A 60,948-nucleotide genomic window follows, 5' to 3' on the forward strand; every position below is an offset into this window, starting at 1 on the left:
GGGAGAAGGCAGGAACGGGGTACTGATTGAGAATGATCAACCATGATGACATTGAATGGTGGTGCTGGCTCGAAGGGCCGAATTGCCTACTCCTGCACCTATTGTCTATTGCGTATTGTCATGCTGTGACGTCATTATTGAACTCAGCAGCCACACACCATATCACAGCCGCTGGAAGAATAGGATCTGAAGTTATCCTTTTTTCACATCCCAACCGTACTGAACAGCTATCACCTGCTATAAACCCAGCTACCTTTGTACCACTGCCATAAGAAGGATGTGCCATTATTGTCTATTTCTTGTAGAAGCCACTGCCATCCTCCGCTGGACTTACAGAGTCATCCGATTGATAATCCTGACCTGGTCCAATTTACTGACAGCTCTTCACACCGACCTAGTGATGACAGATTATGCGCAGGATATGCGGTGGTCACACCACACCAAGTGCTGGATGCATATGTTTTACCATCCGGACCGTCTGCTCAGGCAGCTGTGCTGTGTGCTCTGACTCGTGCCTGCATATAGATATTGCCTAATATCTATACCGATTCTCGCTATGCTTTTGGGGTTATACATGACTTTGGGCAGTTATGGAAAAATAGAGCATTGATCACATCAACAGTACTCAGGGATGGTAGAAAGAGCAAATGGGGAAATAAAAGCTACTTTGGCCAAAGTATGCCAAAGCATGTCCGCAAAGTATGTTGTTGTGGCCAGGCGCCATGCCCATAGTGAAGTATGCCCTAACAAATCAAAAAAATAGAAACACGGGCCTAACACCTCACGAGATTTTGATGGGGCGTCCTTGTAACCACAGGAACCAGACCCCCAATGACTCCAGAGAAGGTAGCCCTGATATGGAATGCTGAAAAATCCTTAAGATATGTTCAACCCATGTGTGGTCTCCAACTTTGAGGAAGGATACTCTTGCTATTGAGGGCGTGCAGTGTAGTTTCACTTGGATAATTCCCGGAATGGTGGGACTATCGTATGGTGAAAGACTGGAGCGACTAGGCTTGTACATGCTGGAATTTAGAAGGATGAGAGGGGATCTTATTGAAACATATAAGATTATTAAGGGATTGGACACGTTAGAGGCAGGAACCATGTTCCCAATGTTGGGGGAGTCCATAACCAGGGGCCACAGTTTAAGAATAAGGGGAGGCCATTTGGAACGGAGATGAGGAAAAACATTTTCAGTCAGAGAGCTGTAAATTTGTGGAATTCTCTGCCTCAGAAGGCAGTGGAGGCCAATTCTCTGGATGCTTTCAAGAGAGAGCTAGATAGAGTTCTTAAAGTCAGGGGCTATGGGGAGAAGGCAGGGACGAGGTACTGATTGTGAATGATCAGCCATGATCACATTGAATGGCGGCGCTGGCACGAAGGGCCAAATGGCCTACTCCTGCACCTATTATCTATTGAAATGTTGGTAAAATCTGAGAAAGATAAACAGACACAGGTCCTCCAGCAGAAGGAAATATGCGCCCGTTTAAACCAGGAAATCAGGTTTACGTGCGAGCAATGAACAAAGATTCTTTCTCTCCTAGATGGAAAGGACCATATTTGATGCTGCTAACAACACGAACAGCAGTAAAAGAAAATCCCGAATAGATACATGCCACCATATGTAAACTGCATCACTCAGACGGAACCCTCGAGGAGAAGGAAACGCAAGAACCATAACATTTTGTTTTGATAAAAAGTGTCAGAATGTAGACATATTCCTAATTAAATATCTTTGTAGTATTAAATATTTATGGATATACTAACATTATGTGGGATCAGAGAGGAAACGATGGTGAAAAGAGGCATCTAGATAGTGTCACAAAACAGGAGGAAAATAGAAGTTGGAGGTTGAAATTCATCGAACAACTTTCACACAGAACACAATGAACTCGCAGCTGTAAGAAAAGCAAGCTCCCTTATCTGATTAGAATGTTGGGTTTGTGCCCGTATCCCTCCGCCTGCAGAAGAAGGGATCCCTTTACGATCTCAAGGACGGGTTCCAACCAAAATTATAATCGGACATGTATGCCTACATTTTTGCAACTGATTAATGAGAAAATATTAAAATCCTTTCCAACTATAATATAAGTGTTGTAGTTATAAGTGTTGTAAATATAATATAAGTGTTGATCACTCTACACTGACAAACTGCATCACTGAAATAAAACCTTGGCTTCAATCAAATTTCCTCAAACTCAATTGCAACAAATCTGAAATCATCATCATTGGTCCAAAAACGCTCACCAAATCCACCCAAAACTTCATCCTCAATATTGATGGTCTCCCAGTATCCACCTCCCCTCACATCCGGAATCTTGGAATCATCTTTGATCAAACCCTCTCCTTCGACAAACACATCAAACACATCACAAAGACAGCCTTCTTCCACCTCAAAAACATTGCCCGTCTCCGTCCATCCCTCTCCTCCACAGTTGCAGAAATCCTCATTCACGCCTTCATCACCTCCCGTCTGGACTACTGCAACAGCCTCCTCTATGGCGCACCCTCAAAAATCATCAGTAAACTTCAATACATTCAAAACTCCGCTGCCCGTCTACTCACCCACACCCCGATCCGTGACCATATCACCCCCGTCCTTTACAAACTCCACTGGCTCTCCATCCCCCAGAGAATCCAGTACGAAATCCTCCTCATAACCTACAAAGCCCTCCATAACCTGGCCCCATCCTACCTGACCGACCTCCTCCACAGGCACACTCCCACCTGCACCCTCCGCTCTGCTGCTGCCAATCTCCTATCCCCCCACATCCGGACCAAACTCAGATCCTGGGGGGACAGGGCTTTCTCCATCGCTGCTCCCACCCTATGGAACTCACTACCCCAAACCGTTAGAGACTCCTCCACACTCACCACATTCAAAACATCACTGAAGTCTCACCTGTTCAGTACTGCCTTCAACCACTGAAGGTCACCTCACCTTCTGTCTCCTTTCTCTGTTCGTTTACTTATTTACTTATTTATCTATTTATTCATTTCCCTATGTTCTCTAAATCCCTGTAAAGCGTCTTTGAGTATATGAAAAGCGCTATATAAATGTAATGCATTATTATTATTATTATTATTGATCTTAAAGATCAACATGGAGGGAACTGTGGAAGAAAATATTAATATCCTTCCTTACTTAATTTTGATTGGAATTGAACAAGGTAATGAAAGGGTGCTCGGATGAGATAATTGGCATCTCCCGTTGACCAGATGCAGAAGAGGTTCATGGGAATTGGCAAAGTAAGATTAGACGTATTACCTGAAGAAGGGTCTCGACCCGAAACGTCACCCATTCCTTCTCTCCCAAGATGCTGCCTGACCTGCTGAGTTACTCCAACATTTTGTGAATAGACGTATTACCTCTTGTCTAGAAATGTGTTGAAGGGTGGATGGTAAATGTAAACATGAAATAGTAGACAGAGATAAGGAAGCTTGTTTCTCTCAGCAGTGTGTTACAGTAGACCACCCACGCCCCCTACCAGTAGCAGCATAGAAATGTTACTGTAAATGGGGGGCTTATGATTGGCTCGGAGAAGGGATGGTAGCACAGTCTGCCTAAAAGGTGAGATAGAATAATGTCAAGATGCCCTTGTAATGTGAATGACTTGCATTAACCAACTGTTGTTGAATAAAATTGACATAGCCCCCGGACACCGCCCCAACATAAACAAAAAGGATGTTATGACTAATTGAATAAATGGTACCCATGTCGAAATTAGTATATTTTCGTAAAGTTATATCTCACAAAAAGCAAAAGTTATTTACTGCACAGTATAACTGTTGGCTAATTCTGCTGTGGTCAGAGAACTGATGAGCAGTTAACTGCCACCATCTCTCCATGATATCATGCAGTAAAGCCTCTTGAAGCAAACCAGCAAAGTCTCAGCGATTCATTTTCCTTTAATTTCCCTCTAAACTAATTTCTTCCACACTCTGGTTAGGGCATTAGGTCATGATTGTTAGGAGCAGAATTAGGCCATTTGGCCCATCAAGTCAACACCACCATTCAATCATGGTTGATCTATCTCTCGCTTCTAATTCCATTCTCAAGCCTTCTCCCCATAATCCTTGGCACCCATACCAATCAAGAATCTCTATCACTGCCTTAAAAATATACATTGATGTGGCCTCCACAGCCTTCTGTGGCAAACAGATTCATCACTCTCTGACTCAAGAAATTCCTCCTCATCTCCTTCCTGAAGGAACATCCCTTCATACTGAGGATATGACCTCTGGTCCTAGACTCTCCCACGAGTGAAAACATCCTCTCCACATCAACACTATCCAAGCTTTCACTATTCGGTATGCTTCACTTCCATCAATTCATCAATTGCATCATTCAGATCATTAGCATATAACATGCAAAATAGCAGTCCCAGTAATGGCCTCTCACCGGCAGCCAAGCAGAAACATAGAAACACAGAAACATAGAAAATAGATGCAGGAGTAGGCCATTCGATGATCATGGCTGATCATCCAGAATCAGTACCCCATTCCTGCTTTCTCCCCATATCCCTTGATCCCCGTAGCCCTCAGAGCTCTATCAAACTCTCTCCTGAAAACATCCAGTGAATTGGCCTGCACTGCCTTCTGTGGCAGAGAATTCCACAGATTCACAACTCTCTGGGTGAAAATGTTTTTCCTCATCTCATTCCTAAATGGCCTACCCCTTATTCTTAAACTGTGAGCCCTGGTTCTGAACTCTCCCAACTTCGGGAACATCTTTCCTGCATCCAGCCTGTCCAATCCTTTAAGAGTTTTATATGTTTCTATAGGTACCCCCTCATCTTAAATACCAGTGAATATAAGCCCAGTCAATCCATTCTTTCATCATACGTCAATCGCACCATCCCGGGAATTAACCTGGTGAACCTATGCTGCACTTCCTCAATAGCAAGAATATCTATCCTCAAATTAGGGGACCAAAACTGCACAAAATACAGGGCCCCGGTGCTTTTTTCACTGCCTGCTGCACCAGCATGCTTACTATGAAAAGGTCTCCTTCATTCCAACTCCTTGCTTTCTGCCAGTCTGCCAACCTTGTCAAAGACCTTCTGAAAATCCAAGCAAACAACCTTCGCTGACTCTCTTTTGTCTACCTGCTTGTTACTTCCTCAAGGAATTCCAACAGATTTGTCAGGTAAGATCTCCCCCTAACAAACCCACGCTGACTTCGTCCTATTCTATCATGTGCTTTCAAGTACCCCAAAACCTCACCATTAATAATGCACTTACCATCGCTGAAGTCATTCTAACCAGCATATCATTTCCTTTATTTTGGTTTGCTCCTGTCTTAAACTGTGGAGATTTAATTGTGATTTTCCAGTCCTCTGGAACCATTCCTGACTCTAGTGATTCTTGAAAGATCATTATTTATGCCTGCAAAATCTCAACAGCTACCTCTTTCAGAACTCTGGGGTGTGGTATATCTGGTCCAGCTGACTTATGCACCCTCAGACCTTCCATCCACCTCAGTGAGCAGTGTCCTGGTCACCAGGACATCAGATCCCTTAACGATTCCCCAGCAAGTGTTGTCAGCTCAGTGCAGACCATCACCTGGATCCCAGGTACATGCGGCTGGTTGGCGGCTGCGGCTGAGAGATTTCAAGGAGACGGACGGTCGAGGAAATCTCAGCTTCTATGTCCGGGCACCACTGACACAGGAAAAACACCGTTCACTCACATGGGAGGTTGCAGGATCCTGCAGCATCTGTTCATGTGTTCATGTGTTCATAGATCCAGACACAGGGTCAGATTTACACCCAGCAGCCATCTGCCCAACAGTGTTCAGTTGGGCAGCAAACAGTAGGTGAACATGAGTCTCCCGTATGATGGAGCTGTGGCACCACAAACAGACCACTGGTTCTTTAGGATCCTGTGGACCTGTGGTACCGTATTAAGACACACTGGTGGAGTCGGACCCTGTGGACATTCGGCTGGAGCTGCCCCCTCTCCTCACTGAAGGACGGAGACCCTCCCAGGGAACAGAGTCCCGCACTTTGATGGACATTCGGTCCAAAGACACTAGAAGAACAAGATAGACCACTCGACCCTAAAATCCACAAAGGACATTCCTCACAAAATGCTAGTACGTCCAAGACTGGAATACTGTAGTGCCATTTGGGATCCCTACCATGTGACCCACATTAACAACCCTGAGAAGGTCCAGAGAGGAGCTGCCAGGATTGTAACCGGTGACTATAGAAAGACCACTAGTGTCACGGAAATGCTTCATGAACTCAAATGGGACACCGTCCAAAGACGCCGTATAATATTCAGGCTTACTGCAGTCTCCAAAGAAACCCACTCATCAGCTCCATCCAACATTGCCCATCTTTCATACAATCTGAACAACAGACCAGGAACTCGACAAGACCAATCCTTGAATTGTATAACCATCAAGACCAACAAAGACTGTTTCCGCTACTCGCTTGTTTTGTTAGTGTGTTTCCTTTCTGTAACCTGCTCCATTACAGCTACACAGCTAATTAACAGAGGCTTTGCACTCGAGTCTTGGGTTCAGCCATTTTATTTCAGGATCTCCTTGGCTACTGCCTCATGGGTAATATCACCCAGGTACTGCACCACAGAGTGCGTTATTTCCATAACATCCCCCTTTATTTACAAAACAGATATGTACAGGAACTTTACACGAACAGCCATAAATTAAATTCTTCCATGGCATCTTATTTCACTGAGTCCAAAATGTCTCCAACAGTCCATTTTCCAACATGCCTTTGACAATCCAAATTTTCCTCCCTTGGATCTGCGACTGTTCTAGGAATTATCTAAACTTTGAACAACTCATGTCTAGTTCCTCATTCCCTTTCCCCTTTTTATTTATTAACTTGTTTGTTTATTTATTTAGTTTTAAAATGGCCATTACCACTACTTCTACATAAAACTATGCATATCAAACTATAACCGAAAATATAACATCAACTTTTTAAACATAATCTAATAGCCTTTATATCTATACTCAACTACATGTACAGGCCCTATCCTTATTTGGGCACATAATCCTGCAGATAGCGTGGTTTTCGAACGCAACTACCAGATCTTGTTGTCAGGGTTTGATGCTCCCTGGGGACCAGTGGTCGGCTCATAGGTCGATTGTCTCGCTCCGGTTCAGGCAACGTCACCAGGTCATCCAGGTCAACATCAACATGATGAAATGGCTCGTTGGTCTTCCTCAGATGGCACCGATTCCGACGATAGATGACGCCGTCCTCGGTTCTGACTTTATAAGATCTGGGTTGTTCAACAAGGCCTACAACCACAGCCTTCCTCCAGGGCTGATAGACAATAGACAATAGACAATAGGTGCAGGAGTAGGCCATTCAGCCCTTCGAGCCAGCACCGCCATTCAATGCGATCATGGCTGATCACTATCAATCAGTACCCCGTTCCTGCCTTCTCCCCATACCCCCTCACTCCGCTATCCTTAAGAGCTCTATCCAGCTCTCTCTTGAAAGCATCCAACGAACTGGCCTCCACTGCCTTCTGAGGTAGAGAATTCCACACCTTCACCACCCTCTGACTGAAAAAGTTCTTCCTCATCTCCGTTCGATGTCGATCATCGGTCGGATTCAGGCGAACTGGATCACCAGCTTTCAGGGGAATCAGATCTTGAGATCCTCTGTTGTAGTAGTCTGCTTGTCTGTCTCTAGCTGCTCTCAACTCATCTCCTACTTTTTATTCTGAATTTCAGGTTTGAGCAGCCTCTGAGTAGTCAGTAGAATGGTCCTTGTACGTCTGTTCATCAATCTTATTTTGCTCAGAGGAATTTCACTGCCATTTAGTGTCATTATGTTCTCTTTACACACTATGAGCCCCATTTGCTGGGCTGCCCTGCTACCCAGGATTGGAATACAGTTTTCCTCCAGGACTACAAACTCTACTTTGTATTTCCTTCCATTCTTTGGGTTCACCAGTCTCACCTTGCTTTTCCCAAGAGGCACCACTGTCGTATTGTTGTACATGGACAATACTTGCTTGGTTTCATCCACATCCTTTGCATACTTCTTGGGAATGATGTTACATGTGGCTCCACTGTCCACTTGGAATTTTACTTCCTTCCCTTTCTGCATCATGGTCGCAAAGATTTTCTTTGGGAATTGAGTTTCCTCAACCCTGTGCACCCTTTCTGCTTTTACTGCTTCTGGTTGCAGTTCCATTGTGTGGATTTCATCATACTCATCACTGGAACTCTCCACTTCCACCACTGCATGCACAGGTTTTTTGCCTTTCTTTTCTTTCTTCTGCTGCCCCTGCTTTTCCGTGCATTGTGAGGTGTAATGATCTTTCTGATGGCATTTAACGCACTCCCTGCCATATGGAAGCGGACTAGAGGAAGCAGCTGATTGGAAGTAACCCCAGGCTTGTATTTCTGCTTTCTGTTCGTACTTTTAGTTAAGGGTTCAGTGAGTTAAGGGTTCAGTGAGTTAAGGGTTCAGTGAGTTAAGGGTTCAGTGAGTTAAGGGTTCAGTGAGTTATGGGTTCGGTGAGTTAAGGGTACAGTGCTTTTTAGTAAAGGTACAGTTTTAAGGGTTAAGATTTTTAAAGTGGGAGTGAGTTGATTTAATTTGGGGGCAAGACATGCCAGTTGAGATCGGCCCCTTGGATTGTTCATCCTGCAACATATCGGAGATCAGGGATATTATCGGTGTCCCTGATGACTACGTGTGCAGGAAGTGTGTCCAGCTGCAGCTCCTGGCAGACCGCATTGAATGGTTGGAGCTGCGATTGGATTCATACTGGAGCATCCACGATGCTGAGAAGGTCGTGAATAGCACGTACAGTGAGTTGGCCACACCGCAGGTAAAAGATAAGCGGACAGAAAGGAAACGGGTGGCCACTAGCCAGCGTAGCGGTAGGCAGGTAGTGCAGGAGTCCCATGCGGTCATGTCCCTCCTAAACAGATATATCATTTTGGATACTGTTAGGGGAGAGGGCTCATCAGGGGAAGGCAGCAGCAGCCAAGTTCATGGCACCGTGGGTGGCTCTGCGGCAAAGGACGGGAGGAAAAAGAGTGGAAGGGCTATAGTAATAGGGGATTCAATTGTAAGGGGAATAGATAGGCGTTTCTGCGGTCGCAAACGAGACTCCAGGATGGTATGTTACGTCCCTGGTGCAAGGGTCAGGGATGTCTCTGAGCGGCTGCAGAACATTCTGGAGGGGGAGGGTGAACAGCCAGTTGTCGTGGTGCACATTGGCACCAACGATATAGGTAAAAAAAAGGGATGGGGTCCTACAAGGTGAATTTAGGGAGCTAGGAGATAAACTTAAAAGTAGGAACTCAAAGGTAATAATCTCTGGATTACTACCAGTGCCACGTGCTAGTCAGAGTAGAAAAAGGAGGATATTTCAGATGAATATGTGGCTTGAAAAATGGTGCAAGGGGGAGGGATTCAAATTTCTAGGACATTGGAACCAGTTCTGGGGAGGTGGGACCAATACAAACAGGACGGTCTGCACCTGAGCTGGAATGGAACCAATGTCCTTGGGGGAGTGTTTGCTAGTGCTGTCGGGGAGGATTTAAACTAATGTGGCAGGGGGATGGGAGCATGAGCAGAGAGACAGAGGGGTGTAAAATGAGGGTAGGTCACACAATCGTCTCTCGGTAGTAATTACTCACAAATGTCGTCCGCTGTCGGCCTCTCGACTAATCCAGAAACAGGCCCCGATCTGACACAATGTTTTGTTAGTGTGTTTCCTTACTGTAACCTGCTCCATTACAGCTACACAACTAATTAACAGAAGCTTTACACTCGAGTCTTGGGTTCAGCCATTTTAATCCAGGATCCCCTTGGCTACTGCCTCATGGGTAATATATCCCCGGTACTGCGCCACCAAGTGCGCTATTCCCATAACATCGCTGTACACCAGAACCATTCCTGTTTGGAGTAGACAATCGGTGCAGGAGGAGGCCATTCGGCCCTTCGAGCCAGCACCGCCATTCAATGTGATCATGGCTGATCATTCTCAATCAGTACCCCGTTCCTGCCTTCTCCCCATACCCCCTGACTCCGCTATCCTTAAGAGCTCTATCTAGCTCTCTCTTGAATGCATTCAGAGAATTGGCCTCCACTGCCTTCTGAGGCAGAGAATTCAACAGATTCACAACTCTCTGACTGAAAAAGTTTTTCCTCATCTCAGTTCGAAATGGCCTACCCCTTATTCATAAACTGTGGCCCCTTGTTCTGGACTCCCCCAACATTGGGAACATGTTTCCTGCCTCTAACATGTCTAACCCCTTAATAATCTTGTACGTTTCGATAAGATCTCCTCTCATTCTTCTAAATTCCAGTGTATACAAGCCTAGTCGCTCCAGTCTTTCAACATATGATAATCCCGCCATTCCGGAAATTAACCTAGTAAACCTACGCTGCACACCCACAATAGCAAGAATATCCTTCCTCAAATTTGGAGACCAAAACTGCACACAGTACTCCAGGTGCAGTCTCACTAGGGCCCTGTACAACTGCAGAAGGACCTCTTTGCTCCTATACTCAACTCCTCTTGTTATGAAGGCCAACATTCCATTGGCTTTCTTCACTGCCTGCTGTACCTGCATGCTTCCTTTCAGTGACTGATGCACTAGGACACCCAGATCTCGTTGTACGTCCCCTGTTCCTAACTTGACACCATTCAGATAATACTCCGCCTTCCTATTCTTACCACCAAAGTCGATAACCTCACACTTATCCACATTAAACTGCATCTGCCATGCATCCGCCCACTCACACAACCTGCCCAATTCAGCCTGCAACCTCATAGCATCTTCCTCACTGTTCACGCTGCCACCCAGCGTCGTGTCATCTGCAAATTTGCTAATGGTACTTTTAATCCCTTCATCCATGTCATTAATGTATATTGTAAATAGCTGCGGTCCCAGCACCGAGCCTTGCGGTACCGCACTAGTTACTGCCTGCCATTCTGAAAGGGACCCATTTATCCCCACTCTTTGCTTTCTGTCTGTCAACCAATTTTCTATCCATGTCAGTACCCTACCTCCAATACTATGTGCTCTAATTTTGCCCACTAATCTCCTATGTGGAACCTTGTCAAAGGCTTTCTGAAACTCAAGGTACACCACATCCACCGGCTCTCCCCTGTCAATTTTCCTAGTTATAGCCTCAAAGAATTCCAGAAGATTAGTCAAGCATGATTTCCCCATCGTAAATCCATGCTGACTCGGAACAATCCTGTTACTATTATCCAAATGCTCCGCAATTTTGTCTTTTATAATTGACCCCAGCATTTTCCCCACCACTGATGTCAGACTAACTGGTCTATAATTTCCCGTTTTCTCTCTCCCTCATTTCTTAAAAAGTGGGACAACATTAGCTACCCTCCAATCCACAGGAACTGATCCTGATGCTATAAAACATTGGGAAATGATCACCAATGCGTCCACAATTTCTAGCGCCACCTCCTTAAGTATTCTGCGATGCAGACCATCAGGCTCTGGGGATTTATCAGCCTTCAGTCCCATCAGTCTACCCAACACCATTTCCTGCCTAATCTGGATTTCCTTCAGTTCCTCCGTCACCCGAGGATCTCTGGCCACTCGAACATCTGGGAGATTGGTTGTATCTTCCTTAGTGAAGACAGATCCAAAGTACCGGTTCAACTCGTCTGCCATTTCCTTGTACCCCATAATAAATTCCCCCGCTTCGGCGTGGACTGGTAGGGCCGAACGGGCCTGTTTCCGTGCTGTAGTTGTTATATGGTTATATGGTTATAAGGGACCCACATTTGCCTTGACTATTTTTTTCCTCTCTACATACCTAAAAAAGCTTATACTATCCTCCTTTATATTATTGGCTAGTTTACCCTCGTACGTCATCTTTTCTCCCCGTATTGCCTTCTGAATCATCTTCTGTTGCCCTTTAAAAGAGTCCCAATCCTCTGGCTTCATACTCTTCTTTGCTTTGTTGTACTTCTTCTCTCTTATTTTTATGCTGTCTTTGACTTCCCTTGTCAGCCACGGGTGCCTTTTACTCCCCTTGGAATCTTTCCTCCTCTTTGGGATAAATTGATCCTGCAACTTCTGAATTATTCCCAGGAATACCTGCCATTGTTGTTCCACCGCCTTCCCTGCTAGGGCCTCCTTCCAGTCAATTCTGGCCAGCTCCTGCCTCATGCCTCTGTAATCCCCTTTGCTATACTGCGATACTGACACTTCCGATTTTCCCTTCTCTCTCTCAATTTGTAGAGTAAAACTTTGCCACCGCATATAACTTCTGCTGCTGATAATAAATTTTTTAAACTATTGCTTGCAAACACTAAATTTTAAATCTGAAACTGCATGCATGTGGAACTGCAAGTTTATAGGCCAACAGTGGCGGTTGGTGCATTTTCAACAAGACAAGACAAGACCCGAAAAACCGTAGTATGTCATGGCGCCATTTTAGTAGGCAGAAACTAGCAGAAACATTGAAAAATAAAATAACAAAAGTCTGTGAGTTGATAGATGAGATACATTCTGCATTTTAATTGTATCATTACACACACTGTTCCCCCAAAACACTGATGTCAATGCAAGAGGCACAACGAACGACGGGTTTTGCTTAGTATAATGACTCCTTTGCGCACGACACTTCAGAAGAAGCGATTTCAACGGAGTGGTCCATCTTGTTCCTCTAGTATCTTTGATTTGGACCAGACTCCGCCTTCACCCGCTGCCCCGCGCTCCCCGCGGAATTCCATTACGTCACTCGACAGGAAGGCCGCGGGATTTCCATTACGTCAGTTGGTCCCGCCGTCAGGTTGCCCGCAGGTTTCCCAAACGTCACGCCGTCAGGTCGACCTGACGGCGTGACGTACAGCGCGGTTCAGGACCCCGCCCTACGTCCCTACGTCAGGTGGACTTCCAGCCCCGCCCTACGTCACGCCGTCAGGGAGACCGCTCGCTCCGCGAGGATGACGGTTTAACGGTCGGAGAGCGAGGGAGCGCCCGAGAATGGAGCGGGGAGAGAGGGGGGGGGATGGGCAGAGACACAGGTGGGGCCGGGTGGCACAGAGAGGTTGGATGTGCGGTGGGATGAGGGGTAGTTGGGGGAGGGGATGGAATGGGAAAGGTGTGGGTAGGAGAAGGGGTGAAGGGGAAGGGAGTGAGAAGAGGGAGGGGGGGGGGGGAGCAAAGATAATAGCAGAGCAAGATTGACTACTCGACCCTAAAAACCATAGTACGTCATGACGCCATTTTAGTCGGCAGAAACTTGCAGAAATATTTAAAAAGAAATCTAACAAAAATCTGTGAGAGGATAGATGAGATACATTCTGCATTTTAATAGTATAATCGCACATACTGTTGCCCCACAACACTGATTACACTGCGAGAGACAGACTGACGGCGGGTGTTGGCCACTAAAATGGCCGCCGCTCCGCTCCTTTCCACTACATTTCAGTGCAGGCGATTTCAACGGAGTGGTTCATCTTGCTCCTTTAGTATCTAATGGAGGGAGAGAGGGAGGGGTGTGGGGTGAGGGCATGGGTGGGGGGGAGCTGGGGTGGAGGGTGGGATGGCCTCATGGGGGGCAGGAATGGGCAGTTAGGGGTGGAGGCAGAATGGGAGGGAGGGCATGGGACTGGAGGGGAGGGTGGTCTGGGGGCAGCAGGGAGGAGATAGCAAGGGTGATGGGAGGAGAAGATAGGGGGCAGGTGGATGGGCACAGGATTGCGCGAGGGGGGCAGAGGGGATGGTGTGCGTTGAGGACACGTGAGGTGAAGGAGGGAGATTTGAACTGGGGAGGGGGAGATTAGAAGGAGGGAGACACTGAGGGGGTTGGCACTGGCAGACGGGCCGGGCCAGGGGGGTTCAGCCCAAGAGGTAATCTGTGTCTGGTTTGCTGCGTCCTGCCTCAGTGTACAAGATGTTGGGGAGACCACACCTGCTGTGATATGTAAAGTTCTGGTCCCCCTGCTGCAGGTAGGGTGTCAGTAAACCGGATAAGATGTGACATAGATCGATTGATTACCTGGATTGGAGGGTTAGAGTGAGAAGGAGAGGCTGGATATGCTGGGTAGTGTAGGACAATAACTAGATGCTGGTACAAATTGGTATTTATTCACAAAATGCTGGAGTAACTCAGCAGGTCAGGCAGCATCTCAGGAGAGAAGGAATGAGTGACGTTTCTTCCGTCTGAAGAAGGGTCTTGACCCGAAACGTCACCCATTCCTTCTCTCCTGAGATGCTGCCTGACCTGCTGAGTTACTCCAGCATTTTGTGAATAAATACCTGGATAGGCTGGGATTATTTTCCCTGGAGAGAAGAGGCTGAGGGGAACACCTTATCCAGGTTTATAAAATCATGAGAGCATAGATGGAGTGAACAGCACATTTTTCCTTAGGTAGAGGGTTTGAAACTAGGGTTCATAGGATTAATGTGAGAGGGGAAAATTAAAGTGGACTTGTGGTGCTGCAGGACTCTTTGTATTCCAACATCCATTAAAATGTTAGCAGTCAAATTTTATTGCCTTGTTTCGCCCCTGATTGATGTCGCATTTGTTGCAGGAAGCGGATAGAATGAAAACAATGGGCTCGACATGTCAGACACAGACGCAAGGTCTGGTGAAAGGCCACAGGGAACATTTGAGCAACAGATGCAAGGAAGGCTGAGGTGAGAGAGGGTGCTAATATTGGAAGGGTGTGTGTGTTTTGTCTTGCCTTACTCCTCATTAAGATCTCACCTCTTCCTTTATCTTAGAGTCATAGAGTGATGCTGCATGGAAACAGGCCCTTTGGCCCAACTTGCCCGCACCGTCCAACATATCCCAGCTACACTAGTCCCATCTGCCTGCACTTGGTCCCTCCAAAGCAGTCCTATCCATGTACCTGACTAAATGTTTCTTAAACGTTGGGATAGTCTCAGCCTCAACTACCTCCTCTGGCAGCTTGTTCCATATACCCACCACCCTTTGTGTGAAAAAGTTACCCCTCAGATTCCTATTAAATCTTTTCCCCTTCACCTTGAACCTATGTACTCTGGACCTAGATTCCCCTACTCTGGGCAAGAGACACTGTGCATCTACCCAATCTATACCTCTCATGATTTTTGTACAATCTCTTCTTGAATTTAGATCATTCAGACCTGACTGCTGAGACCTTCTGTTCTAGAATCACCTCCCAAAGCACTCTACCCTTTCACCCCATAACACCAAAGAGAGAGGCGGAAGAGTAGACCAAGAACAGGAAAGCAGAGTATTACCTGAATGGTGGCCAATTAGGAAAAGGGGAGATGCAACGTGACCTGGGTGTCATGGTGCACCAGTCATTGAAAGCAAGCGTGCAGGTGCAGCAGGCAGTGAAGAAAGCGAATGGTATGTTAGCATTCATAGCAAGAGGATTTGAGTATAGGAGCAGGGAGGTTCTGCTGCAGTTGTACAGGCCTTGGTGAGACCGCACCTGGAGTATTGTGTACAGTTTTGGTCTCCTAATCTGAGGAAAGACATTCTAGCCTTAGAGGGAGTACAGAGAAGGTTCACCAGATTGATCCCTGGGATGGCAGGACTTTCATATGAAGAAAGACTGGATAGACTAGGCTTATACTCGCTGGAATTTAGAAGACTGAGGGGGGATCTTATTGAAACATATAAAATTCTTAAGGGGTTGGAGAGGCTAGATGCGGGAAGATTGTTCCCGATGTTGGGGAAGTCCAGAACCAGGAGTCACAGCTTAAGGATAAGGGGGAAGTCTTTTAGGACCGAGATGAGAAAACATTTCTTCACACAGAGAGTGGTGAGTCTGTTGAATTCTCTGCCACAGAAGGTAGTTGAGGCCAGTTCATTGGCTATATTTAAGAGGGAGTTAGATGTGGCCCTTGTGGCAAAAGGGATCAGGGGGTATGGAGAGAAGGCAGGCACAGGTTACTGAGCTGGATGATCAGCCATGATCATATTGAATGGCGGTGCAGGCTCGAAGGGCCGAATGGCCTAATCCTGCACCTATTTTCTATGTTTCCACCTGTCTCCTCAATGATCAATTTGCTCCACACCTCAACTCCTCTCCTGTGCCAACTGCACAGAGCTTTCAATACCCTGACCTTTGAAAAACTGATCTGTGACCTCTCTTTCATCAACGATCTAACCTCCAGGGTGAAGAATTCCAGCCTTCACTATGCTCTGAAAGTGACTGAACAAGTATGGTGCAATTATCATAGTTGCCAAATTTACTAACAATGTTAACTGCACTGTCATACAAATTGTTGATGCGGATAGCAAACAAACGTGGACACAGCACCGGCTTCTGCATCACCCCACTGGTCGTAGGCCTCTAATGAGAAAAATGGTGCTCCAAAACCATCCATTGACTCCTTCCTTCAAGCCAACCTTGAATCCAATTGTCGAGCTTGCCTTGGATTCCATATACCTACTTGCCTACAGTATGGCAACTTGTCAATGGTCTTCTGAAATCCATATCAAAAACTGTCCTGCCCTCATATTTGAAATAAACATGTGTTGGGAAAAAAACTTCTCCCACTTAAGGTAGTTCCTGCTTCCCCTCTCTATCCCCTCCCCTTCCCATTTCTCACACTAGTCTTCCTGCCTCCGACCACATATTATCTGTCCCGCCCCCTCCCCTGACATCAGTCTGAAGAAGGGTCTCGACTGAAACATCACCTATTCCTTCTCTCCTGAGATGCTGCCTGACCCACTGAGTTGCTCCGGCATTTTGTGTCTACCTTCGAAATTAACATGTCAGGTTTGTGAGACATGTTTTCCCATGGACAAAGAAATGCTGACTGTCTCTAATCAGACACAGTGCCATACACCACAGAAACAGGCCCTTCTGCCCAACTAATCCAAACCAACCAAATGTTACATTTACGCCGGTCCCATCTGCTTGCATCTAGCCCATATCCCGCTAAACCTTTCCTATACAAGTACTTGTCCAAATGTCTTAAACGTTTTACAGTACCTGCCTTAGCTACCTCCTCAGACAGCTTGTTCTATTTACCCAACCCCTGTGTGAAAATGCTGCCCTTGGGTTGCTATTGAATCTTTTCCATCTCACATTAAACCTGCATCCTCTGGTTCTTGACTTCCCATCGCAGGGTAGTGCATTCAACCTATCCCCATTGGCATTGTATATACCTTCTTATGATCACCCCTTATCCTCTAGTGCTTAAAGGAATAAAGCCCTAACCTGTCCAGCTCCCCCTATAACTCAGGCCTTCATGCCCTGGCAACATCCTCATCAATCTCTGCATTCTTTCCAGCTTAATGATATCTTTCCGATAACAGGGTGACCAAAACTGAACATATTTCAAATTGGGCCTCACCAACATCTTGTACAACTGTTAGCACAACATCCCAACTTTCCTACTCAAATCTCTGACTGATGAAGGCCAATGTACCTAAGGGCTGAATGCTTCTTGACTACATTATCTACCAGTAATGCCACTTTCAAGGAACTGCACCTGCACTTTCATGATCCCTCTGCTCTGCAACATTCCCACGGCTCTGCAATTCACTGTGAAGATGCTACCCTGGTTTGACTTTCCAAATGCAATGCCTTGCATTTATCTGCATTAAACTCCATTCCTCAGCCGAATTACGCAGCTGATCAAGATCCTATTGTAAATTTTGGTAACCATCTTTGTTCTCTAAAATAGTACCCACTGTATCATCTGTAAACTTGCAAATCATGCCTTGTACATTCCCATTCAAATCATTGATGTTGTAAACCACTAACAGGTGTGGTCCCAGAACCGATCCCTGAGGCACACCACTAGTCACAAGCCTCTAGTCTTCCAGAGCAGCCAACTATGCATAACCTCACCAAATTCCTTGCTGAAGACTATATAGACAATGTCATTTACATTTTTGGTTACTTTTTCAAATAACTCTGGCAGGTGGGATTAGTGTATAATGGACATGTTGGTCAGTGTGGGCAAGTTGGACTGAGGAGCTATTTCCATGCTGTGTGGCTATGACTCTAATCAGACAATGTCTATCCAAAGGCATGTATTTCGTATCTCCCAGAATCCTCCTTCCACAGATGTTAGGCTTACTGGTCTGTAGTCACGGTTTTTTTCCTTGCAGTCCTTCTTAAATCGAGGCACAACATTAGCCAACCTCCACTCTTGTGGCACCTCACCAGTGCCTGATGATATTCATATATCTCAGCCATGGATCCTGTAATTCATCTCGAGCTCCCCACAGTATCCTCGGATATGTCTGATCAGCCCCAGGAGATTTATGAACTTTCAGTTCATTTGGATTTGGGGAGAAAGGGGGGAGGAGGGGTGGGGGGGGGGGGAGAGGGGGGTGTGGGGAGTAGGGTTGGGGGGACATGGACCGTTGTGATTTGCTGTTGAAGACCACTGGAGCAAGTATGTCTTCAATTAAATTAGGTATGTGCAGTTTTTTAAATGAAACTCTTCATAACTTAGTCATACATTTTATGACCATTGTTCTTTTAATCAATACCAAGAGAATTGGGATGTGTAAGGAAAAACCAAAATAGAAAAAACAAAACAAAACATTTTTTTCTTTGTTGTAAAAAGTATTTCTGTTCAATAACCTTTCTATAATAGAAGAATATACATGATAGGCCTGACATTGTACATGTAGTCCAAGAACTACAGACTGTTCGAAATAATAGTCGTTTTTCACACGTGAATATAGCGCTATGCGCATTTGGCGTGCATATTGTTTTGCTGAAAAGTTGCATTACGTGCCATATTGTGCATTTTGATGTAAAATTCTGAATTTTGGACATCAAAATTCTGAATTTGTAAAATCAAATGTTGGGAGGTCTGGATAGTTGATGACAACCCTATTAATCATGCAGCTGCCCGCTGTCTTCTGGCATATTTGTTCTTATAATTCCCATTGACTAAGGGCCGACAATACACTCCCAACAAGCTACTCATCGCTTTTTTATTTCTCAGCTCCACCCATATTATCTGACTGGAAGACCCATCAGACATGTCATCTGATTGCTGCCATGACATTCTCCTTAATCAACCGAGCAACACCCCCTCCACTTTTGTCCCCACCTGGGTCATTAAGTTGCTGTTCTGTACCTCTCTGAGCCACATTTTTGTGACGGTTAAAATGTCCTAGTCGCATGCACCTATCCAAGTCTTACCCATCAGACCTCTCACATGAAATAGATGCAATTCAATATAACAGTCCTATCTTACTGCCTGCTGTGCTCCTGCCATACCTAGTGCCAGACTCATACCTGCCTCACTTCTCTCAGTTCTTCCTGCAAATTTGATGCCATTTGTGCCAACATGCACAGAGGTCACCCTCCCCTTGAGAATGTCCATGCCTGTCCAATTACTGGTAGATCCAGTCCCTTCAAATTCCTTCCAATAACTTTTGCGCCACTGATGTCAAGCTCATTGTTCCATAACTCTCTGGTTTATACTTGCTGCCCTTTTCAATAATTCCCTTTTTAAATAGCCTTGATCAAAACATCTCACAGTGGTGCAGCTGGTAGAGCTGCTGCCTCGGTTCTCCCATCATCTGGCTTCGAACATCACCTCGGGTGTTGACTGTGTGGGATTTATATATTCTCCCTTTGACTCTGTGGCTCGCCTCTTAACTCCCAAAACAGGCATCATGTAGGTTATTTTTATTTTATTTCATATTTCATATTTCAGATACAAATTAATTTAATTCTATCTTTTAAATTGCTCTGAGTTGAGTGAATGGTGCAATCTGGGTGGGCATAATGGGGAGAGAGGGATGGGGAAAGGAGGAGGGTGAGACTGAATCATGTTTACTGAAACACAATAAAACTCTTACTTACAGCAGCATAACAGGTCTGTCAAAGATAACATAAAAACAAAGAATTTCTTTTCAAATGAAAACAATATTAGTGAAAAATAAAGCAAATCCAAAGATAAAATGGGAGAGAATAACATAGTTGATGGTAGGATTTGTTTAAAAATGGATGGTTGGTGTGGACTCCGTGTCTTGCTGCTTGTCTCTGACTCTGTTCCAACATCTACCCTGTGTGTGCTTACCCCTCATTCATCCCTCATTCTTCTCAACTCCAAACAACAAACCAACACTTTTAGTCATTTGTGAAAATATTAAAGCTTTATTTATCCCTGAAATTGGCTGAGATAATCTCTTCTGGGCTATTTTGAATGCAAATATGTTCTTTAATAATGAGACCAAAATCACACAAAGTATTTCAGGTGTGGCTGAGTTTTAATCTCTAACCACGCTTGCAATAAATCCCAATGTATTTAGTTTAGAGATACAGAGCGGAAACGGGGCCTTTCGGCCCACCGGCTCTGTGCCGACCAGCGATCCCCACAAATTAGCACTATTATACCCACTAGGGACAATTTTTACATTTACCGAACCAATTAACCTATATGCCTGTACGCCTTTGGAGTGTGTGAGGAAACAGAAGATCTCGGAGAAAACCAACGCAGGTCACGGGGAGAAAGTACAAACTCCATACAGACAGCACCCGTAGTCGGGATCGAACCGGGGTTTCCGGCTCTGCATTCGCTGCAAGGCCACTCTACCACTGCGACACCGTGTCGCTCAAGTGCTGCCTGCCTTCCTGGCCGTTTGTCGCACTTGCATGTCGACTGTCAGGTGTCTCATGCGCAGGAACCTTCAATCTGTCTGTACTCCACCCTCTTTTAATTTGTTACTGCCTATTCATACTTTACACGAGTGCTTGACCTTGTATTTCTCTTCATTAAGTTTTGATCGCCATGTTTAAACCCATCCTCTCTATCTGTCTGTCCATGATGCCTTGCCTCCAATCCATGGTAATACATGATCCAATACATTGAGCTTCTCTGCACCAGATACCCTCTTTCCTTGGCAGAGAACCTCACATTGTCGGACAACATTGTCTTGTTAAAATCTACACTCTTCCCCACGGTGTGATGCTCTACACAAACACATATGGGTCCGCGCAAGTCTCGCAAGTACCATGCATGTTTATTTGCTCAGCACAGGTGGCACATGAATGGAAGTTGTTTCTGTCCCTGCCCCTCCCCCTCCCCCAAGTACCGGAGGCAGGCTGAGTCTTCCTGATGTCCCCAATAACACTGGGCCAGTAAAAGACTGCCATGGGCTTCTGGAATAAAAAGAGGATAACCCCTCAACTCCAACACATGATGGGGCCATTTATCTTGTGGAGATTCCCTCCAACACTCTCAGCTCAGTGACCAACATTATTAGAGTGCCATCCTGGGGAGGGATGTATCTATTCTCCGGATGTTTATTATACAATCCATTCTATGCATTATATTCCAGTACACAACCGATGGCCACTTGCATAGCAAGGATAGAGGATTCTTCACTTCAGACAAAAAAACGCCACTACTTGCATATTGGGAAATACAAAGAAATAACATAAAAATACGAGATTGAACAAGAGGCTTCCTGGGAAGACAGACAGAGACATTTTGTCTTGAAAGGTCAGTGACAACATCTTATGATTTTCAGTTCCCTCTGTGAGCTTCATTCTCCTTATCTCTGCAATCCATTCATTGAAGCCTCTGATATATCTGACCTACTCTAATTCTGTCATAATAATGTACAAGTTTATTGGCTTCACAGCTGGCAGAGTTGAACAGCATGAAAACGCGTACTTTGGCCCAACATGTCCATAATTTGCCCATGTCTCTGAGCACAACACAAAGTGTTGGAGGAACTCAGTGAGTCAGGTAGCATCTGTGAAGGGAAAGTACAGATGGCATTCTGGGTCTGAAGAAGGGTCCTGACCTGAAATATCGCTTTTCCGTTCCCTCCACAGACGCTGCTTGACCCTGAGTTCTTCTATTACTTCCAGCACTTGGGGTTTTGCTCAACATTGCAGCATCTGCAGTTTCATGCGTCTTTTTCTACATCTTTCCTGTCCAAGTACCCTGGCCTGGATCAGTGACAGGAAACATCCTGCTTCTGTGCACTGACATTGTTTAAAAAATCTCTAACTCCATTGCTTATTTCATGTTCCCTTGCACAAAGTGAAATATTGTTCTGACAATGGGTTCTCATTCCACAACACAAACTATCAGCATTGACACAGGGCTGAATTGATCTTATGTATGTCTCTCTCCCTAAGTTTATGTCCGTTATAGTTCCCACATGCACAGCCCAGTGTCCATCAATTATGGTGTTAATTTGGACAGGAACAGTGATTGGAGGAAGCAGGAATAGACACGGAAGCATACCTGGGATTTGACCTGAACCGAACATTCTTGTGTGGTAAATTGTAAATATTTTTTTCTAACTTTCAACTCCATTGATCTAATGGACTTAATCCCTCAATCCTGATATGTTTGTGCGCCCTTCTCGCCCACAATAATTAAATGCAGCGCCCATACTGGCACCTCCGATCTAGTCTCCCAGGCAATGCCTTTGCCGACACCGCATCAAAGACAGCCGCATAGACCTCCACCCCCCCCCCCCCCCCCCTTATGATCCCCGTAGGCTCACAGATCCTTGTGAATAGAACGGCCTTCCCAGATATGGGAGAGGTTAGGGCTATGCAGAGGGACGCTGCTGCTGTGCAACACGATTTATGGAAACGAGGGATGTGCCATAGATTCCAGCACCGATCTTTGGCTCACCCATCTTGGACAAGTTTGTGTACCTGACACTTTCCTGCCTGTCCTCCTTGATTACGTCCATTCGCTGACGCACACTGGAAAGGAGGGAATGGTGAGAATGGTGAACGAAACCTTGTGGCATCCGAAGATCCGCCAGGAAGCGTTGAAACTAGCTTCTGAATGTGGAATTTGAAAACGAAACAACCCAGGGAAAGTGTTAAAATGTCCAAAGAGATTGACGCCAATGCTCGGTAGACCCTTTAAGTGAATACAAATAGGTTTTATAGAGCTACTGTGGGTACAGTTCTATAGATATTGTTTGGTAATTGTGGATTTATTTAGCCGATGGATAGAAGCTCTGTCAACTGTAAATGCTACAGTCAAAACCAAGGTGAGATTCATTCTAAGGGAAATATTCCCCGGTTTGGTTTGCCAACAACTATCAGCTCTGAAAATGGTCCCCATTTTATAGCAAAAATAAATGAAGAGGTCTGCCAACATTTTTGTATTAGACAACAATTAGACAAAAATTCCATTGTGTCCACAATTCACCAGCTGTCGGCCTAGTTGAAAGGGCAAATGGGACCCTGAAGTCTAAACTAACAAAGCTGATGGAGGAGACTGGACTGAATTGGATAAAGGTTGGCTCTCTTTTGAGATGAGGGTGACCCCGCAACGAGTCACCCGGCAGACATCTGCGGAAGTTGTGTGCGGGCGGCCGTTACGGACTTCTTGGGGCGAAGGCCGTAGTGTGGAGGTTAACTTCGACCTACATGCTCTCAGTGATGAACTAATAACTTCTGTGCATGAAAGATGAGAGTTCACCGAAATATTGCACACTCGGCATTTACTGCTTTTATTAGTAGTTTAGTTGAGAATCCCAGTTAATAATGTGATGGATGAAATAATCAAGAAGTAGAAACTATTTATTTGTGTCCTTATGAACCACAGTTTGCATCAAAATGTCTCATTACAGGTCACGTCATATACAGGGGAGGACAAAAGAGATTTGCAAGGAGACACTGAGGTAACGAAGGAAGGTATAGCATTGGTTAAAAGAATCAAAAGAGCAACAGGTAATTCTGTTTATAAAAGTAAAACTCAAATGAGTAACTCCTGTGCATAACAGTAAATAATGGAGATGAGATAATGACCATCTGACTACCACCATGTCATTTTTAATTTAATTTATAGAACATGTTGTATATTATGTAACTAATTTTCATATTACAGCTCAACCACTTATCTGACCTCAAACAATGTAATTAAGTTATTTTTGGCTTTCATTTTTCAGTTGTCTCCACCCGAAGGACTTTGGGATCTGCAAGCGAGGAAACAACCAAAGAGACAGAAAAGAGAAGTTATAATTTGAGAAATATGGAGAGGATAATTTACACGTAAGAACAGAAGCTCCGTGATGACGATTACCTGGAAGGCAAAAAATAAAGTCTTATCTCCTTGCTTCTTCACCCATGGTCGTGCAGTCAAAACTCAAAACTGCAGCGATTGAGGCTCCTGATCCTGAAGTCCCCGCCGGGCGATGAAAGATCCCGCTGCTGATTTTAAGCCGTGCCGGACGATGAAAAGTCCTGTGAACGGTGCGTCGAGGCAATCAAGGCTCCCGACACTGAAGTCCCCTCCGGGCAATGGAAGACCCTGTGGCTGGTTCCAAGCCGCGCCAGACGACGAAGAGTCCTGTGAATGGGCTGACTCAACGCCCACAATTCTGGGCAGACGAAGAAGCTGCCGCTGGAGCCAACCAGGGACCCACAAGTTCCTGATGCTACAGACCACAGGCCGTGGCCGAAGCCTCCGAAGTCAGCCAGCTCCATGATGGGAAGTAAGTCTGGAGGCCGCCAGCTCCCTTTTGCTGGGTCGCAGCACGAACAGAGATGCGACCCGGAAAATGGCCGTATCTCCTTTAAAGAAGGAGATTTTTTTTTAAAGTTTCCCCCATCGCCCCCTCACCCCCCACATAATACACAACTAAAAGTAAACTATAACATACATCTAACATTAAAAACAAGACAAGAAGGAAAAGACAAACAGACCGCAGGTGAGCCACAGCTGCTAGGGCAGCGCTGCCACATCCGGGTTATTGCAGGCAGTGACTAGTGGGGTGCTGCAAGGCTCGCTGCTGGGACCGCAGCAATTTACAAAATCGATGATTTGGATGAAGGAATTAAAAGTGACATTAGCAAATTTGCATATGACACAAAGTTGGGTGGCAATGCGAACTATGAAGAGGATACCATGAGGATGCAGGGTGACTTGGATTAGGTGGGTGAGTGGGCAGATGCATGGCAGATGCTGTATAATGTGGTTCTTGGTGGCAAGAACAAGGAGGCAGATTATTATCTGAATGGTGTCAGATTAGGAAAAGGGGAAGTGCAACGAGACCTGGGTGTCCTTGAACATTAGTCACTGAACATAAGCATGCAGGTACAGCAGGCAGTGAAGAAAGCTAATGGTATGTTGACCTTCATAACAAGAGGATTTGAGTTTCGGAGCAAAGTGGTCCTTCTGCAGTTGTGCTGGGCCCTGGTGAGCCCACACCTGGAGTATTGTGTGCAGTTTTGGTCTCCTAATTTGAGGAAGGACAACCTTGCTATTGAGCCAGTGCAGCGTAGGTTCACGAGGTTAATCCCTGGGATGGCGGGACTGTCATACGAGGAAAGATTGGAAAGATTGGGCTTGAATTCACTGGAGTTTAGAAAGATGAGAGGGGATCTTATAGAAACGTATAAAATTATAAAAGGACTGGACAAGCTAGATGCAGGAAAAATGTTCCCAATGTTGGGGGACTCCAGAACCATGGACCACAGTTTAAGAATAAGGTGTGGGCCATTTAGAACCGAGACGAGGAAAAACTTTTTCACCCAGAGTTGTAAATTTATGGAATTCTCTGCCTCAGAAGGCAGTGGAGACCGGTTCACTGGATACATTTAAAAGAGTTAGATAGAGCTCTTGGGGCTTGCGGAATCAAGGGATATGGGGAGAAGGCAGGAACGGGGTACTGATTGAGGATGATCAGCCATGATCCCATTGAATGGTGGTGCTGGCTCGAGGTGCCGAGTTGGCCTACTCCTGCGCCTATTTTCCATGTCTACAGCCTTAATTCATCTGTCTTGTTACAAATGCTTAATTTGTTCACATAATAGACTGTTTTATCTTTGAAAATACTTTGCTTGAAGTTGACTCCATGCATCACAGCACTGCTACCGTTATACATACTCCCTGCATTACATCATGCTTGTTATTACTAAATGCAAAATTATATTCCATGTCACGATCTCCTATGTGGGACCTTGTCGAAGGCCTTCTGAAAGTCGAGATACAACACATTGACTGGTTCTCCCTTATCCACTCTACTAGTTACATCCTCGAAAAATTCTATAAGATTCGTCAGACATGATTTGCCTTTTGTAAATCCATGCTGACTGTCCGATGATTTCACTATTTTCCAAATGTGATGCTATCACATCTTTAATAACTGACTCTAGCATTTTCCCCACTACCGATGTTAGGCTAACTGGTCTATAATTCCCCGTTTTCTCTCTCCCTCCCTTTTTAAAATGTGGGGCTACATTAGCTACCCTCCAGTCCTCAGGAACTACTCCAGAATCTAAAGAGTTTTGAAAAAATATCACGAATGCATCCACTATTTCTGAGGCTACTTCCTTAAGCACTCTGGGATGCAGCCTATCTGGCCCTGGGGATTTATCTGCCTTTAATCCATTTAATTTACCTAACACCACTTCCCGACTAACCTGGATTTCCCTCAGTTCCTCCATCTCATTAGACCCCCGATCCCCCGCTATTTCCGTCAGATTGTTTATGTCTTCCTTAGTGAAGACAGAACCAAAGTAGTTGTTCAATTGATCTGCCATCTCCTTGTTCCCTATGATCAATTCACCTGTTTCCGACTGCAAGGGACCTACATTTGTCTTAACATATCTATAAAAGCTTTTGCAGTCAGTTTTTATGTTCCTTGCCAGTTTTCCCTCATAATCTATTTTCCCTTTCCTAATTAAGCCCTTTGTCCTCCTCTGCTGGACTCTGAATTTCTCCCAGTCCTCTGGTATGCTACGTTTTCTGGCTAATCTGTATGCTTCATCTTTTGTTTTAATACTATCCTTGATTTCCCTTGTTAGCCACGGATGCACTACCTTTCCTGGTTTGTTCTTTTGCCAAACTGGGATGAATACTTGCTGTAGTTCATCCATGCGACCTTTAAATGCCTTCCATTGCATGTCCACCGTCAACCCTTTCAGCATCAATTGCCAGTCTATCTTGGACAATTCACGCCTCATACCCTCAAAGTTACCTTTCTTTAAGTTCAGAACACTTGTTTCTGTATTGACTTTGTCACTCTCCATCCTAATGAAGAACTCCACCATATTATGATCACTCTTGCCCAAGGGGCCTCGCACAACAAGACTGCTAACTAACCCTTCCTCATTACTCAATACCCCATTACAATATTAATCTCTCACATTTTCAATGCTTCCTCAGAAGAGTAATTTTGGAAAAAGTAATTTTTCCAAGATCTTCTGCACAACATCTACATCATGGTAGTATTATATTCTGAAATACTTTTAATAAGATAACATCTTTTGTGGATCAACAAGCATTTTCAGTACAAAGTCCAGCCACTTTCAATCACGCCAACACCCTGATCAGTTCTTAATTTTGCATTTTCCATTTTAGTTTGTGAAGCCTGCGAGACATTTTTTATTGAAGAATGCCCTGTGCATGGCCCACCAGTCTTCGTGAAGGACACTGTCATTGATTGCAATCACCCAGATAGAGCTCGTTTAACTCTACCAGAGGGTCTCAACATTGCCACGTCCAAAATTCGTAAAACCGGTCATGGAGTCTGGAATGAAGGGAAGGTTATTCCCAGGGGCGTTCATTTTGGACCCGATGGAGGAGAGGTTTCAAGTGAAGAAGAAGCTGCTATCAGTGGTTATTCATGAGTGGTAAGTGACTCCAATAGTTCATCATGGAAAATGCTCAGCAGGTTTGATAACATTTGTTGAAGAAAGATCATCATCCTGAAATGTGATCTGTGTTTTATTCTCCACAAATGCTGCCTGCCTTGCTGGGTATCTCCTGAATTCTCTGTTTTTATTACAATATTTTTGTAGCTGAATTATTTTATATTCTAATCAAAGTCATCAAGTTTCTTACCAATAAACAGTTTGAAGCTAACTGAAAATAATTTCTGTAACTTAGATTCTTAATTACATTTTCCCATTTTAATTTGGTTGTCAATGTGAATAGAGACTGAAGAGTCTGTGCTCTTTGTCCCTCGCTTCTGTTCCAGTGATTCTCACTTCACTGCTCAGAGTGGCATCCCTCTCCCTCACCCAATCTCTGAGCTGAATCAGTGCTCCATCTCCTTCCTGCTCTGCTGCCCCTCTTTCACCCTGATGTTCGACCTCCTTGTTTGAGAATGCATTGAACATTTCTGAACAATCAGAAATCATTAGAACAGTGACATTACTAAAGTTAAAGAACCTATTACAACCTGACAAATCTCCTTGAAATTGTGCAAAATGTTTATTATATTCTTGGAGTTTCTTTGCCATGTGATTTAATTTGCAGAAACATTTGAGTGCTCTAATATAAAAGTGCAATCAAGTGAAATAGGTTAAGTGGTAATACTAATACTGAAGGCCTAATACTGGGAACTGTGTAAGCTTCACGTTTGTTTTCTTTATCAATGTGTTTTTTTTAACCAAATATCTTTTTTATAGATCAGTAAGGCAAACAATGACATTGAATACATTGATGCACAGGATGAATCTAAATCGAACTGGATGAGGTAAGGAAAGACTAATGCTGATAATAATAACAAGCAATAACTGGGTTATTTAAAAAAGGAGACACAAGAGACTGCAGATGCTGGAATCTTGGAGTAAAAGCAAAGTGTAAGAGGCACTCTGGGTCAGGCAGCATCTGTGCAGGGAATCGACAGACAACGGGTGGGACTTTTTTCAGACTGATGGACTAGACAATAGACAATAGGTGCAGGAGGAGGCCATTCGGCCCTTCGAGCCAGCACTGCCATTCAATGTGATCATGGCTGATCATTCTCAATCAGTACCCCGTTCCTGCCTTCTCCCCATACTCCCTGACACCGCTATCCTTAAGAGCTCTATCTAGCTCTCTCTTGAATACATTCAGAAAATTGGCCTCCACTGCCTTCTGAGGCAGAGAATTTCACAGATTCACAACTCTCTGACTGAAATAGTTTTTCCTCATCTCAGTTCTAAATGGCCTACCCCTTATTCTTAAACTGTGGCCCCTTGTTCTGGACTACCCCAACATTGGGAACATGTTTCCTGCCTCTAACGTGTCCAACCCCTTAATAATCTTATACGTTTCGATAAGATCTCCTCTCATTCTTCTAAATTCCAGTGTAACAGTACAAGGTAATAAAGCTGGAAAAGAGAGGTGGGGCGGGCCAAAGGCAGGCAAGTAAGAGGAAAGAAATATAGAAAATAAGTGCAGGAGGAGGCCATTTGGCCCTTTGAGCCAGCACTGCCCATGCACTGTGATCATGGCTGATCATCCACAATCAGTAACCTGTGCATGCCTTCTCCCCATATCCCTTCATTCCACTAGCCCCAAGAGCTCTATCTAACTCTCTTTTAAATTCATCTAGTGAATTGGCCTCCACTGCCTTCTGTGTCACAGAATTCCACAAATTCACAACTCTCTGGGTGAAAACGCTCTCACCTCAGCTTTATATGGCCTCCCCATTATTCTTAGATCGTGGTCCCTGGTTCTGGAGTCCCCCAACACTGGGAACATTTTTCCTGCATCTAGCTTGTCCAGTCCTTTTATAATTTTATTCGTCTCTACAAGATCCCCTCTCATCTTTCTAAACTCCAGTGAATACAAGCCCAATCTTTCCTATCTTTCCTCATATGACAGTCCCGCCGTCCCAGGGATTAACCTCGTGAACCTACGCTGCACAGCCTCAATAGCAAGGTCGTCCTTCCTCAAATTAGGAGACCAAAACTGCACACAATACTCCAGATGTGGTCTCACCAGGGCCCTATACAACTGCAGAAGGACCTCTTTGCTCCTATACTTAAATCTTCTCGTTATGAAGGCCAACATGCCATTGGCTTTCTTCACTGCCTGTACCTGCACGCTAACTTTCAGTGACTGGTGTACAAGGACACCAAGGTCTCGTTGCACCTCCCCTTTACCTAATCTGACACCATTGAGATAATATTCTGCCTCCTTGTTTTTGCCACTAAAGTGCATAACCTCACTTTTATCTATATTATACTGCATCTGCCCACTCACTCAACCTGTCCAAGTCACCCTGCAACCTCCTAACATACCCTTCGCAGTTCACACTGCCACCCAGCTTTGTGTCATCTGCAAACTTGCTAGTGTTACTTCTAATTCCATCATCCAAATCATTAACATATATTGTAAATAGTTGCGGTCCAAGCACCAAGCCTTGCAGCACTCCACTCGCCACTGCCTGCCATTCTGAAAATGAGCCGTTTATTCCTACTCTTTGCTTCCTGTCTGCCATCCAATTCTCTATCCATAACTATATCCTACCCTCATACCACATGCTCTAATTTTGCTCACCAACCTCCCGTGTGGGACCTAATCAAAGGCTTTCTGAAAGTCTACATACACTACATCCACTGGCTCTCCTTCATCCATTTTACTTGTCACATCCTCAAAAAATTGCAGAAGATTAGTCAAGCAAGATTTCCCTTTCATAACTCCATGCTGACTTGGACCAATCCTTTTACTGCAATCCAAATGTGCCTTTATTACCTCTTTAATAATTAACTCCAGCATCTTCCCCACCACCGATGTCAGGCTAACTGGTTTTCTCTCTCGTTCCTTTCTTGAAAACATTAGCGACCCTCCAATCCACAGGAACTGATCATGAATCTATTGAACATTGTCAAATGGTCTCCAATATGTCCACGATTTCTAGAGCCACCTCCTTGAGTACCCTGGGATGCAGACCATCAGGCCCTGGGGATTTATCAGCCTTCAGTCCCATCAGTCTCTCCAATACTATTTTTCGCCTAATGCTAATTTCTTTCAGTTCCTCTGTCTCCGTAGATCCTCTGTTCTCTAGCTCATCTGGGAGATTGTGTCTTCCTTAGTGAAGACAGATCCGAAGTATCTGTTCAACTCTTTCGCTACTTCCTTGTTCCCCTTATCAATTTCACCCGTTTCAGCCTTCAAGGGACCCACATTTGTCCTAACTAATCTTTTTTCTCATAACATACCGAAAGAAGATTTTACTGTCCTTCTTTATATTCCTGGCCAGCTTCCCTTCATACTTCATCTTTTCAGCCCGTATTGTCCTTTTTGTTACTTTCTGTTGTCCTTTGAAAGTTCCCCAAACCTCTGACTTCCCGCTACTCTTTGCTATGTTATACATCTTTTCTTTTTGTTTTATTCAATCCCTAACTTCCCATGTTGCCTCTTAGAATCTTTCTTCCTGTTTTGAAAGAAATGATCCTGCATCTTCTGGATTATGCCCAGAAATTCCTGCCATTGCTGTTCCACCGTCATTCCTGCTAGGATCCTTTTCCATTCGACCTTGGCCAGCTCCTCCCTCATACCTTCATAGTCCCCTTTGTTCAACTGCAACACGGACACTTCTGATTTAACCTTCTCCCTCTCAAATTGCACATTAAAACTAATCATATTGTGGTCACCACTTCCAAGCGATTCCTTTTCCTTGCGTTCCCTTATTAAATCTGGTTCATTGAACAACACTAAATCCAGAATTGCCGTCTCTCTGCGAGGCTCCAGTACAAGCTGCTCTAAGAATCCATATCGAAGGCACTCTACAAACTCCCTTTCTTGGGGTCCAGACCCAACCTGATCTTCCCAGTCTACCTGCATATTGAAATCCCCCATAATAACAAACCTTTGTTACATGCCAGTTTTAACTCCTGCTGCAACTTACCCCCGATATCTATGCTACTGTTTGGGGGTCTGCAGATAACTCCTATTAGTGTCTTCTTATCTTTACAATTCCTCAACTCTATCCACAATGACTCTAGATCGTCAGTCCCTATGTCACCCCTCACAATGGACAAAATGTCATCCCTTCCCAACAGAGCGACCCCACCTCCTGTGCCCACCTGCCTGTCCTTTCAAAAGGATGTATAATCCTGAATATTCAGTTCCCAGTCCCGATCCTACTGCAGCCACATCTCTGTAATCCCCACAATGTCATATCTATCAATCTCTAACTAAGCCTCAAACTCATCCACTTTACTTCTTATACTTTTGCGCATTCATACACTTACTTACTTACTGCCCATTATGCCTCCTGGCATGTAGGGCAACAACGACGGTCCTCCACTCCTGTCTGTTCTGGGCTAGTTTCTGGACACTACCCCAAGTCAATTCCATAGTTTTCATTTCCTCCTCTACAGTTTGACGCCATGTGGTTTTGGGTCTCCCTCTTTTCCTTTTCCCTTCTGGTGTCCACTGCAGGGCTATTCTTGGGATGCTGTCTGGTTCTCTTCTCAGAATATGGCCAATCCAGTTCCAGCACTTTCTCATGATGATGGTATCCATACTCTCTTGCTGGCATTGAGCAAGGAGATCTTGGTTGGATATGGTGTTTGGCCAAAATATTCTAAGGATTCTTCTCAGGTTCTTAGTATGGAAGACTGACAGCTGGTTGATGTCACTCGTCATTCTCCAGCATTCCGAGCCATATAAGAGGGCGGAGAGGACACAGCTCCAGTATATCTTCAGCTTGGTCTTCATGCTGTATTGCTGGGACCTCCATACATTGTTTAGCATTCTGAAAACATTCCTAGCCTTGTTTAGCCTCTTTTTAATGTCATTTTGTGCTCCGCCATCGTATCTGCCTTTACTACCAAGATAAATAAACTCCTCAGTTATGGGAAGGTCGTTTCCATTCACTTGGATTGGTAAGGGGTTTTGGATGTTTCGTGTCATTAATTCAGATTTTTTCTGGTTTAACTTCAAGCCAATTTGTTGTACAGTCACTAAGATGGGATGTTTTTTCCTGCATGTGTTTGTGAGTATGGGAGACCAGAGCTATGTCATCTGCAAAATCAAGATCTTCCAATGTTGAGAAGAGGGTCCATCGTATGCCTCTTGCTTGATCTTCGGTTGTCTGACGCATCACCCAGTCAATAGCAATATTGAAGAGTAGCGCTGACATCACACACCCTTGTCGAACTCCTGTCTTCACCTGGAATGTGTGGTTACTATTCCCTACTCTGCAAGAGAAGTTGGCGTAGAAGCTCTTAATTACTTCGACTATTTGCTGTGGGATCCCATACATTCGTAATATGCCCCAGAGACTGTCCTGGTGGATGCTGTCAAATGCTTTCCCGAAATCAACGAAGTTGATATATATCTGTCTCTGCCACTCAGTGCACTGTTCTATAATGGTATACAGGGCAAATATCTGGTCAATGCATCCCCTCCCACCACGAAATCCTGCCTGCTCTTTCCTGAGCTGTTTGTCTACTGCTTCTAAGGTACGTTGTATTATAATCTTTGCCAGAATCTTGCTTGGAATTGATAGAAGAGTGATCCCTCTCCAATTGTTACGCTCTCTTAAGTTGCCTTTCTTTGGTATCCTAATGATGACTCCTTCTGACCAGTCGTCAGGTATCTCCTTTCTTTACCAAATAGCTGTGAAAAGTGGTACAAATACTTCGACTGCAAGTTGTGGGTCTGCCTTAAACAGTTCTGCTTTGAGGTTATCTTGGCCAGGGGCTTTTCCACTTTTAAGGGACTTAATGGCTATAACAATTTCCTCCTTAGTTGGTGATTCAGTGCTAATATCTAGGTCATCCTCTGGTTGTTGGGTGTTAGCCTCTATTATGGGCGGTGTTCTATTCAATACTTCATTAAAGTGTTCCACCCATATTTTGACGTCTTGCGCGGGCTTCTAGGTCAACACATTTATCAGAGACTTTTATAAATTGGCTCTTGAGGCTGTCTATTTCTAACTTCATTGCCTGCATGTCTCCTGTCATCTCTTCCACAACAGCTTCCATATCTTTCACTGCAGTTCCATTTGCGGAGACAGTTTCATGCACGGCCTCAAACATCTTTATGGTCTCTTCTGCCACCTTATTAATTTTCCCCGTTAATTCTTCTTGCACATCATCAACTTTTTTTTGCAGAGCACCAATGCCCGCAAGTATTTTTTCATTACCAGCAATCAAATTTAAGTTTCCAGCTTTCAAATCATTTTTCAATTCATTTTTCAATTCTCTTACCGAGTTCTTTAACTCCTCCATTTCGGTTTTCTCTCTTGTGGTCATCTCAGTCTTAGATCGTGTAGCCATTCCAGAGTCCACTCCAAAGGTCTGTTTTGCAGTTTCTTGATGTTCCTGAGTCTTCAGCAGTTGTTTTATAACTTTCCTATGTGGGCTCTGACCTGGAGACGTACTTTTCATTTAAAATGACTTTCCCTCCGTTAAATTCACGTCGCTTACTCAGCACCGCGACATGGGACTCCGGTAAGTTTTAAAAACGATACCGACCTCCAGACCCGATTTTAACGCGAAAAGTCGCGATTTTTTCAGAGGAGCTAAAAATTGCGACTGCTAACACAGCATGTCGCCACCGGAAGCGTCAAAATATACGAATACGTGGGGTGAAAGAGGGGGCTGAGGGAGACAATGCTTGTGAGTTCACTGCCAACCTAATTAAACATGTACTCAATCTACCTGAGGCACCTGTAATTGAAGTAGCACATCGACTACCCAGATTTAAACCAAGATCTCAAGGAGAACATGCATACCCACGACAGATCATAGTCAAATTTCGGGATATCCTAACAGTGGAAGCGCTGATGAAAAAAATTAAATACGGAGAGAAGATGATGTACAGAAATGATTCTATTAAACTCCTACGGGACTACCCTTACGAGATTGTGCAAAAGAGAAGAAAGTTCGCACAGACCAGAGAAGTTCTTTACGGTGTCAAGGGTGTCAGAGTTGGAGTGTATTATCCGGCCAGAATGCGTATCACTTTCTTGGGAATGTCAAAAACATTCACTAATTCGGTAGAATCTCTTAAATACGCTCAAGAAATCGTGGCCAAGGCAGCGACAATTGAAGATTGATCACCAAGACGTCAAGAACAAATTAATTTGCTTATTTCCCCAACAAGAATATCACAAGCAAAGTGAAATAAGCGAACAACTCCATTCTTTAAAAATTAATACACGCAACAGATTTTTCATGAGACGTGTCTAGACATTATTATCTCCCCTGGAACATTGTGGAATCTAATTCAAGGACTCTCTGTGCTCAAACGAGGAAAGACTGATAACATGGGAAGGTCGTTTTGCTGAGCTGAGCTGAGAGTGAAAAACATTATATGGTTTATATAGTTTTACAAAATATAGAGAATTAATAACAATTAATAATTAACAATATTAATATAGAAATAGCAATCGGAACTGATAAAAATGTGTTGCCTGCCTCATAACGCAGACAACAGTAATCAACAGTAATCACAAAAGTTCCGCAGCTCGAGAGGGGAGGAGACTCAGGCACCTGGCACAATTCCAGGAGCCTGAATCCGGTTAACCCTTTCAGCGTACAGCTCACTTTTAACAATACTAAAATCAATTATAAATAGTTAAGAGATAAAGAGTGAGGAATATATGTAACTGAATACATGATTAGATTTGATAAGTCGGAATGAAACATATATATATACTGCAATTGGGTGAAATAGAACTGATTTGGAAACGGTACCGACCCCCTAGGTTTTAGGTAATAAAGGCAGAGGGGCTAACCTCACAACATCTACGCCGGAAGCGATATTGATGTCGTACACCACAGACGAGTGGTCCACCCACTACGGTGTCCTAAACTTAGACACCGTAAATTTATTTGATATACTTTTTTTTTTTATCACACTATGTCACATCTATGTGTTTTTCTTTCAAGGACAATCGCGGAGGGGAACTACCAAGGAAGTCTATAATATAAATGCCCCCAAAACTATAAATGTCCTGAGACATGGATGCACCATAATAAATAAGGTCATTAAAATTGGTAAAAATGTATGACGACAATCAAAAGAAAATGGGAGGAATCAGACTATGTAGTTGGAATATAAGGGGTATTAATGAACCTATTAAAAGGGGCAAGATACTAGCTCAGTTGAAATCATACAACACGGACATTTCGTTTTTACAGGAAACGCATCTTAGACATCAAGATCAGTCGAGACTGAGGGCGAATTGGATAGGCCAAACATTTCACTCTTCATTTACTTCCAAATCTAGAGGCACTGCAATCATTATTCGTAAAGGAATTCCATTTAAATCAAAGAATACTATATCAGATAAGGAAGGGAGATACCTTATAGTAGCAGGAGAGATCAATAATACGCCAATTACGCTGGTAAACATATATGCGCCTAATTTTGATAACCCTCAGTTCTTTAATAAAATTCTGAATATAATTGCAGAATTTAATTATCAAAATGTTATAATTGGAGGAGATTTTAACTGTGTTTTAGACCCTTATCTAGATAAATCGATGCAAAAAAAAAAAGGTAATCTGAAATCTAAAACCAGTGAACTCTTACACACATATATGGAAAACACAAATATAGCAGATGTGTGGAGGATTGCAAATCCGACGGGAAGGGATTATTCGTTTTATTCAACGGTGCATAAAACATACTCACGGATAGACTATTTTCTTGTGGATACAAAATTAATTCCGCATTCTATGAACCCTAAATACCACATAAATGCGATCTCAGACCACTCTCCGTTAACTTTTGTTTTAAAACTAGAAGGAATGTCTATGAATAAATCATTTTGGAGGTTTAACTCGCAAATTTTAAAAGACCCACAAGGGAGTATATATCTAAAAAAACAGATGGACCTATTTTTTGAGATAAATGATACACCAGATATATCCCCCACGTTATTATGGGAATCCTTCAAAGCATTTATTAGAGGAGTCATTATTTCATTTCAAGCTTATCAAAATAAAAAGAATAAGAATGATCAAAGACATTTAGAAGAACAAATAAAACAATTAGATACAGATAATGCTAAAGATCCAACTATGGATAAACATAATAAAATCCTATTATTGAAATTCAAGCTAAATAAATTATTGTCAGAGAAAGTTATAACACTATTTCAAATTACAAAACAAGAACACTTCGAATTTGGGGACAAACCCCACAAACTTCTAGCACGCCAATTGAAAAAACGGGAAAAAGAAAATGCAATATTAAAGATTAAATCAGATAGAGGGGAATTATTAACATTACCCAAGGATATTAATAAAAGATTTGCTCAATTTTACCAGAATTTATACACATCTAAAACGTTAATAGACAATAATAATAAAATTTCAGAATTCCTAGATAATTGTAACCTACCACAATTAGCACTGAGGGAACAAGAGGAACTGGGAGCACAAATTACTTCGAAGGAGATAGAAGACACAATAAAAACACTAAAGAATGGAAAAACACCAGGACCAGACGGATTCAGCAATGAATTTTATAAAGCATTTTACGACATAGTTATTCCACGATTACAGAAAATGTATACATATGCTTTTAAAGAGCAAAGCTTACCTGAAACACTAGCAGAATCAACGATTATATTAATACTTAAAAAAGATAAAAATATAGAAGAACCAGGATCATATAGAGCTATTGCTTTGTTAAATACGGATCAAAAAATAATAGCGAAAACACTAGCCATTAGACTAAGCAGGTACGTTAGTAGACTAATAAATGAGGATCAAACAGGATTTATATCTAAGAGACACTCATTCAATAATTTGAGACGTTTGCTTAACATAATGCACTCACATAAACCTCATGACCAAGAGTTATCTATCATCTCACTGGATGCAGAAAAAGCGTTTGATCAAGTAGAATGGGATTATATGATTAAAGTATTGCAAAAATTTCAATTGGGAGAGAACTTTATCGCATGGATAAAATTATTATATAACAAACCTACGGCTAGAATATTAACTAACAATATATTATCCTCGAAATTTGAACTATCAAGGGGCAATAGACAAGGATGTTCACTATCACCGTTGTTATTCGCTTTGGTAATTGAACCCCTTGCTGAAAAAATAAGAACACACCCGGATATTTATGGTTATAACACAAAATATTCGAATAACAAAATATCCCTATATGCCGATGATGTACTACTGTACATCACAAAACCACAAATTAGTATACCAAACATATTAAATTTAATTGAGGACTTTGGATCCTTTTCAGGATATAGAATAAATTGGAACAAAAGTGAAATTATGTCGATAAATCCAAAAGACTCAACACACCTCCGGAAATTCCCTTTTAAAATAGCTACAGAAAAATTCAAATATTTGGGAATTGAAATTACTAGAAATTACCAGGATATGTTTAAAGCCAATTATAATCCCCTACTTAAGAAATTAAATAATTTGATTAAATTCTGGAAAACACTTCCGATGTCCTTAATAGGCAGAATAAATGCTATAAAAATGATTTTCTTACCACAAATCCTATACCTATTTCAATCAATACCTATATATCTTCCTAAAAGGTTTTTCAAAAAATTGGACTCAGATATTACAAATTTTATATGGGATTATAAATCCCATAGAATACAAATAGCACACCTTAATAAACGAAAAGAGTTGGGGGGTCTAGCGCTCCCTAACTTTATGTATTATAATTGGGCAGTAAATATTAAAAATATGATTCACCTGCTGGACAATTCTGCCCATCAGGCGGCCTGGATCTTAATGGAAAAAGGGGACTGCTCCCCGAGTAATATAGGAGCGACTATCCTCTCACCAATAAATCTGAATAATAAAAATTATAATAAAAATCCAATTATACATAGCACAATTAGAACATGGAAACAAATAAAACAGAATCTAAAATTAAGAAACTTATCTCTTTTAATACCAATAGTCAATAATCCATCGTTTAAACCATCAATTATAGACAAATCATTTATACAATGGGAAAGAATGGGAATTAAATCGCTCGAAGATTTGTATGAATTGGGAAAATTACTATCATTTCAACAAATACAACTGAAATATAATTTGAAAAATAACCAATATTTTAAATATCTTCAAATTCGTGATTATCTGAAAAAATATACAAAAGATTATTATAATATGCCTTCCGACTTACTGGATGAAGCAATGAAGACAAAGGCGGAATCAGCTAATCTAATATCGTATTTATATAATATCATTTTAAACATAGCAATACCCACAACAGATGGAATTAGAAGAGACTGGGAACAAGAATTAGCTATAAAAATTTCAAAAGAGAGTTGGGATAATCATTTACTACAGGTGCATAAATGTTCGATCAACGTACGACATACGCTCATCCAATTCAAAACATTACATAGATTATATTATTCAAAAACTAAATTAAATAAAATCTTCCCGAATGTTTCACCAATTTGTGATAAATGTCTGTGTCAAGAAGCTACTATAGCGCATTCTTTTGTTTTTTGTACAAAAATCCAAAAATTCTGGTATGAAATATTTGATATTTTTTCAAAATTAATCAAAATAAAACTGGTACCAAAACCAGAATGGATCATTTTTTGAATATCGGAAGGTAACCCTGAATTAAACGTGTTTCAGAAGAATTTATTTAATTACGGGCTAATAATGGGAAAAAAGCTCATACTGAAATTCTGGAAAAATGCGCCCACACCAACAATAAAAATGTGGATATCAAATATGTTTGAAACACTACATTTGGAAGAGATGAGATTCCTCTTAGCAGGTAAAGCAGACCAATTCCAAAAGACGTGGTCTACGTTTCTGGACCTATTACAAGCATGAGGTGCAATAGTAATTTTACAAAGAAATAAATAAATAAATGGTATCAGGACCTGGTAACGGGAGGTAAAACAACAAAACAGACTTGGTTGGTAGTCCCCTTCCTGCGGAGTTTAATGTTATAATAGAGCGATTGTTTCTACTTTTTTTTTTTTTTTTTTCTTTCTTTTCTAGGGTCTACTTTCTTACTTTACTTCCTTCTCTAACTTCTTTTCCAAGGGGCTTTCTTTTCCCAACACTCTCTTGCACTTCACGACTCTTGCGCACTTTCTTTCTTTACTTCTTTACTTCTATCTTTTTCTTAAAGCTCAAAAAAAGGAAGCGGTATAAAAAATGTATTAAGATATACCTGTTGTATTATTGTAATTTACCGTACTTTTAAAAAAATTTTTAAAAAAAAATTAAAAAAAAGGTGTTCCACCCAGCGGGTTTCCTGTTCTGTTCTGTTGTTAGGAGTCGGCCCTTTTTGTCTACAACTGGTGTCTCAGTGGTTCGCCGATGTTTGCCACAGATTATTTTGGTTATCTTGTAGACCTTCCCTCGCTCTCCTTTCTTATATGCATCTTCTGCTTGATTGGCTAGATCTTCCATGTACGCCCGTTTGTTAGCTCTGGCTTTCCTCTGAACTGCTTTGTTTGCTTCTTGATATTGCACCTTGTATCTTTCTTGCAGCCGTTTGGATTTTGTTTCATTTATTTGCTTCTTTAATTTTCTCCTATTTTTAATGGTTTGCCATGTGTCTTCAGTTATCCATTCCTTCTTTATCTTCTGCTTGAACCCCAGGCAGGCTTCACTGGTTTTCACATAAGCTATTTTGGTTTGTTCCCACACAATATTAATATTATTTGCATTTGGCTCTGTGTGATCATCCATATCTACTAGTGCCTGAAACCTGTTCCTTAATTGTAGCACGAAAGAACTTTTCACTTTTGGGTCATGTAGATTTTCAACGACGAACTGTTGCCTGCCTGTCTTTTTGCTCCCTGTTTTCCTCAGTTTAACTTTGAGAACAGCCAGGACCAGGTGATGTGGATCAACAAGCATTTTCAGTACAAAGTCCAGCTCCCTGTTTAACCTTCACCGAGTAATGAACGTCTCTATGTGCCGTTTATCATCAGATGGTCTATCTGGTTCTTATCCCTTCCATTAGGAGAATACCATGTTAGTTTGTGGATGTCTCTGTGCGGAAAGAGGGTCCCTCCAATTACTAGATTGTAATTGGTGCAGAGTTCTATTAGTCTCTCACCGTTCTCATTTATAAAACCACAGCCCTCTTTGCCCATGGCTCTGTTCTGGTCTGTGTTGTTGTTTCCAACCTTTGCATTTAGGTCCCCCATTACAATCTTCATGTCATGTCTTGGTGTGTTTTCTAACTCAGCCTGTAGTTGCTCATAGAATTCATCCTTAACACTATCATTACTATCGTTTATAGGGGTGTAACACTAGACGATGGTTGTATTAATTTGCTTCACCTTCATTCTGATCTTCGTGAGTCTACTATTGACAGGTTCCCACTCGAACAAACTATTTTCTACTCCTTTCTTTAAAAGGATGGCTATTCCTTCTCTGTGATTCTCATCATCCCTTCCTGAGTACAACACTGTCTCCCCTGTGCTGGTCCTAAGTCTCCCTGATCCCATCTGCTTTCGCTTACTCCAAGAATGTCTCGGTTGTAGCGTCTCATCTCTGATGTCACTTGTGCTAGTTTCCCTGTGTCGTACATTGTTCGTACATTCCAAACTCCTATCCTAGTCTTAAGTTTGGCATTCAGAACTTCCACCTTCCTGCCAGTGGCTTCCTTTCGGCTTTCACCATTGGCATTCATCCTAGCGTCTGTCGATAGCCCTGGAAGTCCGTCACGCCCAGTTGTTGTTTCCGTAATATATTCGTTTTACGAGGCGGGGTTGTTAGCCCTGTGCTCAACCCCCAACCTGGAGGACCAGTGGATTGCACTTCGTCTCGTCTCTACCCTTCGACCTGTCCAGCATGGGAAACCCTAACAGGAGACGAATCTCCCGCTGGCATAGCTCTCGGGGTCATTGAGACACACAAGCTCCCCGACCACGACAAGGTTGCAATCCAATGGGGAGGCATTCCATTTAATCTTTAATCCATTACTTATCTCACCTTTCACATCAATTCCTATTATACTTGGCCGTTCTCTCCTATCCCTTTGTGAGCTTTCTGTCCCGTTAATTCTGGGGTCTTAACTTTTCCTATACTCTCTTTCCCTTCAACTCCATCCAATTTGACCCCTCCCCCCCCCCACTACTATTTAGTTTAAAAGAGAGGATAAATGGGAAATACGGGACTCGAGGAAGGGAAATTGTCCATTTTACTCATTAATCCAGAAAGAATCAGCATTCCATCTGGGAGATGCCTTCTCTGCCTAAACCAGCCTTTCTCCTTGGATCACTCCATGACCCACAACTCCTATCTCAAGCCTTGTGCTCTTGGAATGTCACCTGATGCTGCAAAACTTTGCATCACATATTCAGCCTGTCATGTCTTGATCTGTGGCTGGAAGACTGATGCCACAGTTTAAAATCGGGTCTTGATATTAAAATCTGTAGTATCTCCGTGCAACCAATATTCTAAGAGAAGAATAACTCAATTCACACTACACTGCATCACAGCTGCTCTGTCGTTGACTCCCTGTAAATAACACAGCCAGTATCTCCTGAACCTAAACTTTCCAGAGTCAGTTCAACAGTGTTTAATTGTTACACAATTAAATTCTAACTTCCTGCAGCTGAACAAGTCTGTTAACACAATAACATTCAGATAAATAGAAAGTAATCAACAATACAATAACAACAACAGTAATACCAGGTAAACATAAAAACAGAATAGACTGGAAATACTCCATAGGTCAGGCCTCATCTGTGGGAAGAGAAACAAAGTTCAAGTTTCCTTCAGCAGTGTGCTGACAAAGGGTGTAGGATATTTAAGGTTGAATTTGGGCCATGGCTGGGGACACCTCCTGTCATTCAACAGACTTTACTGATATACTTTATGTCCTGTGTTCACTTATAATTTTAAGCGACCGTTGCCCCCTCTGTCTATGCTTGTTATGTTGCAGATTTGTGAACTGTGCCAGAAAGGAGGAGGAAGAGAACCTTGTTGCCTTCCAGCACCGGGGCAACATTTACTACAGGACCTGCAAGCCGGTTCCTCCTCACTGCGAATTGCTGGTCTGGTACGGTGATGACTATGCCAAGGAACTGGGAATCACACGGACCATAATGTGGATGTTAAACCAAGACCCAAAACGTGAGGATTCTGCACAAATCAGGGAACTGCAGGCTAAGCTTAATGTGTGGGAAGGAACTGCAGATGCTGCAGATAGACACAAAATGCTGGAGTAACACAGCGGGACAGGCAGCATCACTAGAGAGAAGGAATGGGTGACGTTTTGGGTCGAGACCCTTCCGACTAGTTTGGGAAGTGGGAAACGAGAGATATTGACGACGATGTAGAGAGATAAAGAACAACGAATGAAAGATATGCAAAAATATAACGATAATAAAGGAAACAAGCCCTTTGTTATCTGTGTGTTGGGTGAAAATGAGAAGCTGGTGCGACTTGGGTGGGGGAGGTATAGAGAGACAGGAAATGCCAGGGTTACTTGAAGTTAGAGAAATCAATATTCATACCACTGGGCTGTAAGCTGCCCAAGCAAAATCTGAGATGCTGTTCCGCCAATTTGCGTTTAACCTCACTCTGACAATGGAGCGGACCTAGGACAGAAAGGTCAGTGTGGGAATGGGAAGGAGAATTAAAGTGTTTAACAACCAGGAGATCAGGTAGGTTCAGGCAGACTGCGTGATGGTGTTCAGCAAAACGATCGCCCCGTCTATGTTTGGTCTTGCCGATGTGTAAGACTCCACATCTTGAACAACGGATACAATAGATGAGGATGGAGGAGGTGCAAGTGAACCTCTGCCCAACCTGAAAGGACTGTTGGGGTGCCTGGATAGATTCGAAGGAGGAGGTATTGGGGCAGATGTTGCATCTCCTGCAGGGGAAGGTATCTGGGGAAGGGATAGTTTGGGTGGGAAGGGACCAGTTAACCAGGGAGTTGCGAAGGGAACGGTTTCTGTCGAAGGCGGAAAGGGGTAGAGATGGGAAGACGTGACTAGTGATGGGATACCGTTAGAGGTGGCGAAAATGTCGCAGGATTATATGTTGTATGCGAGGGCTGATGAGGTGAAAGGTAAAGACCAGCGGGACTCTGTCTCTGTTCCAAATAGGGAGAGCGGAGGAAGGGCAGAGCTGTTGGGTACCGAGGAAACACTACGGAGGGCCTCATTTATGATGGGAGAGGGGAACCTCCATTCCCCAAAGAATGAAGACATCTCAGATATCCTGGTAGGGAACCCCTCATCTTGTGCGGAGATGCGGCGTAGACCGAGGAATTAGGAGTAGGGGATGGAGTCTTTGCAGGAAGCAGGGTGGGAAGAAGTGTGGTCGAGGTAGTTGTGGGAGTCTGGGTTTGTTATAAATGTCAGCCTGCGATGGAGACTGTGAGATCTAGAAAGGGGAGTTAGGTGTCGGAGATGGTCCAAGTGAATTTGAGTACAGGATGGAAATTGGTAGTGAAGTTAATGAAGTCCATGAGTTCTGGATGGGTGCAGGAAGTAGCACCGATGCATTCGTCAATGTGACAGAGATAGAGGTACAGGGACAGGGCCAGTGTACGCCTGGAACAGGGATTGTTCAACGTAATCAAACTTGAACTGTTTTACTGTAAAATAATTAGGGGTGTTTATCAAAAACAAATCGATTTATCCACAAAATGCTGGAGTAACTCAGCAGGTCAGGCATTATCTCGGGAGAGAAGGAATGGGTGACGTTTCGGGTCGAGACCCGTCTGAAGAAGGGTCTCGACCCGAAACGTCACCCATTCCTTCTCTCCCGAGATGCTGCCTGACCTGCTGAGTCACTCCAGCATTTTGTGAATAAATCGATTTGTACCAGCATCTGCAGTTATTTTCTTATACTATATATATATATATCAAAAACAAAGCAGCAGTTGTGGTAAGGATGAGAGATATGCAGAATAGTGAAGTGCAGAGAATTGTGCTGAATGATGTCGCGGGTGTCAGAAGCACAAAAACTTTGTGATGCACTGATTTTATTCAAAACATTCTTGGAGCAACTCACGCTGAATCACTGAGCATTTACAAAGATGCAGTCAGGCCCGTTGCCCTGCTGTTGTCCTCAGCAACTCCCAGCTCATCATGTTATTTGACATCCGCACTTTGCTTTTCATTGTCCCATTTTAACAAACCAGTTATCACACTGGGTTAGAAGGATTCTTAAAAACTTATTGACGTGTACCTTGTTCCTTGGGGGATATCAAAGACAGATTCCATCCCCCTCGAGTCTTTATCAGAATCATCTGGTGATTGATAACTCCCTCCTCCCCACAATTTTTCACTAGACATGCCTGTAAATTATTTCAATTAACATCTCCGAGCAGCTCCATTAACACTGAAGCAATTACTAATCTGTCTTCCAAATCAGAGCATGGATTATTTGGTGACAGTGATAATTTATGTTTCCTTCTCCAGTGGTAGACGGAGTGACCCAAGGAGACTGCATTTATCACAGCGGAGTACTTTACAAGGCACTGTCCTGCATTCTCCAGCCCAATGTCAGCTGGACAACCTTCTTCCTCCAGAGTGAACACAGATTGACAATGTAAACGTGTGCAGAGACCCTTCACACAATCTGACGGAAGGAGTGGAATTGGGAAATTAGGTGATATTCAAGGACGATAACGGGGGGACGGCATGAATGTGCAGAATGTGGGGTGTGTTTCACGTGGGCAAGGAGCCTCCATCGACACCAGCAGACCCACACGAGAGAGATGCCGTACAAATGTTCTGACTGTGGGAAGAGCTTTGCACACGCAGGGATTCTCCACCAACACCAGCGGACCCACACCGGAGAAAGGCCATACACATGTTCTGACTGTGGGATGAGCTTTGCATACAAAGGGGACCTCCGGAAACGCTAGCGGACCCACACCGGAGAATGGCCGTACACATGTTCTGACTGTGGGAAGAGCTTTGCATGGGCAGGGACTCTCCACCTAGACCAGCGGACCCACACCGGAGAAAGGCCATACAAATGTTCTGACTGTGGGAAGAGCTTTACTTATCTCCGTCGGCAGAAAGCTCACACCGGCCTTGAAACGTGCCCGTGTGTGGGAATGTCTTTAAGGACTCAGCTGCTTTCACTGTTCACCTGGGAGCCTGTGTTGAACAGTAACACAGAAAAAGACCACCAACTTTTTGTGTTATAATTTCCTTTATATTATTTCATTTTATATTATTTCATTTTTTTCCTTTTGAATTACTTTGAGTAATTCTGGCGGTGCTGGCTCGAAGGGCTGAATGGCCTAATGCTGCACCTGCTGTCTATTGTCTATTATTCATGTTTTCTAACAGTATTAATATTGGCAATTACTGTATTTCACTCTTTATGATGATATTTTGTGTGGAGAAGTCTGGGTGTAAGGGATGGGCCCGTGGGTTCCCACTCCCTGCATGAATTGGGGTCCAGGGACGGGTATCATTGCCACATGTCCGACCCTATCTAGACTGCATCTTCTGACTGGGATAAACTGCCCCCACTGGGATATTCTGACTGTGTGGGATCGCTGGGATCGGGGCTGTTAAGATGCAGTCTGGTTATCGCACTGAGTTCATCAACACGGTGATTGATAAATCAACCACTTTTATTGTTGCCGCAAGTCAGGGGAACCGTTCTGTTCTGTGGACTCATTGCTCCAGTTACTTTGATCAAACTGCTGGTCCCTGCAGGTTTCGATTTATTCCTGTGAGATTTCTTGAACCGGTGATCAGTAAAATGCTGACACTGGAGTTTGCAACGTTTGAAGTGTTCGAAGTATAAGCAGAAGGTGAGTTTGTAAATTGAATTGTTGAATGTGTTGGTTGATGTAATTTATTTAACGGAGGTTTGAGAACGGAAATGTGTTTTAATTTGTTTCATTCTGCAGTGTATTTAAAATATTTCTGTGCAAGGCAATTGAGCAGCACCCGCGTTGTCCCGGCAAAATCTGTTAATATTATTCTCATGTTATTAAAGTAATTGTGTTGTGAATCAATGTGATTGAAGAGTATTTTTAATGGCGGTTGCATCAACTCCTGGGAGCTCCGTGCATCATGTTCCTTGTTGTTGCTGATGGGAAGTGCAGCGGCTCAGTGGACGCACGGCGCTGGTCACTGTGTAATCCACGGATGCATGGAACAAGCTGCCAGAGGAGGTAGTTAAGGCAGGGACTATCACAACATTTAAACAGTTTAGTCTTGCACTGATAGGAAACTTTGCTGGAATTAAGTAATCTATATTTTATGCTTTAGAGATGGAGCGTGGAAACAGGCCCTTTGTCTCAACGAGTCCACGCTGACCAGCGATCGCCATGTATCACCCCACACACAAGCACTATCCTACACCATGAGGGACAATTTACTGCAGCCAATTAACCTACAAACCTGCACATGTTTGGAGTGTGGGAGGAAGCCAGTGCACCAAAACCCACGCGGTCACAGTGATAGCGTATAAACTCCGTACAGACAGCACCCGTAGTCAGGATCGAACCTGGGTCTCTTTTTAAAAATATATACAAAAGCTTTTATTCAGAAAACAAAACAAACATACAAAAGGGTAACACGATGAAAGGCTGCAGATATTGGCAGTTTACAAACAAACAAACATCAAATTAATACATCACCAACTTTGTCAATAATACACTTGACGTCCCGCGGTGACCAGCTTTCACGGAAGGCCTCCAGCGTTCCCGTGGACTCCACGTGTTCCCTCTCCATGGACACGCGGGCACGGACATTGGCCCGGAAGAGGGGCAGGCAGCCGACCCCGGTGCGGCCGTCGACTACCCGCTGCCTGGACCCGCAAATGGCCATCTTGGCCAGGCCCAGGAGCAGACCGACAGGTAGGCCCCACCGTCCCTCCCGACCCTGCCCCCCTCTATACCGGGTGCCCAAAAATCAGGAGCACAGGACTAAAATGGAGCCATAACATGGGGAGCAGCGCCTTCGGATACTCGAACAGGGGCTGCAACCTCTCACACTGTAAGTACAAATGGTACACGGTCTCTTCCTCGCCGCAGAAGTAAGCTGTGAGGCAGCAACTCTACCGCCGCGCCACTGTGCGGCACTATTCCCACAGTACAGTGCTGCCCATGTTCATTACAAGACACAACAGGTCAGTTCTTCCCACAATAACAGTGCAGGGGGAGACGGGGAGTGAGAGTAACAGTACAGTAGGAGAGGGGGAGTGAGAGGAACAATACAGGTGGAGAGGTGGAGTGAGAGTAACAATACACAGAGAGGGGGGAGTGAGAGTAACAGTACACAGGGGGAGAGGGAAGTGAGAGGAACAGTACACAGGGGGAGAGAGGGAGTGGAAGTAACACTACAGGGGGAGGGAGTAGTAACGATGCTCTCTGACTCTGTGCCACTTTGCAGATCATTCTAGCCATAAATTCTTGATTTGCCCCTTTCCCCTCCCACACACAGTGAAACTCCGATAACCCGTCACGGATTTCTCGGTAGCCCCGACGGGTCAGTATCTGGGTCACTGAGGCTCTGCGGTGTTGGCTGGCATCCCGTGTGTGAACAGGGAGTGCTGCTGGGTGGGGTACGGACTGGGGCCACTTGTGTCACCCAGCTGGGGATTAAACTAATGTGGCAGGGGGATGGGAGCATGAGCAGAGAGACAGAGGGGTGTAAAATGAGGGTAGAAGCAATAGGTAGCAAGGTGAAAAGTAAAAGTGGCAGGCAGACAAATCCAGGGTAAAAATCAAAAAGGGCCACTTTTCAACATAATTGTATAAGTGGTAAGAGTGTTGTAAAAACAAGCCTGAAGGCTTTGTGTCTCAATGCAAGGAGCATTCGTAATAAGGTGGATGAGTTGAATGTGCAGATAGTTATTAATGAATATGATATAGTCGGGATTACGGAGACATGGCTCCAGGGTGACCAAGGCTGGGAGCTGAACATCCAGAGATATTCAATATTCAGGAGGGATAGACAGAAAGGAAAAGGAGGTGGGGTAGCGTTGCTGGTTAGAGAGGAGATTAACGCAATAGAAAGGAAGGACATTAGCTTGGAGGATGTGGATTCGAAATGGGTAGAGATGCGAAACACTAAGGGGCAGAAAACGCTAGTGGGAGTTGTGTACAGGCCACCTCACAGTAGTAGTAGAGTTGGGGATAGCATCAAACAGGAAATTAGAAATGCGTGCAACAAAGGTAAAACAGTTATAATAGTAAGATTAAATGAGAACTTACCAGTTCGAAGTTTGATCTGTATTTTATGAGGAGTTACGATGAGGGATTACGTGAAGACCCCGTCCAGCACGCATGCGCGACATTCTTCAAAGCAGCGGTGTGGATTCACAGAAAAAACACAATGATTGAAATAAACATAGTAAAGAAAGGATAAGAACTTAATTACCAGTTGATCTGTATAAAAGAGGGTGGGAGCGGAGGGCACGTAGTCCCTCATCGTAACTCCTCATAAAATACAGATCAAACTTCGAACTGGTAAGTTCTCATTTAATCTTACTATTTTATTTCGGAGTCACGTGAGTGACTACGTGAAGACTTCAAAGCTCTGTGATTCCGAACCGTGTACCAGCTCATGCTTCACTCACTGTCTGAAGACCTTAGAGGGAGGAAGTATGTTATCGCAATCAAGAACCCTGTTTGTGAACAAAAAAGGTTTATTAATGACAACAAAGAACAGAGAGCTCCCCAGGGCTCAAATTAAATATTATCTGCAGACTCTAAAATTCTGTCTGCAAATGTAGCAGGTTGCGCCAGCGGTTTATTATAAAACCTTTGGAAAGTTCTTTCCGAGGACCATCCTGCTCTGGCCAGAATATGGTCGATAGGCACGTCCATTCGACTAGCCGCCGACGTAGATGCAGCCCTGGTGGAGTGAGATTTGTAAACATTAGTATTCACTCCTGCGGACTTAAGCACCTGCTTGAGCCACCTTGAAATGGTTTGGCTCGTCACCTGACCATGAGGCTTCTTGTGGCTTATCCATAAGGCTTTTTCTCTCCCTCTTAAGTTGTATGTTGTGTCTATGTAATTGGCGAGATGGGTCTTGGCACACAGCCGTGGGTCAGATGAATATGCCCAGAACTCCATGACTGGAGGCGTGGTACCTGGTCTAGTTTGTTTGACCAGTCCCTGAATATGGAATGTGAAACAGTCCAATGACTCTGTCATGCTGTCCAGCCTCAGAAGGTGGAGGGACTGTACCCTTTGAGCTGACACTGGTGCCATGAGCATGACTGATTTCAGTGTAAGTTGTTCCAGCGTGAGTGCCCTGGGCGGTGGCCATCCCCTAAGGTACGTCAGCACAATGCTGACATCCCAGATCTGAGTGTACCTTGGTCTGGGGGAATTGGTGTTAAAAAATGCACCTCATGATTTTTACCACTAATGGATGGGACCCCAAAGTCAGTTGTCCTGCTGCTGGAACCAAATAAGCTGACAACGCATTCCTGGCTGTATTTATGGCGCTGTAGCTGAGTCCTTCCCGATGTAATCCAACCAGGAACTCCACAACACTGGTGGCTGTCGCTGTAGTGTAGGTAGTTCCTGTTTTGGAGCAATACCGTTCCCATTTCCTTATGTTGGTCAGGTATTGTCTCCTGGTGGACTCCCGGTGGGATGCGGTCATCATGTTGATGGCGTCCTCAGACAGTCCCAGGCCCAGTAGAGGTCTTTTTAGAATCTGCAAGCCAGGAGATTGACTCTGTCATGGCACGGGTGACTAATGCCTGACACTGGGTGGATTAATAATTCCGGACTGCTGGGGAATTCCAACGGTGTTTCGACAGCCATGTCGAGGGCCATTGGGAACCATGGCTGTGTAGGCCAGTCGGGTGTTATCAAGATTCCTGAAGCGGAATCCAATTGAATCTTGCGTGACAGCCGACTGATGAGGCAGAAGGGAGGAAAAGCATAAAAGAACATTTTCCCCCAATGCAGCGTAAATGCATCAACTGCTGCTGCCTCAGGGTCTGGTTCCCAAGCGACATATGTTGGTACCTGGTGATTCAGCCTGGATGCAAATAGGTCGATATCTGGTGTGCCATATTGCTTTGTAATTTCGGCAAATACTTTGGGATTTAACATCCATTCGATGTTATCGTTAAATTTGCGTGACCTGGTGTCTGCCACTGTATTTTGCTTACCTGGTAGGTAAGTTGCTGATAACCAAGTATGTCTTTCGACACACCATTGCCAGATTAGGTTGACCAATTTGTCACACGATATCGACTTTACACCACCCATGTGTTTGATATAAGCCACCACCGTGGTATTATCTAATTGCAACCGGACATGTGCATGATGCGTATTAGATGAATATGCTTTTAAACCATAAAACGCACCCAACATTTCTAAATAGTTGATACCCCGTGTCTGTAGGCAAGATGATTTAGAATTAGTCCATCTGCCCCTTGTGCTGGATTGCATGTTAGTTGCTCCCCAGCCCAAAGCACTGGCATCCGTTTGCATGGTTAATACTGGGTTGGTTATTATTATGGGACTGGAACTGAGCCTAATGTTCCTTGTCCACCATTGTAACTCTGGAATGGATTCAGCAGTTAAATACATGGCTCGGTCAAAGTGACCTGAGTTTTGCTTTAGTGCGTTCACTTTTGCTCTTTGTAAATTTTGCAATGGTCCAAATTGTACAGCTGGAAAAGCTGCTACCATTTTACCAAACTCTAGCTACCTGCCGTATGGTTGGCTGACGTTTATCCATTAGTTCGTGGCATGATAGTGCCAATTCTGATGCTTTCCCCTTCGGCAGAGTTACAAACATGCGAACAGTATCAATCGTAAATCCAAGATAGTCCATGGTAGTGGACGGTGTAAAATTGGATTTATCTGGATGTATGACAAACCCCAAAGTTTCAAACAAACGTTTGGTAAGGCTTTAAATTGCCATAGCTGTTTCATCCAGATAAACTTTAAGTATTTACGATGCTCCTTGTGTATGGGTACTGAGTAGTAAGCATCTTTTAAATCAATGCCTGCTAGAAAGTACCCTCTAGAAATCAAAAGTCTGGCGGTTTCAAAAGTTTCCATCTTGAAATGTGTATAGTTAACTGACTCGTTAAACGTAGTTAAGTCAATGATGATGCGACATCCACCATCTTTTTTAGTTTTAGTGAAAATATTAGACACAAATTCCAAAGGTTCATGTTTTGTTCTTTCAATGACACCTTTTGCTAGTAGCCTCATAAGTTCAGCTTGACCCTCTTGTTTCTCTTTGAGTGAGAGGGTGAATACCCTTTGGGGTATAAGCTGAACTGGCGGAATATTTTTATGAACAAAGTCAATTTTATAGCCATGAATGCAGCTTAGTATGTACTTGTCATTAATGATGGTTTCCCATGCATCCAAAAACCAGTGCAATCTCCCCCCTGATAGTATAGAGCCCGTACTGGTCATATGCTGAGAGGGACCAGACCCACCTACCTCCATGGTTACTGGTGCTACTTCTGCCTCTTCGCTGGACGATGAGGTGTCTGCTGGGCTGTAGAGGCCTGCTGTTGGCGTTGATGTTGTTGGGGGTGGCACATTTTCCATGGGGTCCGCTCTGGGCCCTGGCCTAAAAAGGCTTACGGGGAATGGTTGCGGGCCCCGAGCTTTCACCAGTCCCATATGGTGGTCGACGACTGGTGGACGCCGTGGGGTACTGCCGCCTGGGTTTGTTGGGTCTGCTCGGTCCTAAACCTGCCCTCACGAGACCAAAGGTCTTGGACTCTTCCTCTAGGTCTTTCACCTTTTTTGGAAGGTCCTTTACAAAAAGCAGAATTGGAGGTTCTGAACCCGGTGTTTTGCAAGCCTGCAAACTTAGGGTTGAGGGCAGGCTTGATGATCTCATATTGAGTGGTGCACAGCAGAGCTAATGTATCTTGCTGATTTGTGGAGATGTCCACACCATCAATGGACCGAGCATATGATTTTCTGGAGCTTCAACTCCAGGTTCCTGATGTTCTGCCCCAGATGTCCCCAAATTTGGCTGTTTACAGCTGGTACATGCAATGATGTACAATTTTCTGGGGCTGTATATAGCTCAAAGGGCCTCATTGACCACCCGTTCTTGTAGGGGTTTTGAGGACAGGTGGTCAATGCTGGCTGCAAGTTTTTGGCTCTAAAAGCCGACCCCCTCGTGGAATGACCACGTAGCGGTTGACCACACCCAGCAGCTCTTCCTGATCCTGTACACCCTGCGTACTCCGGAGATCTTCAGCCAAGAACCCATCTTGTTGACCAGCCCAGACCTGGTCGCCAATGCTGCCTTCAAAAGAAGGTGAGGCAATGGCCAGTGCCACAAAGGGCACTGCGGGAGTGCCTGGGCGCTCTGGGCCCTCCCTTGGCGAGTCTGCTGCTGCTCTCTCAGCAGATCTCGCTGGAGCATTTGCTCCATAAGCCGTTTGGCTTTAGGCGGCTGCCAGTGCCGCTGTGTAGCGGTGTGGCATCTTCATCCGAAACGTCGGACACTACCGCCCGGTTCTGGCTGCAGGTACCTCCAGCTCGCTGCTCAGGCTGCACTAGCGGTGCTGGGCTCGGCTCGGTAGTTGCTGCCGCCTCTTGCCCCCCCTCCAAAGAACGTTCCTCAACGGAAGACGAACGGGGGCAAGCTGAAATTTCTTTCCTCTGGTCTTGCTCATCTTGTGTACCTAAAGCAGACCAGAGAAAATACTCACGGCCACGGTAGACTTACCTGTCGGCCCGACTTTTTAGTTTGTAGCGGGAGCACCTTGAACTCCCGTTCGTCGCGGGTGCACTGCGTGAACGCTAATGTCGCGCATGCGTGCTGGACGGGGTCTTCACGTAGTCACTCACGTGACTCCGAAATAAAATGGGTGACTTCAATCTACATATAGATTGGGTGAATCAAATTGGCAGAGGTGCTGAGCAAGAGGATTTCTTGGAATGTATGCGGGATAGTTTTCTAAACCAACATGGAGAGGAACCAACAAGAGAGCAGGCTATTCTAGACTGGGTATTGAGTAATGAGGAAGGGTTAGTTAGCAGTCTTGATGTGCGTGGCCCCTTGGGCAAGAGTGGCCATAATATGGTTGAGTTCTTCATTAGGATGGAGAGTGACATAGTTAATTCAGAAACAACGGTTCTGACCTTAAAGAAAGGTAACTTTGAGGGTATGAGACGTGAATTGGCCAAGATAGACCGGCCAATGATACTTAAAGGATTGACGGTGGATATGCAATGGAAGGCATTTAAAGACCGCATGGATGAACTACAACAATTGTTCATCCCAGTTTGGCAAAAGGATAAATCAGGGAAGGTAGTGCATCCGTCGCTAACAAGGGAGATTAGGGATAGTATCAAAATAAAAGATGAAGCCTACAAATTAGCAAGAAAAAGCAGCCTACCAGAGGACTGGGAGAAATTCAGAGTCCAGCAGAGGAGGACAAAGGGATTAATTAGGAAAGGAAAAATAGATTATGAAAGAAAACTGGCAGGGTACATAAAAACTCACTGCAAAAGCTTTTATAGATATGTGAAGTGAAAAAGATTAGTTAAAACAAATGTAGGTCCCTTGCAGTCAGAAACAGGTGAATTGATCATGGGGAACAAGGACATGGCAGACCAATTGAATAACTACTTTGGTTCTGTCTTCACTAAGGAAGACATAAATAATCTGCCGGAAATAGCAGGGGACCGGGGATCAAATGAGATGGAGGAACTGTGTGAAATCCAGGTTAGTCGGGAAGTGGTGTTAGGTAAATTGAATGGATTAAAGGCCGATAAATCCCCAGGGCCAGATAGGCTGCATCCCAGAGTGCTTAAGGAGGTAGCCCCAGAAATAGTGGATGCATTAGTGATAATTTTTCAAAACTCTTTAGATTCTGGAGTAGTTCCTGAGGATTGGAGGGGAGCTAATGTAACCCCACTTTTCAAAAAGGGAGGGAGAGAGAAAACGGGGAATTACAGACCAGTTAGTCTAACATCGGTTGTGGGGAAAATGCTAGAGTCAGTCATTAAAGATGGGATAGCAGCACATTTGGAAAGTGGTGAAATCATTGGACAAAGTCAGCATGGATTTATGAAAGGTAAATCATGTCTGACGAATCTTATAGCATTTTTCGAAGATGTAACTAGTAGAGTGGATAAGGGAGAACCAGTGGATGTGTTATATCTGGACTTCCAGAAGGGTTTCGACAAGGTCCCACATAAGAGATGAGTATGTAAACTTAAAGCACACGGTATTGTGGGTTCAGTATTGATGTGGATAGAGAACGAGCTGGCAGACAGGAAGCAAAGAGTAGGAATAAACGGGTCCTTTTCAGAATGGCAGGCAGTGACTAGTGGGGTACTGCAAGGCTCAATGTTGGGACCCCAGCTATTTACAATATATATTAATGATTTGGACGAGGGAATTGAATGCAACATCTCCAAGTTTGCGGATGCAACGAAGCTGGGTGGCAGTGTCAGCTGTGAGGAGGATGCTAGGAGGCTGCACGTGACTTGGATAGGTTAGGCGAGTGGTCAAATGCATGGCAGATGCAGTATAATGTGGATAAATGTGAGGTTATCCACTTTGGTGGCAAGAACAGGAAAAGCAGACTATTATCTGAATGGTGGCCGATTAGGAGAAGGGGAGATGCAACGAGACCTGGGTGACGTGGTACACCAGTCATTGAAAGTAGGCATGCAGGTGCAGCAGGCAGTGAAGAAAGCGAATGGTATGTTGGCATTCATAGCGAGGGGATTTGAGTACAGGAGCAGGGAGGTTCTGCTGCAGTTGTACAGGGCATTGGTAAGACCACACCTGGAGTATTGCGTACAGTTTTGGTCGCCTAATCTGAGGAAAGACATTCTTGCCATAGAGGGAGTACAGAGAAGGTTCACCAGATTGATTCCTGGGATGGCAGGACTTTCATATGAAGAAAGACTGGATAGACTCGGCTTGTACTCGCTGGAATTTAGAAGATTGAGGGGGGATCTTATAGAAACTTACAAAATTCTTAAGGGGTTGGACAGGCTAGATGCAGGAAGATTGTTCCCGATGTTGGGGAAGTCCAGAACAAGGGGTCACAGTTTAAGGATAAGGGGGAGTCTTTTAGGACCGAGATGAGAACGTTTTTTTTCACACAGAGTGGTGAATCTGTGGAATTCTCTGCCACAGAAGGAAGTTGAGGCCAGTTCATTGGCTATATTTAAGAGGGAGTTAGATGTGGCCCTTGTGGCTAAAGGGATCAGGGGGTATGGAGAGAAGGCAGGTACGGGTTACTGAGCTGGATGATCAGCCATGATCATATTGAATGGCGGTGCAGGCTCGAAGGACCGAATGGCCTACTCCTGCACCTATTTTCTATGTTTCTATGTTTCTAAACGTGAGATCTCCCTCTCAGCGTTGTACAGGAAAATCAATTACAATCAATTAACACGAGGTAAAATTCTGAGATTGATCAAGTGGTGATGTCTTCTTACCTGATACTGCAGAGGTGCTGCTGCCTGGGATGGAGGGAGTTGAGACCACCTGCAACCTCCTCAGTCCTGGGGACTCTACCGTGAGTGTTGACAGCTCAGCGACTACCTTCCACATCCGCTTCATGAGCGAATAACTGCAGGGCTGGATAACAATGCAGCCGATGTGGGTTTGGGGAAAACATGCAAAGCAGACAAACCAACACCTATTCTGGTGTCTGTGGAATGAAGAGTCCATTGTTTCCAGTCAACTTCCTCTAACAACCGCAGATCAGTGAAGGGTCAGCACTGAGCAGGGGGCTGCAATTGTAACAGACAAATGTATTAGAGAGGAAATGCACTGTAGGTCCTGTATAAATCCTGCCTAATGACCAGCTGACCATTACTACACAGAGGGCCATACTGGAACAGAAATGGAGATGTGTTAACAGAGGGAATAGTTGTAGTATAAACACTGCTAGTGGACTGAATATTGGAAATGTAATGGACAGTGCGGGCTAGAAAGGGTGCAGCCACAGAGTAAATCCTAGCCACGTTAGTACTGGGTCAGTATGTGGCACTGAGCTGTGTATATAGGAACTGGAACAGAGAGGAAATTGGAGAGAATTTTATCAGATTTATTCTCCACTCCAGCATCACCCCACGTGGCAGCATTGAGCTGTGTGGTGGATCTACAGTGAACAGAAAGGGCTGCAAAAGGAAACTGGCAGGATCATTCCTGTTGTACTACAACATGTCGCATCGGGTATTGGTGTGTGGCTCCAGTCCCAGAACAGACAGTAAACAGGACATTGGCAGCTGAAGCACAACTATGGCCTGCAAACAGGCTCTTTGGCCCAACTCCCGTTTGCCTCTGCCTGACCATAATTATCCCTCTAATACTTTCCGATCCATGAACCTGTCCAAAAGCCTTTTAAATGTCATAACTGTTCCTGCCTTTACCACTTCTGGCAATTCGTTCCATACATCCATCAACCTCTGTGAATAAAACTGTCTCTCAGATCCTATTTAAATCTTGCCCTGCTCACATTAGGACATAGAATAGCACATCACAGAAACATCACCATGGCCCACAATGTCTATGCCGAATGCAGCTCGATAAAATTAATTATATCCTTGCAAAAGATGTTATAGAGGTATATAAAATCATGAGGGCAATAAGTAGGGTAAATGTGCATGGTCTTTTCCCAAGTGTTGGGGAATCAAGAACCAGTGGACATAGGTTTAAGGTAAGAGGGGAAAAAATTAACAGGAACCTGGGAGCAATTTTTTCGCTCAGAGGATGGTGGGTAAATGGAACATGCTGCCGGTAGATGTATTTGAAGCAGGACTATAACGGTATTAAAAAGATACTTGGACAGGTACATGGAAAGGTTTAGAAGGAAATGGGCCAATGGGACTACCTAAACTAGGGGATCTTAGCCGACATTAATGAATTGGGCCGAAGGGTTTTTTCCCTGCTGCATGACTCCATATGATTAATATCCCTCCATGCCCTGCAGGTCCATGAGCTTATCTGTAAACCTCTCCGATGCCACTATTGTATCTGCTTGCTCACCGCCCATGGCAGGATGTTCCAGGCACCCATCACCCTGTGTAAAAAAACTAGACCAACACATCTACGTTAAACTTTGTCTCTCTCACCTTAAATCTATTCCCTCTAGTGTTTGACAATCTCACATTGGGAAAGTAAGTCTAACTGACTAGTCTCTCTATACCTCTCGTAACTTAATATACTTCCATCAGCTATCCTCTCCTTGTAGGTAATAGCCCATAATCCAGGCAGACATTAAACCCATGGCCTCCAGCTTTAGTCAGCCTATAGAGGCCTCCAACCTCTGTCTTGGTACAATGAATGCAAGCATCAATCTTATCGATGCCCCTCGTAATTTAATAAACCTCGGCAAGGTCACCCCACAGCTTCCTTCACTCCAAAAAAGAAACAGCCCCCACGCATCCAGGCTCTCCTCGTATCTTGAGCACTCCCGTCCCAGCAACATCCTTCTGCAGCCTCTCTATCTCAATCACATTCTTTGCAATAGCATGGTGATCAGAAATGCACATGATACTCATGTAGTCTCACTAATGTTCTATCCAGATGTAACATGATATCCTAACCCTTCACTCAATGTCCTGTCCAATGAAGGCAACAATGCCATATGCCTTCTTCACACTGTAAATGACAGGGCCCAGAAGTGTAACACTGTAAATGACAGGGCCCAGGAGTGTAACACTGTAAATGACAGGGCCCAGAAGTGTAACACTGCAAATGACAGGGCCCAGGAGTGTAACACTGTAAATGACAGGGCCCAGGAGTTTAACACTATATGGAGGATGGTGATGGCAGAGGCTATCACAACATTTCAGAGGTATCTAGATGAGTACTTGAATCACCAAGGCATAGAAGGTAACAGATCATATGTTGATATCTGGGAATTATATAAATTGATACATAATGATCAGTATGGACAAGGTGAACTGAATGGCCTGTATCCGTGCTGTATGACACTTTGACTCTATCAGTTGAAGCCTGGGGCAGACCAGTTATGATTGCATTGACACAGGGCAGGCAATCTACTTTTGTTCCTGTTTTGCTGTGTTCCTGTGAGAAGACACTGAGTGATCTTGGCAGTCATTGATGGAGGATTCTAATTCAATGATAAACATTGCAGCGGTGGAACAGCAGAAAAGGACACAGAAAATTCACTCCTTGGTCGAGCAGGCCAGAACTTTATAACTCAGAGTGCAGGAAGATGAGGGGTGATATTGTAGAAGCGTATCATTTCATGAGAGGAATACATAGTATAAATGCACAGTCTTTTACCCAGAGTAGGGGAATCAAAACCAGAGGCCATGGATTGAAGGTGAGGGGGAAAAGATTGAATAGGAAGGAACCTGAGGGGCAACTTTTTTTTTAAAGGCAAAGGGTGGTAGGTATATGGAACGAGCTGCCAGTGGAGGTAATTGAGACAGCTACTTTCACAACAAGTACATGGATAGGATAGATCGGTGTGGACATGTTGGGCCAAAAGGCTTGATTCCACACTGTATGACTCTATGACTCTCCCAGTCCGAGCTCCCTCTCTCACCTCAGACTTGCTTCCATCCGTTGCTGAATGTTCCTGTGACTTTTCCCCGGCCGTTTTCTCTGCCTCAGACATGGAGAGTCCATTGTTCTCAGTCAGCGAGCTTCCTAAAACAAACACAATACTAAGAAGCATCATTGGATAGAGGGCTCTGACTATTGGATCTTTAATGGATAGAGGATGTTGAAGAATATCTACTGGTAACATCCATACAACACCACGGGCAATGCAATGGATCTTCTATAACTTTAATGGACAATTATAATCGAACTGCCACCAAAGAAGTGTCCAATCCAACCAACACCAATTCCATGCTTAAAAATGGCACCAGCTCCTCCCACGCTTCTTCATGTAATCCCAGTACACTGAGCTTCCGTTGCAGTCCACATTTAGTTATCCAACCTGCCTTTGAATACTTGAAAACACAAGAACCGCGCCAGTGGATATGCAATGTACAAAGAGCATTGGATAGAAAACTTCCACAGGACAATCACTGTGCCAGACATTGATCACTGGGTTCGGGATCAGTAACAGGCTAACGACACACAGGGCCTGGGAAGCTGAAGACAAAGACATTAATTGTGAAGCTGTTAAATTTGTGGATAACAGGTCAGAATTAGAATGGCCGATAGGAAGAGACAAGGCTATGGAAGGCATTTAAAACCAGGTTATGAATTTTATGACCAGGATCAGCAGTAACAGGTGAATGAGATTGGTGCAAATTGGGAAATAGGGAAAATTCTGCATTTGCTTTCAAACTGTAATAAATAAACTTTCCATTTCTCTCCCCTTTCACTGCCCCCTAACACCGTCTGCAACTCAAACACCTCCTTCTCATGCCCATCCATTCATTAGTTTGTCTCTCTCACTCTGTGCCTCTCCAGCTGTTGTCTCTTTCATGCCTTCTCCCCTCACTGCCCATTGGACAATCTCTCGTTCTACATTTCCAACCTTTGCTCAGTAGGCCACAATGACATTTGGGCAGTTATCTGGGATCCTGAAGTGCAAGATGCCTTGTTCTCATTGAACTGCCATTATAAATATGATAACAGAACAGGGGAGAATTGAACAGTGGAGCATTTCCATTGGAACTGCAATGTCCAGATATGCGAGTGTGAATTATTAAGATACTGCACGGAAACAGGCCACTCAGTCCAATAATTCAAAGATAGACACAAAAGCCTGAGTAACTCAGCAGGACAGGCAGCATCTCTGTAGAGAAGGAATAGGTGACGATTCGGGTTTCCACCCATTTAAAGAAGGGTCTCGGCCCAAAAAGTCATCAATTCCTTCTCCCCAGAGATGCTGCCTGTCCCACTGATTTACTCCAGCTTTTTATGTATATCTTCGGTTTAAACGAGCATCTACTGTTCCTTCCTGCACTAGTCCAATATTTCAAACTGCCTTGAAAACTCTCTTTTCCTCCCCCCCTCCCCCCCCCCCCACTCCACCAACTCTCCTTTTGTCCTTTTTTCATCTGTGGCTTAGACAATAGAAAATAAACAATAGACAATAGATGCAGGAGTAGGCCATTCGGCCCTTCGAGCCAGCACCACCATTCAATATGATCATGGCTGATCATTCTCAATCAGTACCCCGTTCCTGCCTTCTCCCCATGCCCTCTGACTCCGCTATCCTTAAGAGCTCTATCTAGCTCTCTCTTGAAAGCATCCAGAGAATTGGCCTCCACTGCCTTCTGAGGCGGAGAATTCCAGATTTACAACTCTCTGACTGAAAAAGTTTTTCCTCATCTCCGTTCTAAATAGCGTAACCCTTTTTTCTTAAACTGTGGCCCCTAGTTCTGTACTCCCACAACATTGGGAACATGTTTCCTGCCTCCAATGTGTCCAATCCCTTAATAATCTTATATGTTTCAATAAAATC

General features: G+C 44.0%; 1 pseudogene; it reads left to right on the forward strand.

The window, feature by feature from the left end:
• Window positions 1–24,098: 24,098 nt before the first annotated feature.
• On the forward strand, window positions 24,099–56,115 carry LOC144611088 (histone-lysine N-methyltransferase PRDM7-like; annotated as a pseudogene).
• Window positions 56,116–60,948: the final 4,833 nt, after the last annotated feature.

This window comes from Rhinoraja longicauda, chromosome 39 (assembly GCF_053455715.1).
Source record: "Rhinoraja longicauda isolate Sanriku21f chromosome 39, sRhiLon1.1, whole genome shotgun sequence".
Lineage (NCBI taxonomy): Eukaryota > Metazoa > Chordata > Chondrichthyes > Rajiformes > Arhynchobatidae > Rhinoraja > Rhinoraja longicauda.